General features: G+C 36.6%; 1 protein-coding gene across 1 annotated transcript; it reads left to right on the top strand.

Annotated features, from left to right (window-relative positions):
• The first annotated feature begins 37,994 nt into the window (after window positions 1-37,994).
• On the top strand, window positions 37,995-38,326 carry LOC144308066 (large ribosomal subunit protein eL37-like). The gene has a single exon (XM_077888229.1). The coding sequence runs from the start codon at window positions 38,005-38,007 to the stop codon at window positions 38,296-38,298; it is 294 nt and encodes a 97-aa protein (XP_077744355.1). The 5' UTR covers window positions 37,995-38,004; the 3' UTR covers window positions 38,299-38,326.
• Window positions 38,327-72,089: the final 33,763 nt, after the last annotated feature.

Below are 72,089 nucleotides of genomic sequence, written 5' to 3'. Positions count from 1 at the left end.
ATGTGATCTAATTTCACATTCCTGCCAACATGGCAGATTATTCACTACTATAACTTTGGTCAGTGTAATGGATGTAAATGGAGAGCTCACTGTCTTAAATCCACTTCTCTTCAATTGTTTATTATTATTATTTAAGTTTCTTCATCACTAAACTATCTGAATAATTTGTTCAATTTTCTATTATAATTTCTATAGTTTTATTGTTGATATTTAGTAGTTTCCCATATATTGGATATTAACTCATTTTCAGTTTTAGGTACTTTATCTTTTTCCTAATCAATTATCTGTCTATTAATTCTATATATGGTGTCTTTAATTGAACAGAAATACTTAATTTTGATGTATTTTAATAACTTTGTAATAGTCTGAAGTATAAATAAATGAAATGAGCCACCAAAAAGTGTGGAAGAAGAAAAAAAAAGTGTGGAAGAGTTTCTGAACGCGGAAGTGTTTCTGAAGAGACTGAATGGCCATCTGACACCAATGTTATATTGTAGTGTTTCAAATATTGGGCGGGTGTGTGGGCTAGACTATTTAGATCCCTTTCAACCCTGAGATTATTTGATATACATGAAGCAGTTTGAGAATAATATTTGGAAATCATAGGATTTAGGTAGTAGAAAGGATATCAGAATTCATCTAATCCAGACTTTTCATTTCCCATGGTAAGTAACAGAGGACAGAGCAGTGGATATGCTTGCTCAAATTTCCCATAGCTTGTTGGTGGCAGAGACTGGACCAGAATTTCCTGTTTCAGGGTCCACTGCACTTTCCATTACCTCAAGATAAATTCTAAATTGAATGGTTCAGCAGTAAACACTGTAGGTGGTTCCAGAGGTGGAAGGATGTCATTGAGGTAGAAAAGATATACAAAAAGAGGAATCTATAAGTTTTCCTAGAATTGACTGGGTTACGTTAAATGGTATTGCTACTTTTATGACTATTCATAATCTATTGTCATTTACATAAATTATTATAAAGTTATTATCCACATGTATTTTCTTCCTCCAAATTATTATCTCTTTCCCATGTACCTCACACAACAAATTATACTATCTCTTCCTTCTGATGTCAGATACTAAAGACCACTGTGCTTTTCCAGGTGAGCTACAACTGTGTAATGAACTGAAACATTGCAGAATTCTTAACATCAGGCATTCAAGAGAGCATGGAGGCTGCTTTAGATTCTTTCTTTCCCTCTCTTTCTGCTCCTGCCCCCATCTCAAAAAAAATTAAAAAAAGAAAATCATTCCCCATCACGGTGCTCAATAACAAATACTTTCAAGATCTGTACCCCATTATCTGCTCTAGTGGAAAAGCTTATGAGAAAACATGGAGTTGTTTTTTTTAAGATTTTATTTACTTATTCATGACAGAGAGAGAGAGAGAGAGAGAGAGAGAGAGAGAGAGAGGCAGAGGGAGAAGCAGGCTCCATGCAGGGAGCCTGACATGGGACTCGATTTCGGGTCTCCAGGATCACACCTCGGGTTGAAGGCGGCACTAAACCGCTGGGCCACCGGGGCTGCCCAAACATGGAGTTGTTTAAAGCCACAGTAGGTAAAATCACCTTTTTGAATGAGGTCTTATTTAGATCAATCCTGGCACTACTAGAGAAATAGTGTCTTTACAAATAGTTTCTTTTCTGTCTATAGATATCAGACATTTGGGGATGTACAAGTTGGTAGACCACAAAATAAGATAATGGGACCCTTTTTGTGAGACTTTATCAACAATGCCATAGCTCTTACACTATAAGTATGTATATATGATTTCATAGCATTGGAGATATTTACATTGGTTGCTGATGAGGGACAGAGGCTCAATAGACTGGGAAAATGTATTTGCAATAGTATAGGGTTAGCCATAAGCTTGAGCAGCATTTATAGGCACATGTATATGTCCGGAGTTCAGTTAAGATGCTCCAGGTTTTTTTTTCCCTAATAGGAATATTCTCAGAACTAGTTTGTTTCCTCTTCTGAGAATCACAGCAAGAGATTTCTGGTTTTTTTCCCACGAGCTTTCTTCAGACATAACAGCTAAGTGGAAGGGTACAAAGGCTACTTTCACAATCTTTGCTCAACTACAATTCTTCCCTTTCAATCTACCTCTTTCTGCAATGTCTCCAGCACTCCTGTACACGAGTATGTATTTGATGCAATTTGAATACCCCCACTGTCCTGACAAGATATTCCAGTGCTGGCAAAGTTCAGAGTGACCAAGAACAGTTCTTTATACCATCTATATTTCTCAGTGGTGTCTGCTTTTAACTTGGGGACTGGCTGCTATGTTGAAGCTCTTTTGCTTTGTCTTTCCCTGCATAGAATACTGTTCTGGGATTGAATAGCTTTCCTCCTCACCCCTTCCCGTAGCACTACACCTGCTTCAATTATATTCTTTCCTTTGCCATGTAGCCTGAGGACACAATTTAAACACCCTGCTTATTTCTCTGAAAATCTAAACATATTCCCTGCTTGAATGGAGAGGAAATGAGAAAAGGGAGGGTAGGAGAAAGAATAAGTCTGTCTTCATTTTACCTTCCTCAGGCAGCAAATGGCCTATTTGATAAGTCCTAGCAAGGAAGAAATGCAGATGTGCACACAGGCATTTCCCTACAGTGGTTGAACAGTTCTAACTCAATTCCATTTCCTTTCCAGAGGCTTAAAGAACTGATGAGTAACCAGCAGTTTGAACAATGTGGTAAAGTTATACTCCCTTTCCCTATGCACAAGCAAATGAACCCTTTACAAGTAGCTCAAGCCACTTCCACCACAGTCCATAATTGAGCTGAAGCACCTTATTTTACTCTCTTCTAGGGGAGGGGGCACCAACTTGCCATAGTCCTCTTATTCTCTTTTGGTTTCTAACCCTCAGCTTTAGTTCATCACGAGTGTACGTGAAGCCTAGCTAGATACTGAGATGATGACCAGGGCCATAGTAAACAAGTGCTTCAAGAAAGGCAGAATAGGATCCCAAAACAACATAATCACTTGCTGGTACTATAATGAATTGAGATAAGCTGCTGATCAGGTGAGTTCATAAAATTTTAGTTGTGCCAAACATTACTCCTATTGGTTATCTCTCAGGGTACTCTTCCTGTAACCTTTGGGAAAAACTAAGGATGGGAAGATGACATTTGTTGAAGTATAGTGTGTGTGATGATTATACATCTTGAATTAAACAGAGGTAATCCCTATCACCCGTGGTGAGATATTAAGTTGGTATAATAAACTTCCAAAAGTATGGTCTTTTCCAGTCTCCTCTAGTAAGAAAAAATGCTATAGTTCTGGTAGTTCATGATTATTTTCATATCAATATTCAACCCCTGGTAGAAATTCCATGTCTCACTACCGGACTTCCTCTTCCCATGAGAACTACTGTGTACTTGGGTCCACATACTGACACAGTTTTGCACGCTTGCTTATGGGTGTCAGGTTTGATCCAGTTGGCAGTGAAATGAAATAGGCCAGGCAAAGGTGGGTTGAGGCAAGCCTTTAATGGAAGCGCTCTCAGGGGAGGTTCCACAGCCCTCAAGGGAGTGAAGCTGGGGAAGTTGTGGGGAAGTCGTGCCCAAAGGGAGTATATGTGAACTTTTTAAGGGGAGGGGTAAGGGATTGTGTCTATATGGAATGATAGGTATTAGAGCATATTACTGGTGGAATCAGTATGGGGTGATAACTGCTTATGCCTTTATATGGGGGTTTGGGTAAGGTGTGGTTCCTGTTTCCTGCAAAGGTACTGTCTTCCCATGATGACGTGTCCTTGGTGGTCTGCTGGTGGCGGGAAAGGCCCGAGGTGAGAGTGACAAGATGGAGAGTCCACTGACATTTTTTTGGTGCCTCCCGATCCTCCTTGATCCTGCCAGCCCAACAATGGGTATGAGAGCAGTTCTTTCCATTTTGGAGAAGATAAAAGAGTATCTGTTGTATTATCATTTGACAAACAGGTGAATTAACCTAGCTCTTAGTAGAAGTCTTTCATTATCTATGGGTCTCCCTCTCCCAAAGGAACGTATTTTTAAACGTCTATGGTGTTGTTAAAGAGACAAATGTTATGAAGAGTTATTATTGTGGGGTTTCTTTTAATAGTGACATTAAGTAGAATCAGGAACAACCAGGAAAAGCCTATTGAACCTTGCTCTACTGCCTTTCTTCATGAAGGTACTGTAATTTCAGATTAGGATGTCAGTGGTGAAAACTGGAGTTTCAATTCTCCATTGAATATTTCATGGTAAGAAGCATTGAGGTGGTGATTTTCTACCCTTTTATGAAATTCAAATGAAGCCTTAAAATTGCATTCTCTCACTTTCTATTTCAGTTAGCTAATGCTCTACTTGGGATTCATTAAGTACAAGGTTGACATTTCCACTGACCACAGGCTGGACTTCAGTCTACAGATATTATTCTGTAATGCAGTACATATTGCTATCTGTACAGTGAAGGAAAAGCAAACTGCAAATATTTTATTCAGTCAGATTATTATGTGCTTAGGATATTCATGGTTACAAAAACCTAGGTGACATGTACATCCAAGTGCTTGGCATTGTAATTGTACTGCAGTGTATTTCAACAAGTTTTTATTGGGTATTTATGTGTCCAGCATCGTAACTGTGGTTTTTTTTTTTTTTTTTTTTTTTTTTTTTTTTTTTTTTTTTTACAACACTTGGTACAGCCAGAATAGATAAAAGAGTTTTCTGGGCAGAATTTCTTCTTTCAAAATGTTCACTTCATTAACCTATTATTCTATTAGTCGCTCATTTCTTTTATATCTTAAAATAAATTGCTTTTCAGATTCTGAAGATAATTAAGAGGCTTTGCATATTACAATTAAAGCATGTGTCTTAGTTATGATGGGTAGAATACATGAGTCACAATTGGATTTGGTTTTGATATTGGAGAGTGAGAGAGAAGTGTGGTTTGAGAGAGAAGCATTGGGAAGGGAGAGGAGGAGGAGGAAACCACTGAGTAGCTCTCTCTCCCTTTAGGTTTTGCTAATTATTTGTTTTTCATGTGGGATAGGGAAGTTCTGTGTAAATTCCCAAGAAGGAATGTAAAGTTCTAGAAAGAAGCAGATCCAGGTATATCTAAGTTGATGGAAAAAATTGGATTTTATTGTCAAACACCTGTCTGATTATCGATCAGACACTACCTTTCTCTTTTAACATGGACAATGTCAGAAAGTTTAGAATGTAGTAAAATCTTGAAATATCACCTTGGAATGTGCATATGCCAAACAATTCAGAGGCACAATTAACAAAAATGTCTATAGCACAGTGATTGAATGTTCTCAAGCAGCTAGTCCATTTTTTCTTCACTCTCCTTTTGGTGAATTTATGAGTAAGTTGGAACACTGAAATTGCATACAGATTTTAATGACACTGATGCATAATTTAATAGCAACTCATATTGTTTTTAAGCACCAAGGCTCCACTACTAATTTTCTTCAGAGACTATTCATTCCATATTTGCCATTCACAGAGAAGGCAGAGGATGGCCTTTACTGCAGTAATTTTTGTGAAGAAATAATAAAAAATATTAAGGAGAAAAAATTGTCTTATGGGTTTTATACTGCAGTTTAAGTCTCTACCCTAAACCATCTATTTTTCTTTCTTTTATTTAGATTTTTATTTATTCATGACACACACACACACACACACACACACACACACACACAGAGGCAGAAACATACGCAGAAGGAGAAGCATGCTTCATGCAGGGAGCCCAATGTGGGACTTGATCCCAGGACTCTAGGATCACACCCTGGGCGGAAGGCAGGTGCTAAACTGCTGAGCTACCCAGGGATCCCCCATTTATTTTTCTTTTAAGATTTATTTATTTGAGAGAGTGAGATGGACAGAGAAAGGGAAAGAGAGGAAGAAGGGCAGTGGGAGAAGGGCAGAGTCTTAAGCAGACTTCAAACTGAGCACAAAGTCTGATGCAGTGCTTGATCTCATGACCCTGAGATCACAACCTGAGCTAAAACCAAGAGTTGAATGCTTAACTAACTGCACCTCCTAGGCACCCCATCCACCTTAAACCATTTAAAGTAGTTTGAAAATTTGCACAGGTAGTATTTATGAGTGGACTGGAATCATAACTTGCTTATTTGTCTTTAAAGAAAACCATGTCACCTTGCATTGATAACTGCCTTCTTAATAATGATAGGTTAAAGATTGTTATTTGAGTGATGTTCTTAAGGTTTTCTTTCCTCTACTTTAAAATTTAGGAGAACATTCTAGAGAATTAGGAAACATATATTGAGCAATCACTACATGAGGGAAACAAAGGATGGATATACTTTTAGTAATTAGGAGAAAAGAAGTTGTTTTTGAATTTGGAATGAACAATACAAATGGAAGAGACAGCATATAGGATATGTTGTGTGTCATTGTTTGCAATGGAGGAAGGCTTTCATGAAGGATATGAATTGGAGAATGGCTGGAAGGTCAGAATTAAGTTGTAAAAAGGCTTGAATGTTGAACTAAGGAAATTGTTTTATCCTATAGGCAGTTAAGAGCCATAGAATACGTCAGTAATTCACTTTTTTTTCATGGATAAAGCATTTCAGCATTCTATTAGCTATTCTTTAAAATGGAATGTGGACATTAACTTGGAAATGCAATAGCACTTTAACTGTTAGCATGACAGTCCATGGTAATATACAACATTAAATTTTCCCTATATGATATTTCATAGAAGATCAAAATTGATTCATGTTTCTATTCTCTCTATACTTGGGAATGGTGGTCAATGTTTGTTCTTAATTTTTAGGGAGTGATGCTGCTCATTATCATATACTAGCTTTAATTAAATTCCAACAATGCACCAAGGGAAGTGTGAAACACAGAACTTGGCAAAACAGTCTTTGGCATGTTTAGTAATAATTAGAGGTGTTTCAAGATAAATTTAAAAACTATTAACTTCTTTTGGGTTTTCAGAATCATAAAAGGGACTTGTATCTGAGTGAAATTCAGAGCTTTTTTGAGGGCAGAGACTATGATATATTTCCTCTACCATTGCCAACATCCAGCACTTAATTATATGCCTGGCACATATTTAAAGGCTCAGCAAGAACTTATTGAATGAATGGATAGATAGATGGATGAATGAATGGTATTCTGAACTGCAAACCTTTGAACTTCTCCAATGTGATTTTATCATTTAAATTCATATATTCTTATGACTATGCAACATGGCAATGCATGATCTTGGAATAGATCCTGACGAAGAAAAAATACATTAGGAGGAAAATTGGTAATACTTGAATATCTTCAGATTAGATAATAGAATTATATCCATGCTAATTTTGTGGCTTTGATAATTTTACTTTGATTATGTAAGATGTTAACATTTGCAAAATCTGGATAACAGGTATATAAGAATTATTTTTATTATTTTTGCAATGTTTGTGAAAGTCTGAAATTTTTTAAAATTTCACTTTGTAATATGTAAAGCAAAAAGTCTTTCACTCTTAAAATTATATTATTCTTATATTACTCACATCATCCCCCAGGCTCTCTCCTGCATATACACCTTTATTATGACCTTTTATCCCATGGTCTCGTGGTATTTTCAATGTCTATTAGAACAGTTTCTCATCAGATCTACTTCCCTACCTAGCTCTTATAAACAAAGTTAGTCTTTTAACTGATATTCTTGCATGGTTTCTAGAATTGGCCAGACTTTTGACTTTTCACCATTACCATCATGCCAATGCACAAACCTGTGTCACTGACTTCTCACCTTCTGTTCTTGGGATGCTAAGAGCTATTAGGGAATTAACAAAAATGTGTGGCAATGTCTAATACTTACTACCTTTAGGGGAAGCTCTCCCAAATGCTTTGCAATTTTTTTTTAAGAAAAATTGAATTTTATTTTACCTTAATTTATTTCATATACAGTGTTCTTCATTTCTCTGTATAGATCCAAAATTCTGTCTGGTATCATAAACCTATAGCTTAAAGACCTTTACTTAATATTTCTTTCTTTTTTTTTTTTTGTATCTCATTGACTTCCAATTACCTTCTACTCTTACTCTTTCTACAATTCTTAAACAACCACAGTCTACTTTCTGTCTCCATAAGTTTCTCTATTCTGGACTTTTATATGAATGAAATAATATATTATGTTGTCTTTTGTGGTTGGCTTCTTTTCACCTCACATAATGTTTTGAGGTTTGTTTATGTTGTACCATGTATCACTGTTTCCTATATTCTTAAAGCTAAATAATATTCCACTGAATGGATTCCACATTTTGCCCATCCATTTGCTTGTTGATGGTTATTGTGGGTTGCTTTCACTTTTTGGCTGCTATGAATAATGCTGCTATAAACATTCACATAGAAGTTTTTGTGTGTACATATGTTCTCATTTCTCTTAGGTTCAAATATCCTTTAACAGACATGATATTTTAGAGCAGTTTTAGATTCTAAGCAGAATTGGGAAGTACTGAGAGTTTTCATTATCCCCTACCCTCACACATGTGCAGCCTTATCTATCATTAACTTCCTGTATCAGAGTGGTACATTTATTACAATTGGTGAACCTATATGGACACATAATTATCACCCTAAGTCCTACCTTATATTAGGGTTTGTTCTGGATGTTGTTACAATTCTATAGTTTTTGACAAATGTATAATGACATGTATCCACCATCATAGTATCATATAGAATAGTTTCACTGCCCTAAAAATCCCCTTTTCTATGTATTCATCCCTGCCCCTGATACCTGGCAATCTCTGATGTTCTTACTGTGTACATGGTTTGCCTTTTCCAGAATGTATTACAGTTGGAATCATATAGTTTGTAGCCATTTTAGACTTTTTCACTCAGTAATATGCATTTAAGATTTCTCCATGTGTTTTCATGCAGACATCTATATTTATATTTATAATTTGTGGTGTTCTTTATTTTTTCTATAGATTCACATTTCCATCTGGTATAAATTTCTTTCTATAGATTCATATTTCCATCTGGTATCATCTGCCATCAGCATCTAGAACTTCCTGTAGTATTTTTGTAGCTTATGCCACCTTGTGACAAAGTCAATTTTCATTTACTTGAAAATACCTTCATTTCTCCTTCATTTCTGAAAAATACTATCACTAGACATAGGATTCTGTTTTGCAGCTCATTTTTTTCTCTGGCACTAGAATGATGTCCTAGATGTTATTACATTTTCATTGACCTCTACCGTATCTTCTGAGAATTCAACTACTTTTATTTTTTTCTGCATATAATAGGTCATTTTTCTGCATACTTCAAGATCTTCTATCTATTTAAACATTTTGAGTATGATCTTTTCTTTGTATCTATCTACATTGAACTTTTAAAATCTCTAATTTGATCTGTATGTTTTCTATATGATATGCAAGTTTCTTTCTTGGAAATGTTTTCAAATACTTTTACCTGTCCCTTTCTCCTTCTCCTCTCCCTCTGGAGCTACATATATAGATGTTGTTGTATTGTTATATTAAACACATATGCTAGGTTGTTTAATATTGTCCTATAAGTTACTGAGGCTCTGCTCATTTTTCCTTTCTGTTCTTTAGGCTAGATAATTTCTATTGATGTATCTTCAAGTTTGTTGACTCTATTTTTCTCTCTCTAACCTGCTGTTGCTTTTCTAATAAATTCTTCTTTTTAATTATTCAGTTCTAAATTCCTATTTGGCTTATTTTTATGATTTTACTTTCTGCTGATATTCCTCTTCTGTTCATATACCATGACAATAATTTCCTTAAAATGCTAAAACATATGCTGTTATAATCCTTGTCTACTTATTTCAAAATTTTTATTAACTTGTGGTTGGTTTTATTGACTTTTTTTCGTATGGTATTTCATATATTCACCTCTATTGTATGTCTTATAATTTAAAAAAATATGGTGGACACAATAGGTTATATGGTATAAAAATCATGGACTCAACTATTTTCCTCAGAAGAGGGCTGATTTTTGTTCTAAGAACAGTTCTCTTGGCTGGACTCAAACCTCTAAATCTGTCTTGCCTATGGTGGCTACCAGATAAAATTCCATTTGGTTGGTGTGTTTTTACGACCTTTTGGTCAGAATTCTTGGAGGCTTCTCTGCATATATGTCCTTTGGTGGTTATCCACATTTTGAGCAGGGTTGGTGTATCGATTGGGGCTCACTCTTCTGTATCTGCTTTCTTTACAGGATTTATCACCTTAAAACTCCAACTGTTTTGCCATTACTAAACTCTTCCTTTAACATCTCAAGACAGTAAGAATTATGTTTTCTGCTACAACATGCTACATGGTTCAGGAAGTGCTCTTCAGTAAAGTGGTGCAAAGACCCAGATATCACTAAGTGTAATTCTGATCTTTCAGTAGTTGAGTAGTTGACTTCAGTTTCTGCCTGCCTTCTATTGCTCTCTATTGCACTCTCCAATAGCTGTGTGCGCTTTTTGGTCTTTTGTCCTTAATTAATTACTAATAATTTCTGCCTTTGAATACTCAGTATGACAAGTGCTGTGCCATTAATGGAAGCTTGTATTCATGTACATAGTCTTAAATTTTTCTTTTATACCTTGATTTCTAAGGACTTTTGTTTGAATATTTTTCAAATCTGTTGGTCTTTAGCATCTCTTGTACTTTACCTTATATATTTTAATTCTTTGTTTCATTTATTTAAATATTGTAGGCACTTATTTTCTGTTATGTTTTTGCTATTAATATTTAGGTTATTTCTGGATCTATTTCTCATGGTGGTTTCACTTACGGTGCCTTGCTTTTTGTGTAATTTATTATTTTTCATTGTAGGCTCAGAATTGTTAGAACGCATGGGAAGTTTTGATGCCTTAGAAGAGGAGTAGTCCATAATACTTACAATCTTTTCTTTTGGAACACTTATAGAAGTTTATTCCTCTGTTTCTGCACTTCATTGTATACTTGTTTACATATCTGTTTCAGCTAGGATCGAAGTTGCCTGAACAGGAGAGAAAACTCAAAATTAGAGTGGCTTAAACAACACGTGATCCTAATTTTCACTCCTTAAAAGTGGCTTAGAGAAAATCCAGGTCTATTATATTTTTCTATCACGTCATAAAAAATGGCATCATATATTATTTTCCAACCACCCTTAGTTTGTGTCTTTTACTGTATTGCTTAGTCTAGTTGCTTTAGTTGTAGCCATCATATCTGTATTCCAGCAAGCAGGAATAAAGAAGAAATAAAAAGAGGGGCATGTTCCATCTATTTACATTTATTCCCTGGATGGCTCTTAAGGTATTTAGTATGTGTCATTGGCCAAAACTCATCATGAGCACACTTGATTCAAAGTACACTCAGAAATGCAGTTTTGATTCTGGGTGATGAGATGCCCAGCTAAAAATTAGGGTTTTATTACTAAATAAGATGGGGATAAGCTGTATTTGGAAGAAGTTAGTAATCGCTGTCATAATACCTCATCTATGCTACTCTATAATAATTTTATTGATTGAAAGGACATCTTAATAATTTTATACCCAACAGGGGCTAGTTTCCATTGTCTTCCATTTAATATGTGCTCAATAACTGTGTTGAAAGAATGGTTGAATCACATAAATTTTACTACCCCTCCTAGCATTTTTGCATGACTCAGCTTAAAATGATGAGTTATGAGAATTTATTATATGTTATTAATATAGTATTTTCAGGTTTTAATGTTGACCATAGGTGGATTGAGTAGTTTGAGTTGAAATTCAGCCTCCAAATGACTCTATGAGTTATCTATTCATCTGTAAAGATGAATAAGACTTTTTTTAATAAGACTTCTTAAATCCTATTCATTAGAATAAATTTCATTTTGTTATTATGTATACATAAAGTTGAAGGCTATTTACTTTATAGCAGCAAGCACTTTACCATGCATTTCTGGTACTATGTTACAGTGTTGCCACTGGTGATCAAAATCAACATTCATGGGTGATTGCATTTTATAACCACTTTTATTAGGTACTGTTCAAGGTAATGTTATGAATCTCATAATGAGTAATAACCTGATATTCCATAAATAGAAAATGAAGCACAGAAAGTACAGCTGTCTTAGCCAAGGTAACATGTCAGCAGGAAATATTGAATAGGAATATCTAAAAAATCAGTTTCAGGGCAGCCCAGGTGACTCAGCGGTTTAGTGTTGCCTCCAGCCCAGGGTGTGATCCTGGAGACCCAGAATGGAGTCCCGCATCAGGCTCCTCTCAGGGAGCCTGTGTCTCTGCCTCTGTGTGTGTGTGTCTCTCATGAATAAATAAATAAAATCTTTTTAAAAAATCAGTTTCAGAATTCATCATCAGAATGCAGAAGCTTTGGATAAGACCTGCTAATGCCATCTAAAACTTATGAATTTTTGGTTTCTTGCATAGTTTTAAGCAGGTAAATCCTTTGCTCTCATTAGCCTAATCGTGAAACTCCTTTATCACCTTAATTACTCCCCTTTGACCGTCTTTTTTCCAGGCTTTTAAATCCTATATACTTCCCCCAATTCTTTAGCACTCCTCACAGAAGAAACACATCAAGATGCTAAGCAGAGCTCTGAGGTTCATGTATACATTAATCTTTGATGTATCAAAAATGTAAATCTTTAAATGACGTTGAATAGCAAGTATCCTAAGACTGGCACTTTTGATCAAGAGATTTTTCTAACTGCTCCAAAAACCTAGCAATGGAAAACAAAATATAATAAGAAAAATATAAGAAAGTAATACCATAAATAACATAAACATCTTTATGGACTAGGAATAGAAAAAAATATACAGAGTGAAAAGCAGGGCTGAATGTGCTTAATTGCTAGTCTCCACGTCCAGATGAAGGCAGAGGTCGCTGAGAGATCATTTCCTGTGAGTTAAATTAGGATAAAAATCCTCCACCCAAGATATGAGTCCAGAGCCAGGCCCACTGCCTAAGACTCGAGGAAGATTATTCCTGTTCAGGAGTGGAAGTTGAGCTAAGTTACTTCTGAACACTGCCAGGAGTTATAATGCTTATATTATGTTTGGTTCCTAGAGGAATAGGTGGACATGGATATAAATCCATGATCAGTGGATTAGCCAAAATACCAAAATACTAGATTGGTCCCTGGATCAGTAGTATTCCATGTAGTGTTCTAGGGTAAGAGTACCAGGTAGAAGCAACTCCAAGGCCACTAAGGCAGGAAGAGAGTAGGGAGAGATAGAAAGGGAGAGTTATTAATCTGAAGACCCAGGCTTAAAGAGATGAAAAATATCTAATATTAAGAAAGGCAGGTAGGGGTGCCTGGGTGGCTCATTCAGTTGGGCATCTGCCTTCAGCTAGAGTCATGATCCTGGGGTCCTGGTAGTAAACCCCATGTTGGGCTCCCTGCTTGGCAGGAAGTCTTTCTTCTTCCTCTGTCCCTGCACCCACTCATGTTTGCACGCTCTCTCTCTCTCCTAAATAAATAAAATATTTTTTAAAAGAAAAGCAGATAAAAATCAGCAGAGGATGATTTCATACCAGGTTAAAATAAAATAGAATAATCTGGGGGAGGAGCAAGATGGCGGAGGAGCAGGGTCTCCAAATCACCTGTCTCCACCAAACTACCTAGAAAACCTTCAAATTATCCTGAAAATCTATGAATTCGGCCTGAGATTTAAAGAGAGACCAGCTGGAATGCTACAGTGAGAAGAGTTCGCGCTTCTATCAAGGTAGGAAGACGGGGAAAAAGAAATAAAGGAACAAAGACCTCCAAGGGGGAGGGGCCCCGCAAGGAGCCGGGCTGAGGCCGGGGCGAGGGTCCCCAGGACAGGAGAGCCCCGTCCCGGAGGAGCAGGAGCTGCACCGACCTTCCGGGGGGAAAGGGGCTCGCGGGGAGTTGGAGCAGGACCCAGGAGGGCGGGGATGCCCTCGGGCTCCCTGGGGCAGTAACAGAGCAACTGCGCGCCCAGGAGAGTGCGCCGAGCTCCCTAAGGGCTGCAGCGCGCACGGCGGGACCCGGAGCAGCTGAAGGGGCTCGGGCGGCGGCTCCGCGGAGGGGGCTGCGCGACGGGAGCAGCTCGGAGGGGCTCGGGCGGCGGCTCCGCGGAGGGGGTTGCGCAGCCCGGGAGCGCGAATCCAACAGCGCAGGCTCCGGAGCACAGGGCGCCGGGACACAGCCCAGGATCCCGCCTCCCCCGGGACAGGCAGAAGCCGGGAGGGCCCAGGACAGCAAGGACGCTCCTGCCCCAGCTGAGCAGATCAGCGGCCCCGCCCCGGAGCCTCCAGGCCCTGCAGACGGAGAGCTCGGAGTTCCTGCCGGAGCTGAATCCAGGTTTCCAGAGCTGCCCCGCCACTGGGGCTGTTCCTCCTGCGGCCTCACGGGGTAAACAACCCCCACTGAGCCCTGCACCAGGCAGGGGCACAGCAGCTCCCCCAACTGCTAACACCTGAGAATCAGCACAACAGGCCCCTCCCCCAGAAGACCAGCTAGACTGACAAGTTCCAGGAGAAGCCAAGGGTCTTAAAGAACACAGAATCAGAAGATACTCCCCGGTGGTTCTTTTTTTTGTTTTGTTTTGTTTTTGTTTTGTTTTGCTTTTTGATTTGTTTCCTTCCCCCACCCCCTTTTTTTTCTCCTTTCTTTTTCTTTCTCTTTTTCTTCTTTTTTTTTCCGTTTTTTTTTCTCTTTTTCTTCCCTTTTTTTTTCTTCTCTTTCTCTTTTCTTTCCTTCTTTCTCTCCTCTCTTTTTCTCTTTTTCCCAATACAATTTGCTTTTGGCCACTCTGCACTGAGCAAAATGACTAGAAGGAAAACCTCACCTCAAAAGAAAGAATCAGAAACAGTCCTCTCTCCCACAGAGTTACAAAATCTGGATTACAATTCAATGTCAGAAAGCCAATTCAGAAGCACTATTATACAGCTACTGGTGGCTCTAGAAAAAAGTATAAAGGACTCAAGAGACTTCATGACTGCAGAATTTAGAGCTAATCAGGCAGAAATTAAAAATCAATTGAATGAGATGCAATCCAAACTAGAAGTCCTAACGACGAGGGTTAACGAGGTGGAAGAACGAGTGAGTGACCTAGAAGACAAGTTGATAGCAAAGAGGGAAACTGAGGAAAAAAGAGACAAACAATTAAAAGACCATGAAGATAGATTAAGGGAAATAAACGACAGCCTGAGGAAGAAAAACCTACGTTTAATTGGGGTTCCCGAGGGCGCCGAAAGGGACAGAGGGCCAGAATATGTATTTGAACAAATTCTAGCTGAAAACTTTCCTAATCTGGGAACGGAAACAGGCATTCAGATCCAGGAAATAGAGAGATCCCCCCCTAAAATCAATAAAAACCGTTCAACACCTCGACATTTAATTGTGAAGCTTGCAAATTCCAAAGATAAGGAGAAGATCCTTAAAGCAGCAAGTGACAAGAAATCCCTGACTTTTATGGGGAGGAGTATTAGGGTAACAGCAGACCTCTCCACAGAGACCTGGCAGGCCAGAAAGGGCTGGCAGGATATATTCAGGGTCCTAAAGGAGAAGAACATGCAACCAAGAATACTTTATCCAGCAAGGCTCTCATTCAAAACGGAAGGAGAGATAAAGAGCTTCCAAGACAGGCAGCAACTAAAAGAATATGTGACCTCCAAACCAGCTCTGCAAGAAATTTTAAGGGGGACTCTTAAAATTCCCCTTTAAGAAGAAGTTCAGTGGAATAGTCCACAAAAACAAAGACTGAATAGATATCATGATGACACTAAACTCATATCTCTCAATAGTAACTCTGAATGTGAACGGGCTTAATGACCCCATCAAAAGGCGCAGGGTTTCAGACTGGATAAAAAAGCAGGACCCATCTATTTGCTGTCTACAAGAGACTCATTTTAGACAGAAGGACACCTACAGCCTGAAAATAAAAGGTTGGAGAACCATTTACCATTCGAATGGTCCTCAAAAGAAAGCAGGGGTAGCCATCCTTATATCAGATAAACTAAAATTTACCCCAAAGACTGTAGTGAGAGATGAAGAGGGACACTATATCATACTTAAAGGATCTATTCAACAAGAGGACTTAACAATCCTCAATATATATGCTCCGAATGTGGGAGCTGCCAAATATATAAATCAATTATTAACCAAAGTGAAGAAATACTTAGATAATAATACACTTATACTTGGTGACTTCAATCTAGCTCTTTCTATACTCGATAGGTCTTCTAAGCAAAACATCTCCAAAGAAACGAGAGCTTTAAATGATACACTGGACCAGATGGATTTCACAGATATCTACAGAACTTTACATCCAAACTCAACTGAATACACATTCTTCTCAAGCGCACATGGAACTTTCTCCAGAATAGACCACATATTGGGTCACAAATCGGGTCTGAACCGATACCAAAAGATTGGGATTGTCCCCTGCATATTCTCAGACCATAATGCCTTGAAATTAGAACTAAATCACAACAAGAAGTTTGGAAGGACCTCAAACACGTGGAGGTTAAGGACCATCCTGCTAAAAGATAAAAGGGTCAACCAGGAAATTAAGGAAGAATTAAAAAGATTCATGGAAACTAATGAGAATGAAGATACAACCGTTCAAAATCTTTGGGATGCAGCAAAAGCAGTCCTAAGGGGGAAATACATCGCAATACAAGCATCCATTCAAAAACAGGAAAGAACTCAAATACAAAAGCTCACCTTACACATAAAGGAGCTAGAGAAAAAACAGCAAATAGATCCTACACCCAAGAGAAGAAGGGAGTTAATAAAGATTCGAGCAGAACTCAACGAAATCGAGACCAGAAGAACTGTGGAACAGATCAACAAAACTAGGAGTTGGTTCTTTGAAAGAATTAACAAGATAGATAAACCATTAGCCAGCCTTATTAAAAAGAAGAGAGAGAAGACTCAAATTAATAAAATCATGAATGAGAAAGGAGAGATCACTACCAACACCAAGGAAATACAAACGATTTTAAAAACATATTATGAACAGCTATACGCCAATAAATTAGGCAATCTGGAAGAAATGGACGCATTCCTGGAAAGCCACAAACTACCAAAACTGGAACAGGAAGAAATAGAAAACCTGAACAGACCAATAACCAGGGAGGAAATTGAAGCAGTCATCAAAAACCTCCCAAGACACAAGAGTCCAGGGCCAGATGGCTTCCCAGGGGAATTTTATCAAACGTTTAAAGAAGAAACCATACCTATTCTCCTAAAGCTGTTTGGAAAGATAGAAAGAGATGGAGTACTTCCAAATTCGTTCTATGAAGCCAGCATCACCTTAATTCCAAAACCAGACAAAGACCCCGCCAAAAAGGAGAATTACAGACCAATATCCCTGATGAACATGGATGCAAAAATTCTCAACAAGATACTGGCCAATAGGATCCAACAGTACATTAAGAAAATTATTCACCATGACCAAGTAGGATTTATCCCTGGGACACAAGGCTGGTTCAACACTTGTAAAACAATCAATGTGATTCATCATATCAGCAAGAGAAAAACCAAGAACCATATGATCCTCTCATTGGATGCAGAGAAAGCATTTGACAAAATACAGCATCCATTCCTGATCAAAACTCTTCAGAGTGTAGGGATAGAGGGAACATTCCTCGACATCTTAAAAGCCATCTATGAAAAGCCCACAGCAAATATCATTCTCAATGGGGAAGCACTAGGAGCCTTTCCCCTAGGATCAGGAACAAGACAGGGATGTCCACTCTCACCACTGCTGTTCAACATAGTACTGGAAGTCCTAGCCTCAGCAATCAGACAACAAAAAGACATTAAAGGCATTCAAATTGGCAAAGAAGAAGTCAAACTCTCCCTCTTCGCCGATGACATGATACTCTACATAGAAAACCCAAAAGTCTCCACCCCAAGATTGCTAGAACTCATACAGCAATTTGGTAGCGTGGCAGGATACAAAATCAATGCCCAGAAGTCAGTGGCATTTCTATACACTAACAATGAGACTGAAGAAAGAGAAATTAAGGAGTCAATCCCATTTACAATTGCACCCAAAAGCATAAGATACCTAGGAATAAACCTCACCAAAGATGTAAAGGATCTATACCCTCAAAACTATAGAACACTTCTGAAAGAAATTGAGGAAGACACAAAGAGATGGAAAAATATTCCATGCTCATGGATTGGCAGAATTAATATTGTGAAAATGTCAATGTTACCCAGGGCAATATACACGTTTAATGCAATCCCTATCAAAATACCATGGACTTTCTTCAGAGAGTTAGAACAAATTATTTTAAGATTTGTGTGGAATCAGAAAAGACCCTGAATAGCCAGGGGAATTTTAAAAAAGAAAACCATATCTGGGGGCATCACAATGCCAGATTTCAGGTTGTACTACAAAGCTGTGGTCATCAAGACAGTGTGGTACTGGCACAAAAACAGACACATAGATCAGTGGAACAGAATAGAGAATCCAGAAGTGGACCCTGAACTTTATGGGCAACTAATATTCGATAAAGGAGGAAAGACTATCCATTGGAAGAAAGACAGTCTCTTCAATAAATGGTGCTGGGAAAATTGGACATCCACATGCAGAAGAATGAAACTAGACCACTCTCTTTCACCATACACAAAGATAAACTCAAAATGGATGAAAGATCTAAATGTGAGACAAGATTCCATCAAAATCCTAGAGAAGAACACAGGCAACACCCTTTTTGAACTCGGCCATAGTAACTTCTTGCAAGATACATCCACGAAGGCAAAAGAAACAAAAGCAAAAATGAACTATTGGGACTTCATCAAGATAAGAAGCTTTTGCACAGCAAAGGATACAGTCAACAAAACTCAAAGACAACCTACAGAATGGGAGAAGATATTTGCAAATGACATATCAGATAAAGGGCTAGTTTCCAAGATCTATAAAGAACTTATTAAACTCAACACCAAAGAAACAAACAATCCAATCATGAAATGGGCAAAAGACATGAAGAGAAATCTCACAGAGGAAGACATAGACATGGCCAACATGCATATGAGAAAATGCTCTGCATCACTTGCCATCAGGGAAATACAAATGAAAACTACAATGAGATACCACCTCACACCAGTGAGAATGGGGAAAATTAACAAGGCAGGAAACAACAAATGTTGGAGAGGATGCGGAGAAAAGGGAACCCTCTTACACTGTTGGTGGGACTGTGAACTGGTGCAGCCACTCTGGAAAACTGTGTGGAGGTTCCTCAAACAGTTAAAAATAGACCTGCCCTACGACCCAGCAATTGCACTGTTGGGGATTTACCCCAAAGATACAAATGCAGTGAAACGCCGGGACACCTGCACCCCGATGTTTCTAGCAGCAATGGCCACGATAGCCAAACTGTGGAAGGAGCCTCGGTGTCCAACGAAAGATGAATGGATAAAGAAGATGTGGTTTATGTATACAATGGAATATTACTCAGCTATTAGAAATGACAAATACTCACCATTTGCTTCAACGTGGATGGAACTGGAGGGTATTATGCTGAGTGAAGTAAGTCAGTCAGAGAAGGACAAACATTATATGTTCTCATTCATTTGGGGAATATAAATAATAGTGAAAGGGAAAATAAGGGAAGGGAGAAGAAATGTGTGGGAAATATCAGAAAGGGAGACAGAACGTAAAGACTGCTAACTCTGGGAAACGAACTAGGGGTGGTAGAAGGGGAGGAGGGCGGGGGGTGGGAGTGAATGGGTGACGGGCACTGGGTGTTATTCTGTATGTTAGTAAATTGAACACCAATAAAAAAAAAAAAAGAAAAAAAAAGAATAATCTGAAGTCTTTAAGTCAAGTATGTTTAAATATCCTTAAAGAAATAACTAATAAGAGGGGTGCTTAGGTCGCTTAGTTGGTTGAGCTTCTGCCTTTGGCTCAGGTCATAATCCCAGAGTCCTGGAATCAAGCCCCAGTTTGGGCTCCTGTCTCAGTGGGGAATCTGCTTCTCCCTCTGTCCCTCCCTCCTGCTCATGCTGTCTATCTCTCTCTCTCTCTCTCTCTCTCTCTCTCTCATTTGCTCACCCTCACATAAATAAAAAAAATCTTTTAAAAATGTTAAAAAAGAAATAACTAATGAAAAATAGAAAACGAAAATACAAGAAAAAAGATGTTAAATATTTCATTAGATAATCTGGAGAGCAAATCTCTTTTTTTCCCTCTTTTTTTTCTATATCTCTCTGCAAATCACTCTTTAGTGTGTGTGTATATATATTTATTTCTATATATATTAGAGTAAATATATACTAAAGCAGTATATTAAATATTGAAAAATACTAGAGAAATAAACAATAAACAAATAAATAAACACTACAATAAACAAGTTAGGGAAATAAGAGTAAGAACTGCTATTGACTTAAAATGTAAATATATTTGATTAATTATTGATATTTAAAGATAATTTTGTGTATCTATGAGTATGTGTGTTTGTTCTTAATAATAAAGAGAAAATTCCAGAGTCTAGACCATGATAAAATTGGATATGTGTGTGAGTATGAAAGAGGTACCTTCAAGTGAGCTATTAAGATTTTCTGACCTTTATCTTCTTTGGAAGGATAAGTGTGCCAATTTATATTTTGTTAGAAATTGTTAAAGGTAAGGATGCATATTAAAATTTGAAAGTCTAAAATAATTTTTAAAAATTATAGCTTTCATTTTGAGTTTATCTTTGTGTATGGTGCAAGACAGTGGTCTAGTTTCATTCTTCTTCATGTGGATGTCCAATTTTCCCAGCACCATTTATTGAAGAGACTGTCTTTCTTCCAGTGGATAGTCTTTCCTCCTTTATCGAATATTAGTTGACCATAAAGTTCAGGGTCCACTTCTGGGTTATCTATTCTGTTCCATTGATCTATGTGTCTCTTTTTGTGCCAGTACCACACTGTCTTGATGACCACAGCTTTGTAGTACAACCCAAAATCTGGCATTGTGATGCCCCCAGCTATGGTTTTCTTTTTTTTTAAATGGATGAAAGATCTAAATGTGAGATAAGATTCCATCAAAATCCTAGAGGAGAACACAGGCAACACCCTTTTTGAACTCGGCCACAGTAACTTCTTGCAAGATACATCCATGAAGGCAAAAGAAACAAAAGCAAAAATGAACTATTGGGACTTCATCAAGATAAGAAGCTTTTGCACAGCAAAGGATACAGTCAACAAAACTAAAAGACAACCTACAGAATGGGAGAAGATATTTGCAAATGACGTATCAGATAAAGGGCTAGTTTCCAAGATCTATAAAGAACTTATTAAACTCAACACCAAAGAAACAAACCATCCAATCATGAAATGGGCAACAGACATGACAGAAATCTCACAGAGGAAGACATAGACATGGCCAACAAGCCCATGAGAAAATGCTCCACATCATTTGCCATCAGGGAAATACAAATCAAAACCACAATGAGATACCACCTCACACCAGTGAGAATGGGGAAAATTAACAAGGCAGGAAACAACAAATGTTGGAGAGGATGCGGAGAAAAGGGAACCTTCTTACACTGTTGGTGGGAATGTGAACTGGTGCAGCCACTCTGGAAAACTGTGTGGAGGTTCCTCAGAGTTAAAAATAGATCTTCCCTACGACCCAGCAATTGCACTGCTGGGGATTTACCTCAAAGATACAGATGCAGTGAAACGCCGGGACACCTGCACCCCGATGTTTATAGCAGCAATGTCCACAATAGCCAAACTGTGGAAGGAGCCTCGGTGTCCATCGAAAGATGAATGGATAAAGAAGATGTGGTCTATGTATACAATGGAATATTACTCAGCTATTAGAAACGACAAATACCCACCATTTGCTTCGACGTGGATGGAGCTGGAGGGTGTTATGCTGAGTGAAATAAGTCAATTGGAGAAGAACAGACATTATATGGTCTCATTCATTTGGGGAATATAAATAATAGTGAAAGGGAATAGCAGGGAAGGGAGAAGAAATGGGTAGGAAATATCAGAAAGGGAGACAGAACATGGAAGACTCCTAACTCTGGGAAACGAACTAGGGGTGGTGGAAGGGGAGGAGGGCGGGGGTTGGGGGTGACTGGGTGGCGGGCACTGAGGGGGGCACTTGATGGGATGAGCACTGGGTGTTATTCTGTATGTTGGCAAATTGAACACCAATAAAAAATAAATTTATTATTACAAAAAAAATCATAGCTTTCAAACATGGACAGAAAATATAATGAATAAAGATTATCCATTCAGCAAAAGACAAAATATGAGCATAAGAAACAAAACAAATGAGTAATGCACAAAATGGCAAGAATAATTATAAATATCAGTAATAATGATAAAAATGGGTAGACTAAACTTGCCTATTAAAGAATTTCAGAAAAAAAAAAAAAAAAAAAAGAATTTCAGGGCAGCCCAGGTGGCTCAGCGGTTTAGCGCCACCCTCAGCCCAGGGCCTGATCCTGGAGACCTGGGATCGAGTCCCACGTCAGGCTCCCTGCATGGAGCCTGCTTCTCCCTCTGCCTATGTCTCTGCCTCTCTCTCTCCCCGTGTCTCTCATGAATAAATAAATAAAATCTTAAAAAAATAAAAATAAAATAATTTCAGATTAAATACACTTACATGTAAATACATACAAAAACTAATTACATGCTGTTTGAACTAAACATGCCTAAAATAAACTGATATGGATAGTTTTAAAATGATAGGAGAAGACAGTTGGTATAGTGTTTTTAATCTCCCACATAATCATACTCAAGGCCAAGAAAAGTGATGACAATAGAGGGACAATACATTCAAAATGTACAAGTAAAGATCAAATAAGAATATAGGAAAATTGTGAAGGTGTATGTTTTCAAAAGTACAGATTTTATGTACATGGAACAAATATTGAGAACATTATAAAAAGAAAATTATAGTCATGATCTTGGAGTCCTGGGATCAAGTCCCTGCATTGGGCTCCCTGCTTAGCAGGGAGCTTGCTTCTCCCTCTCCCTCTGCCCCTACCTCCATTCATATCCTCTCTTGCTTCCTCTGCTCTTCTTTCTCTCTCTCAAATAAATAACTTTTAATAAAATAAATTTTAAAAAGAGAATGCTATTATGACTTTAGAATTGGAAATTACTTCTTAAACACAATGTAAAATGTCTAAATTCTAGTAAAAATATTGATAAAATGGATGAAATTTTGAAAAACAAAACTTTACAATAGAGAAAGCCTTGAATTAAAATTCAAGGCATGAACTGAGAGGCAATGTTTTCAGTGCTAGTAACAAAAAAAGACTTTGTATCAAGAACTATAAAAATTACTACAAAAAATTACATGAAGACAAACACTTCAATATAAAAAATAGTCAAGAGTCTCCTTCTGTTCAGGCTTTATAACAAAAATACCATAGACTGGATGGCTTATAAATAGATATTTCTCACAGCTTTGTAGGCTGCAAGTTCAAGTCACCAGCAGATTTCTTTGTCTGGTGAGAGCTTTCTGATTCATAATGGCCATCTTCTTACTTCTTACTGTGTCCTCACAAGGTGGAAGGGGCTAGGGAACTCTTTGGGGTTTCTTTTATAAGGGCATGGAAACCATTTTTGAGGCTCTTCTTCAAGACCTATTAACTTTCCAAAGGCGTCACCTCCACATACCAATATCCTCGGAGTTAGGTTTCAACACAGGAATTTTGAGGGGGACACAACCAATATATAGCAGCAAAAGATTTGAAAAGGTAATTAATCAAAGAGAAGATATAAGCAGCTAAAAACCTGTGAAAAACTGACAGCCATAGTCAAAGTGCAAAGTTCAATCACAAAGACTTTCCATCTCCACCACCATCTTCATCAGATGTAGCAAACATTTTAAAAAGTTTGGGATGGGTGGCTCAGCAGTTTGGCATCTGCCTTTGGCCCAGGGCGTGATCCTGGAGTCCCGGGATCGAGTCCCACATCGGGCTCCCTGCATGGAGCCTGCTTCTCCCTCTGTGTCTCTGCCTCTCTCTCTCTCTATGTCTATCATGAATAAATAAATAAAATCTTTTAAAAAAAAAAGTTTAACAATGCTGTCTCTAAGGCTTTGAGGAAGAAGGAACCCTCATATACTGCTTATAAGATTACAAATTGTTTTCAACACTTAAAAGAGCATTTGACGATATCCTATAAAGCTGAAGATGTTTCTTCTCTACAACTAGCACTACTCATTTCTAGGTATATTTCTTAGAGAAACTCTTAAGTATATACATAAGAAAACAGTATTTTTGAAGCACTGTAGTAACAGAAAAATAATTGTACATGTTTCTCAATTGAGGAAAGGGTTGTTATATTGCAGTCTATTCATTCAGTGGAATACTATGCAGAAATTAAAATGGATTAACTACATTTACAAATATCAGCATGGATAAATCTCTAAGATACAATGTTTAGTGTAAAGGTAACAGAAGGCAAAGTTGATGTGTGAAGGTCATATGCAGTGTGGCATGTTGCTGGTAATGAGTTTTAATTAAAGGAGAGCTGTTAATTTTCATTATTTTTAAATAATAGTAATAATATTAAAAACTAGCATCCATATGATGCTTTAGAGATTATAAGGGATTTTTTTTGTGTGTTTTACCTGATTTCATCCTCACGAGAAACTTGTGAGTTTGGTACTATTATTATTTCTACTTAAAAAAGTAATTCACCAGTTGATTCTCAGAGATGTCATATGGTGGAAAGGACACACTCAAACCCAAGTCCTTTTTTTTCAAGTTTTATTTATTTATTCATGAGAGACACACAGAGAGGCAGAGATATAGGTAAAGGGAGAAGTAGGCTCTGTGCTGAGCAGGGAGACTGATGCAGGCCTGGATCCCCGGACTCCAGGGTCATGACCTGAGCCAAAGGCAGATGTTCAACCACTGAGCCACCCAGGTGTTCTCAGCCCAAGTCTTTAATACCTACCCAAAGTGGGTGCCTGGGTGGCTCAGTTGCACATGCAACTGACTCTTGACTTCAACTCAGGTTATATTTTCTGGGTTTTGAGATTGTGCCCTGCTCCCTCTGCCCCTTCCCCCCTCACTTGTGAGTGCTTGTGCTCTCTCTCTTTCTTAAAATAAAAACAACTTACCAATGTCAGTCTTTATCCACCAAGTGGTATTCATATAATATTATCATTGTGGTCATCTATTTCATTTATGCCAAAGCATGGTATTTATTTGCTTTCAACTCCTTTTTCTCACTTCATGACCTTATTATTATAGATAGAGCCCTATCAAATGTCTCCCATCTGTGTCTGCAATTCGACTCACAGTTTTTCTTTCCTCCCCATTATTAACTACTGGCTTTTTATGACCACAACCTGTCAGTTCCACTTCCAAAAATGTATGCTAAGTCTCTTCACATATGTCCACTTCTGTTCTCACCCTAATCCAAACCATCATCATCTCATGCCTGTACTACCTCAGTAGCTTCCTACCCCCACACTGACTTGTGCCGGTTCTTCAGGTCCTCACTGACACAAAAAGTCTCCTATACTTTATTGGAAATTTTTATAGAGTGGCATAAATATATAGGATTTTGAAGGGAAGACAACTATATCTGAAAATCTTTACAGTGGTTGCCTTCATATATTGCCTCTCTCATTCTTTTTGCTCAGTTAATTAACTGTCAGCCACCACACACTCATGGAACACTGGACAGAAAAAGCCTGAACTTTCTGACCCACTCTGGCTCAACTATGTGATGTGGTTGACAAAAAAGGCAACTACACTAAAACTCTGTTGATGATGTTAAGACAGAAAGTCTACCCCCTTTTGACAAAAAAGGCATATGTTTAAATTTATAAAATACCAAAAAATTATGCAAAGAAAAATATGGTTAACTCCTACCCACTAATTCTTCCCCTGAGAGTTAAATCTTATTAAGATTTTATTACCATTTCTTTTTTAAAATTTAAACTCAGTTAGCCAACATACAGTGCATCATTAGTTTCGGATGTAGTGTTCAATAATTTATCACTTGCTTATAATACCCAGTGCTCATTCCATACATAATCTCCTTAATGCCCGTCATCCACTTATTTCATTCGCTCACCCCCTCCAGCAACCCTCAGTGTGTTTTCTGTGGTTAAGAGTCTCTTATGGTTTTTTTCTCTCTCTCTGATGACTTCCCATTAAGTTTTCCCTACCTTACCCTATAAGCATTTTATTAGCATTTCTTTAAGAAAAAGTATATTCCAGGGGTGCTTGGGTGACTCAGTCAGTTAAGCATCCGCCTTCGGCTCAGGTCATGATCTCAAGGCTCTGGGATCAAACCCCACATCAGGCTCTCTGCTCAGCAGAGTCTGCTTCTCCCTCTGTGCTCTCTCTCACACAAAAGTAAATAAATAAAAATAAAAAAATAATTTTAAAAAGTATATTCCAGTATATACATATATGTTTTCTACCTTCTACAAATATAGTTATACTTAGTTCTGCACCTTTTATTTTTCTCTTAACATAGCTTGCATGCTTGTCCATATTAGCTCAGATGGATATATTTCATTCCTATTTATAACTATATATTTCATCAAACTTGTTTAACTAGACCCTTCAATATCATCATGTCTACTTTTTTCTGACCTTTTTGAGATATTATTGACATATAGAATATGTAAGTTTAAGGGGTAAAATGTGATTTGGTACACATATATATTGCGAAGTGATTACCATATTAAGGTTAGTTTTCACCTCCATGCCCTCATATAATTACCATTTTGTGTTGTGACAGCATTTAAGATTGAGTGTTAACAACTTTAGAGTATATAATAAAGTATTGTTAATTACAGTTACCATGCTTATACTAGATCCCTAGAACTTATTCATCTTATAGCTAGAAGTTTGTACCCTTTGACTAACATCTCTCCATTTCCCCCACCACCCCAGACCCTGGAAGCCACCATTCTACTCTCGATTTCTATGAGTTTGGATTTCTTATATTCTGTATTAAGTAAGAACATATAATATTTACCTTTCTCTGACTTACTTCACTTATTTTACTTGAGGGCATAATGCCCTCAATGTCCAAACATATTGTTGAAAATAGCAGGACTTCCTTCTTTTTATGGCAGAATAGTATTCCGTCATATATATATACATATGTGTGTGTGTGTGTGTGTGTGTGTATGTCACATTTTCTGTGCCCATTCATCCATTGATAGACACATAGGTTGTTTCCATTACTTGGCTATTCTGAATAATGCTGCAGTGAATATAGGAGTGCAGACATCTCTTTAAGATAATCATTTTCATCTCAAGGTACACTATTTTATTTTTGGAAAGCCCTGTTTAAGGAAGATATTTCTTTTTTAAAAAGATTTTATTTATTTATTTATTACAGAGAGAGAGAGAGAGAGAGAGAGGCAGAAACACAGGCAGAGGGAGAAGCAGGCTCCATGTAGGGAGCCCGACATGGGACTTGATCCTGGGTCTCTAGGATCAGGCCCTGGGCTGAAGGCGGCGCTAAACCACTAAGCCACCAGAGCTGCCCTAAGAGAGATATTTCTTATACAGAGCTTAAATTTATTTCTTCATAGTTTCCACCAGCTGATATTTTCTTCAGTCTTATCATCACTATCTTTATCTTTGCACCCAAAATTTCTATTGTCCAGATGCCTTATGCCTATCCCTCCTGATTAGCTGAGCTCTGCACATGAATGAAGGGTTTATTCAAGTCCTATATATTCTTTAAAATGTCTTGACACAGAATGTATAAATCTTATTTATTAGTCCTCCAGTTCACTAAATCTATTTTTTGTCCTATTCATTTTATAACTGAGCATATCCAGTGAGATTATTTTTTAATTTCAGCTATTTTATTTTTAGGTCCTATAGTTTCCAATTGGTTCTTTTTTAGAACCTGTATTTCTTTGAACTTTCATTTTTTCCCCATTTGTTTCAAGAGAATTTGCAGTTACTTGTAAAAACATATTTATAATGCCTGCTTTAAAATCCTTGTCAGGGATCCCTGGGTGGCGCAGCGGTTTGGCGCCTGCCTTTGACCCAGGGCGCGATCCTGGAGACCCGGGATCGAATCCCACGTCGGGCTCCTGGTGCATGGAGCCTGCTTCTCCCTCTGCCTGTGTCTCTGCCTCTCTCTCTCTCTCTCTCTCTCTCTCTCTCTGTGTGACTATCATAAATAAATAAAAAAAATTAAAAAAAAGAAAAATAAATAAATAAATAAAATCCTTGTCAGACAACCTGGGCATCTGTTTCATTGCAGTATGTCAGTCATTGTCTCTTCTCATTCAAGTAGTGTTTTTTATTGTTTTGTATGGTTATCAATTTACAGTTGTATACTGGACATTTTGTGTAGTATGTCAGAAGACCCTTGAGCTCCTTTAAATCTTCTATTTTAGTAGGCAGTCATCCTATTTAGGCTTTGCCTGTAGATCGTTGCTTAATTTTTGTGAGCTGTAGTTCAAATGATAATTTTCAGAGCCTTGGAATTCTATTCTGATTGGCTTTCTACTTTTGGTTCCACTGGAGCTCTTACTTAATTCCTGCATGTGCTGCCTACACTGCCTAGTGTCATTTAGTGTGAAGTTCAGGAAGCTCTAGGTTTTGGTTGCTTCCACTCTGTAGGCAGTGTCACTGGTGTCCCAGGGATGTGACAGGGACCCTCATATTCTTGCTTCTATGGCCAATTGTGCTGTCATTGATTTGGGTGGGGAATTGTGGATGAGTCCCTGACTGGCCCCATACTCCTATTCTGGAAGATAAAAGGCTGCTGCCACTCTGGGTTTAGGAAAGGGATCCCACTGTTTCTCTTCTGTGGTAGATAGGGCTCCCACTGTGGATGTACTGCACAAGATGAGATTTTTACTGGGCTTTGTTAATGTTACTGCTACAGAAGATCTGCCCATTGCTGCCCTGGATGTTGGACAGGGAATGCTTGGTGCTCCCACTATGGCAGAAAAGGGCACCTGCCTCAGTGTACCAATAGACACTGTTGTTGTTGCTATTTCTATGATTGGCCAAGGCTGCTCCAGATGTGAAGTTGTCAGTACGTCTATGTTGGATCCCACTGCTCCTGCTGCTGCTTTGTAGATCCAGCTGATGTTGTCTTGGTTGTTGGGCAGGAATAATGCTGTTGCTGCTGCTGTGGTAGATTAGGTTGTACACTGCCTTGAGTATAGGGTATGGATGATCTCTCTGCTAGGTCTCTGCTGTGCTACCTGTTTTGGGTCCTTTGGCCACAGAGGTCAGGATTTTCTGGTATTCTTTTGTTTTTCTTCTGTGCTCATTGAATATTACAGACTATAACCCTCACAAAAGCCCAGTCTGGAATATATGGGAGAAAAGGAAAAGCCAAGTTCTTCAAGTTCTGAAATTTCTAGCCAGTTTGCCTTTTTCTTTCCATCTTTCAAGATCCTTTTATGATTATCTATTGAATTATTTCCAAAGCATGTAGTTTTATTTAGAGGGGAAGTGCAGGAAAAACCAAGTGCCATCTTTTCCTGGAACTGGAAAATCTATGCCTTTTTATGATATTTAATAACAAGGGGATGAGGGCTTAAGTATTTTGTGGAGTATATGAAACTAACCTACTGGGATCCACGTTAGAGCAAGATATTAAAAGTAAATATCTGCTCTCCTTTCTCCCTTCATATTTAAGTGTAATTGTGAAGAGGATTAGAGATTTGTTTGACTTTTATTTCTTACTAATGAGGTATCAATTATCACAATGAATAATCATTCTCACTGTGCATATTAGCTCCCTTTTAAACAGCTACACATCAGTTGCCCTCAGTGTAACAAAATGGGGCATTTCTTTTAATTTTCTTGGATTTTTCTCATTCCTTTTGCAGTGACCTTAATGATGTTTGCATTCTAGATTTTAATATTAAATTTTGCAGAAGCATAACAGATGATAATTTGGAAATTCTAGCAAAAAATATTTAACTTAATGTGGAATGAACAATTATACAATGACTAATGAGGTTTTTGACTCACCGAGTTTCTAAAAATTTTACTTACCATTTTGACTAACACGAAAAGATAGAGGATTTAATTAAGCATAACATTTTTGAAAGATCATTGTTTCAGTAAACTTTCATCTTAGCCCCAGCTTTCTTTATCACTTGTGATTCAATAAGAAGTTGATATTTGGTTTTTGTCCCCAGTTCCTGACCTGGAGTTTCTAAAACACTTGGATTGCCTGAGTGAAGGTGATAGGAGTGTCTTTTGTTATTTATAACAGGCCCCTTTCAACCAAACCTAAATTTATGCTAATAGACTTTTGGTGAGACTCTAGACAGCTTTTGAATGGGGATGTTTGCCACAGAAACCAACATGTGTTTAGAGCTTTGGGATTTTCCACCCCATCCCACACCCCTGAACTTCCAGGGAGAGGAGAGGGACTAGAGATTAAGTTCAATCACTAGTGGTCAATGATTTAATCAATCATGTCTATGAAATGGGACCTCCATAAAACCCCTAAATGATAGGACTCAAAGGGCTTCCAAATTAGTAAACATATCCACCTACTTGGAGAGTGGCACATCCCAATTCCATGCTGACAGAATCTCTTGCGCTCAGGAAACTTTTGCACTTCACCTTATGTATCTCTTCATCTGGTCTTTCATTTGTATCCTTTATTTTAAACTGGTAATAGTAAAGTACTTTCCTGAGTTCTGTGAGCTATTCTACCAAATTATTAAACCTGAGGAGGGGGCTGTGGAAACTCCCTGAGTTTATAGCTAGTAGATCAGACGTACAGGTGGTAACCTGGAACCTACAACTGGCACCTGAATTTGGGGCAGTCTTGTGAGACTGGGCCCATAACCTGTGGGGTCTATGCTAACTCTGATTAATTAGTGTCAGAATTGAATTAATTGTAGGACATACAGTTGTTGGAGAGTAGAGAACTGGTTGGCATGGGGGAAAAGAACTCATATTTTGGTGTCAGTAAAATACTACAGACCACAGCCCTCATTGTTTCCTTCAAGTAGATATATATCTGGAATTGTAGCTGCTGAAAAACCGTGGAATAGTAAGAAGTATTGAGTAAATAGCTTTAAAATTATCTGCATTGTCTTGAATAATATGTAATCTTTTCTACCTTAAATACTTCTTTTTAAAGATTTTATTTATTTATTCATGAGAAACACACAGAGAGAGGCAGAGACAGGGGCAAAGGGAGAAGTAGGCTCCCTGCGGGGAGCCCCATGTGGGACTCAATCCCAAGATCCTGGGATCACGACCTGAGCCAAAGGCAGATGCTCAACCAGAGCCACCCAGGCATCCCTGAATTAAATACTTCTTATTCAAATGGAAAGAGTCCACATTTTATTAGAAACTTATATTCTATATTCTCTCTATATATAAATATATACTTTCTATATATACTCTATCTCTCTATATATTCACACATATATACTCATATACTCTGTACACACACACACACACACACACTCTATGTTATACTATAAAGAGATTTTCTCTTGTAGGAAAAGGATTGTATCTTATGCCTTTCTGTATTCCATTTAGCACATCTCCCTAAAACTACAAAGTGCTCAATAAATATTTGCTCTTGACGATATTGGTGAAATTATCATTCCCACAAAGGACAACCTGAACCTTCTGAAATGGAGCAAATATACCATCACCTTGAACTTTTTTCAGGATGAATGTCTTTTAAGTGACAAGTACAAGTAGGAGCTAGCAGACTGTTTGTTAGCCTTTACCATGAAAGCAGATTAAAATTCTCCAGAGTGTAATAAGTCCCTGGGAGACTGTTCCACTTATTATAAATTTCCTTCATTTATCTCATTACCTGAAGTGACATTTAACATCTTGCTCGGTTGGAATAATTTGATCTAATGCACATTACCTTTCCTATGAATGATGATGGTTCTAGTCAAAGATGAAAGCTTAGTTATAACAATAGCATTCTGTCAAATTCATATAATATTGCCAAAAATGTTGTGAATGGTAATTTAAAGATACTGTTTTTTATCCATTTTGAACTACCACATTATTTTCTTCTACCTCTTTTCAGCCTGTTACCTCCAAATTTGTAACTGATTTTTCTACATAATGAGTATCTTGACTCTCCCATTATCCCTTTTGCTGACCTTATTAACTTCTCTTATTTGATGCTATTTTGTCTGTTAGCTGAGTTGATGAGGTCCACGGTTGGGTATAAAATAGGCAACAAACTTGAGGTCTGCTGTGAAAATATTTCTAGTCCTTATCATTATCTTTGGTATTGGCTCTTGTCAAACTAGTTCCATTGTACTACACTCTGGATGCTATACTATAGTTTTAAGAACCACATATTTGACTCTTTCTTAAAATATTGTGTTTGAATTAATACTTAATTCTCTACTTTCCTGACTTGAGTTGGTTAACCACCAGATGTCTTGAATGGACTCTGGTTGTGCCAATATACTGGACATTTACAGCCACTACTTCTTTAAAAACTACTTGGAGGATACATGCTTCCCCTGGAGGCGTTGGCTTTAGTTCCTGAACTGCCTAGAGCTCCACTTTAGGCTGTGAGCTTCCCCAGTATTTTCAATATTTGATTATCTCAATATTTTTAATTAACCCCAGATCTTTTTGTATACAAGCAGAGAATGCTAATAACCCAAAACCTAATGCAAGGAAATGAAAAGCATCTATTAACACCATAGACTTAGCCTCAGATATATGGATTACAATCTCTCCATGTGACGGCTAATTTTGTGTGTCAACTTGGCTAAGCCACAGAACCTAAATATTTGGCCACACATTGTTGTAGATGTTTCTGTGAAGGTATTTTTTTAATGGGATTAAGATTTAAATCAGTAGACTTTGAGTAAAGCAAAGTTTAAACCATAAACCAAAATGTGAGTGGGCCTCATCCAATCAGTTGAGGGCTTTAACAGCTAAGGACTGGCCTCTCCGAAAGAAAAAGGAATTCTGCCAGCAGATTGACTTCAGACATAAACTGCAACTCTGTTCTGGGTGTCCAGCCTTCTGACCCATCCTGCAGATTTTAAACTTGAATTTGCCAACCTCCACAAGCATGTGAGCCAGTTCCTTAAAAATGTGTGTGTGTATGTGTGTTTGTGTGTGTGTGTGTGTGCATTTTTTTTCTATTTCTTATCGGGAGTACCCTGACTAATATCTTCCAGAGTCACTAGTAGGGATTAAACCTTCTGAAATAAATCCCTGAATTTTTGAGAAGGAAGAAACCTTTTACTTGTTTTTCCATTCTGATATTTCTAATAAAGGGGATGAAAATAAAATGATTTTTTAAAACTTTACTATGTACCGTCTTGCTTTTATAAGCACCATGAGGTATGGTGCTTATGAGGTAACGTAGTACCATTCTACTTTATATATTTAGAAACTGAAGCTTGTGGAGTTAAATTATTTTGTTCAAGTCACCCAGCTAATGAGTGCTAGAGTTAGATTTCAAACTCTGGCATCTACGTTAATATTGTTCCAACTTTATAGCAGCAATGTCCACAATAGCCAAACTGTGGAAGGAGCCTCGGTGTCCATCGAAAGATGAATGGAAAAAGAAGAAGTGGTCTATGTATACAATGGAATATTACTCAGCCATTAGAAATGACAAATACCCACCATTTGCTTCGACATGGATGGAACTGGAGGGTATTATGCTGAGTGAAGTAAGTCAATCGGAGAAGGACAAACATTATATGGTCTCATTCATTTGGGGAATATAAAAAATAGTGAAAGGGAATAAAGAGGAAAGGAGAAAAAAATGAGTGGGAAATATCAGAAAGGGAGACAGAACATGAGAGACTCCTAACTCTGGGAAACGAACTAGGGGTGGTAGAAAGGGAGGTGCACAGGGGGTTGGAGTGACTGGGTGACAGGCACTGAGGGGGGCACTTGATGGGATGAGCACTGGGTGTTATTCTATATGTTGGCAAATTGAACACCAATAAAAAATAAATTTATAAAAAAAATATTGTTCTAACCTGAGTTCCACTCATGGAACTCTGTCAGTTATAACAATGATTAAGTCACTTCCTCCTTATACAACTATCTTGGAATATAATGATGCGTACTTATATCTAAAATCAAATTTTGGTCCATATGTCATGAGAATTTCATCCTGTGTGGGTGATTAAGTGGTGGTTGCATATATATTTTGTGTTAAAATCAGGAACTGGTGCCTAACCACAGGAATTGGGCAGATTTGCTTGTTTTAATATAGAAAGCCTGATGTCCCACAAAATTCATCCATCCTTAGCAAACCAGTAGAGTCAGTCACCTTAGGTTAAAAAAACCAGATCTGTAGAAAGTAGAGAAATCAATAGAGAAGAGGTTTCCTTTGCAATAAATGAACCAAAGTTTTGCATGTAATTTAAGACAAACATTTGTACAAATAAATTATTCTGTTCATTTCCTTAATATTGACTTATTAATACTTAATTTTTTGATGTTGTACGTGGTTTTTAGGTTTTTACTGCCCTATATTTCAAGTTTTTAGAATTAAACATTTGTTCTATTATTAACCCACTGACAAGAAGAATCAACCTGTCTAATCAAATATGTAATCACCTACATAATTTTTCCATAAAAATGTAAATTTTGGAAATCTTTTTTTTTAAGTTTGGTCAGGTGATTTTCAAAACTTGAAATTTCTATGATTTTTTTAAAAATTCAGTTTGACTGTGAAATTGATCTGGTTACTATTATTCTAGGGAATGAGTTCCTTAAAAGCAAAGTGACTTTTGGACAGTTTACAATCATCAAATACTTCACCCCATAGAGCAGTCAGCCTACATGCATTGATATAACACAAAAAGAGCTTGTTGAAAACTGAAAGATTCAGTAAATAAATTCATTAATTTGGAAAAATGTCAAAGAAATAATTTGTTGTTTTTCAACATTTTTTCTCCACTTAAACTGGCCAAAGCACACAGAAAAAAAATCCTATTAGGTATTTTAGGTTAGCTAAAATAGCTTACCTTAAGCTATTATTCTATGATGCAATTTCCTATCACGATCTGCTTTACCTTAAAGCTCTGACTATTATCACAGAATACTATCAGTAGTTTTGGAAGGCCTTTGATCTGGAGAGCAAGTAGAAATTATAAAGAAGAAAAAAAATGTTCTTGAAAAACTTTTTTCTTAGGGCTCTCCAGTTACACATTCATTACCTTTTCCTTATCTGTTTATCTATGGGGAAGATTTCTAGATTTGAGGAAGTTTTTCTTCTTTGTCAAATGCCTCTTTATCCAGTAAGCTGCTGCCTCCCCCATGGTTCTTTATCTGCCATCCATTATACTTTTTAAAAATATTTTATTTATTTATTCATGAGAGACATAGAGAGGAAGAGAGGCAGAGACACAGGAGAAGCAGGATCCATGCAGGGAGCCCGATGTGGGACTCTATCTCGGGACTCCAGGATCACCGCCTGAGTTGAAGGCAGACACCCAACCAACCACTGAGCCAGCCAGGTGTCCTGCCATCCATTATACTTACATGTAGCCCCATCATACCTGAGGAGTCTTTAATCCCAAAGTGGCTCTGTCAGTGCCATGCTGTATTCTCCATTTTCCTTAGGCACAGTCATGTCTGGTCTATGTATTACAGCAAGTCCTATCTTCTAAACTATGCTAAACTCTTTGAGTTACTTTTCTGGTGGTTTTCCATTCCTTGTCTGTGGATCATCACAGGAAGAGGAGACTTGAATGATTCATAGGATTTGCTCAAACCAGGTAGCAGAGAGAATTCTAAGCAATGAAAATGACACACATAAAGACAGTAGAAAGAACAAGAAGGCTGCCATCACTGGAGCATAGGTAATAAGGTGACAAGTGTCATGAGAAGAGTATGTAATTTTAACTCAAAACAGTGAATAATATGGATGTTTCAAGAAATTTTACGTCTAATTTAGAAAATTCTTGGAGTCAAGTGACTTTTAGTCATGGTTTTTCTTATCACATCTTGGAGGCAATTTTCTATTGGGCCTATGAAAATTAGACAGCTCTATTAAAAACTTCATTCATTCCCCCAAAGAACTTTTGAAGACCCTTTCATAAAGTAACACTTTCCTTAGGGCATATGGATTTCTTCATCCATAGAGGCTATTATTATATATTTTGAGAGCAAAAAAGCATAGAGGATGTTTTTGAGCTTGACTTCCTTGAAAATATCTGGGTGCTAGAGATATATTGTAGCTCTGTAGAAAATAGCAAATGTGGGAATTTTTTGTATATATTTCAAACCTCATTTAGAATCTGGATGTGATTCGAGCTGGTGTCAAGGATGCATGAAATTAAATTTAAGAAAGCTCAGCTTTAAGAAATACCAATTTCTTTCTGCATTGGGTAGTTAAATTCTGGGTAGAAATTAAAACCAGTCATTTTCCTTTTGAAATTAATAACACTGGTGAGTTTTTTTTCGTAATTCCACAAATCAAATATGTACTGATAATTTAAGGGGCTAAAGTTACATTCAAGGAGTCTTACAAAAAGAAAAGTAGAAGGTCTGTGGGGTGGAAAACCATCTCATGGGAGTCTGCTACTTTCTGACTAGGGGGCAAAGTCATATTTTTAAGCATGTCTGCAAAAGTCATCCTCATAGAAAGTATGTTTTTAACAGAATGATAAATCAGATTTTAAAATAGTATTCTACTAGATATTTTATTTTAAAAGACTCAAAAACCATATGGTATATTTTGTAAATAATTTAGAGTTTAACTGTTCAAGTTTTCAAATCAAGATATATTTTAGTATTTAATTTTAAAAGCCTCAAATTTCAAAATATACATTAAAGTGGTTTCCATATACACTTTTATTCACATGAATAATACTAATGCAATATATTCATAAACTTTATTGGAAGAAGATTGTTATTCAATTTTATAAACAAATTGCAAAGGAATTATAAAATTGAACAAGCATCACCAGTAGCTCTTAATGTATTTTTAAATATGGGATTATTCTCTGCAGTGGGATATTTTACAAAAGGTAGTAACATTCAGTTTTTCTTATATTGCAAAGTTTCTAAATTCTAGATGAGACAGTCATTTTCTCAAGATGCTTTAAATTATAAAATTGTGCATTTTCAAATTGCTTGCTCATCTCTTATCATTTGACCTTTTCCACGATCCTATAAAATAATTAGAACTGATATGGTTGATTACAGATGAGGAAACTGAAATTCAGAAAGCCAAGAAGACAAGGAAGATTACAAGGCTAATGGGTTAAGGAGGGAAGACAGGCACTTGGAATCTGTAGCTCCCAATCCATTGTTCTTTCCATTCTGTGTGGTCTCTTCTCAAACTGTCACAATTAGACACTTAGTTCAACCTGATTATTTCCCCAAAATTCAAGGGGAGAGGGGTTCTTAATAACACTATACTTGGGACACAAGACTTAAGCAAGAAGTCACATATATGAAACCTAATATTAGAGAAACTGCTTTGGCACAGAAAAGAGTCTGTTATAAAGGACATGCCCTTCTTATGTATTTTTGTAACAGATCTAGTCTTACATTAATGGCATCTATGAAGTGAAGTTGTGCAATTACTTAATATTTTAAATATTTAAATATTAAGGACCTTTAAGGACCTAAGATTGTACAACTGATTTTTCTATCTCATTAGTTTTGAATTAATTTCTCTCAGGTCTATTAAGAGATAGTTGTGATACCTTTATTAGTTTCATTTTATAATTAATTCATATGAGTCTCAGTTTTAGAAGAGTAAAATAAGTGTATGATGTCTTTCCTCTGCTATGTATTATCCTAGTCTTTCTTTTTTATATTTGGGGCTATTAAAATTGCTATTTTGAATATGGAGTAAAAATTCTTTCTTGTTCAAAGTACTTGGAAATGACACCACGCATTAGTTCTGCATTGATATTTTCAATACAATGCTTTTATTAAATAAATAAGGAATTGATTTTAATTCATGTAAAAACTATATTTTCTAAAAGAAAATAGTATTCCTTTTATATTTTAATATGGCTACCCATATCTGAACGAATTACAAATGCAAAGTTCTTTCAATTTCATTTCTGGCAGTAAAATGAAGAATACTTGCAAGTAATTATTTAACACATCATATGTGATATTCATTATCTTTAAATTTTGTTTGATATGGGGGTCTGCCGCGGAAACAAGATGACGAAAGGGACGTCATCGTTCAGAAAGCGTCGCAATAAGATGCACACGTTGCGCCGCAGCTGTGGCTCTAAGGCCTACCACCTTCAGAAGTCCACCTGCGGCAAGTGCGGCTACCCTGCCAAGCAGAAGAGAAAGTATAACTGGAGTGCCAAGGCTGAAAGACGGAATACCACTGGGACCGGTCGAATGAGGCACCTAAAAATTGTATACCGCAGATTCAGGCATGGATTCCGTGAAGGAGCGACACCTAAGCCCAAGAGGGCAGCTGTTGCAGCATCCAATTCATCTTAAGGATTTCAACGATTAGTCAAAATAAACTTTCTGGTTTTAAAAAGTAAAAATAAATAAATAAATAAATAAATAAATAAATAAATTTTGTTTGCTATTGTTTGGAATTGATAAATGCTCTATAATCACAAAAATTAATTGCTTTATTGAATATAAATACTATGTAGAATAAAACCTTAATTTTTATTCAAGAAGTTACCAAGCATTGTTATTTTTGGATTTTTTTTACCACAAAGTATAACATGAAGTTGCTGCTGGTGCTGTAAACTCTAGATCATATATCATGGGCTTTCCAATACAAACCTGAGATAAGAGATGAGAAATTACCTTTAGACAGGAGAGTTTGTGAACCAATATTTTGCTTCTGTATAAGAGAAAAAGAAAAATCGTGCTTTGTGTTTCTGAATAATTTTAATGGACTCTGGTTGAAACTATCATTTATGGAATCTAATATCTGTTTAAAAAAACCTTGGGAAAACTTGAAGATAAAAGGAATTGGAGGCACTGAGGACAGTGATAAATACAGAAATAGATTCATAGGAAGTCTTGAGCCTTTATTGAGTACGCCTTAGGAAATTTCAAGTATACAATATACAATACCATATTATTAACCACAGTCACTATGCTGTGCATTAAGTCCTCAGAAATTATCCTTCTTTTGACTGATAGTTTGTACCCTTTGACATATATTTCCACATTTCCCACTCCCCTCAGTCCTTTGCAACCTCCGTTATATTCTGTTTCTATGAAATTGACTTTTTAGAAAAAGTTTCCATGTATAAGTGAGATCATACAGTATTTATCTTTCTTTGTATGGCTTGTTTCACTTAGCATAATGCCCTCCAGGCTCATCCATGTTATCACAAATGGCAGGATTATCTTCTTTTTTTTAAATTTTTATTTATTTATGATAGTCACAGAGAGAGAGAGAGAGAGGCAGAGACACAGGCAGAGGGAGAAGCAGGCTCCATGCACCGGGAGCCCGATGTGGGATTCGATCCGTGTCCAGGATCGCGCCCTGGGCCAAAGGCAGGCGCTAACCCGCTGCGCCACCCAGGGATCCCAGGATTATCTTCTTTTAATGGCTAGATAATATACCATTGTTTATATATTCCATATTTTGTTTATCCATTTATCCATTGAAAGACATTTAGGTTATTTCCATATTTTGGTTATTGTGTGTAATGCTGCAACGAACGTGGGAGTACAGATATGTCATAGAGATACTTTTGTTTACTTCAGTTATGCACCAAGAAGTTGGATTGCTAGATCATATGGTAGTTCTAGTTTTGGTTTTTTGAGGAATCTCCATACTGTTTTCCATAGTGGCTGCACCAATTTGTATTCCCACCAACAGTACACTAGAATTTCCTTTTCTTCAACATTCTTTCCAGTACTTGTTATTTCTTGTCTTTTTGATAATAGCTATCCTAGCAGATATAGGGTAATATCTCATTATGGTTTTGATTTGCATTTTCCTGTTGATTCGGTCTTAAGCATTCTCAACACACACACATGCATACACACACACAAAGTTAGCTATGTAAAGTGATAGGTTAATTATTTTGATCTTGGTAATTATTTCATAATGCACATGTATATCAAATTATTACACTATATACTTTAAATATGTAAAATTACATTCTTCAGTTATCCCCCAATAAAGTTGAGGAAGAAATAAAAGAAATAGACTATGCTTACTTCCTATCTATTAGGAACTGTGGATTAAATCAGGTACAATAAAATGTGACATTATTGAAGTGCCCAGAAGTGATTTCTAGCTTAAAGTAATGCCTAATTTATATAGCCCTTGATTGAGACTTCCCCATATTCCTGTTAAAATACCAAATGTAGGCATGGATTAATATTAAATCTCACATCACCACTGAAAACTAACACTGACCTAATGTTAGATTCTAGAAGGAATTTCTGTTACCTAAAAGTATATGGATGTGGATTAAGAAAAGTCCTTCAGGTTTTGTCTGATGAGCTCTTAGATTTCACTTGATGAAATATTTTTTTTCTCTTAAAGGACAGGAAGATACCAGGAAGTCAGGGGTAGCTATTCTTGTACACTAAAAACATTCAGAAATATCAATAACAAAAACATAACACCATAGGAACAAAGGGATATATTTCCTAGAAATAAAGTTTTGTTGTGGGGAGAGCCAGGTAGAGAAGAGAAGCACAGAGAGAGGAAGAGTCCAGGAAGCCATATAACCAAATGGCCTATGTGTCAGGAAACCAGACAAAGTGGTAGAAAATAATCCTACTTCCAAATATCAGAACTATACTAAGTGATAACTGCTGAATGTGAGTTTGGGATGGAAACTATGCACATCAACATGCCCCAAAAATTGACTTTAGAAATTAATCTATCTATAGATCAATGAGTAGGAGGCAGTCCTATGGACTGTCAAATGAATCCAGATAAAGCTTTACTTAATTTAAGGAAAAATAGAGAACAAAAACAAACACAACCATCAGCAGAAGCACCTCAGGTTTATGGGAAATATATATATAAAAAAAAGAATGTGAACACAAACCCACAATTTCAAAGAAGTACATATATTTGAAAAACAAATTACCTACTGAATAATTATGAATAAATTTCTGAAAAAAAATGGCATCCTCAAACTGCAAGGAAGAATGGTCTTTTCAAAAAAGGAGCAGAAAAAAAACCCAAAAAACAAAAAAAAAGGAGCAGATAATCATGAGAAACAAGGTCAGATGTAAATGAAAATGGCTGAAATAAGGAAAGATTGCCAAGAAATTATACTATAATAGAACTAGCATTCACATTGAACTGAGTGAAGAAAATAATTAAGATTGTCAAAAATCATTTCTGCCCTGTAAGTGACAAGAATAGTACAGTCTCATACAATAGAGGAAAATGACAAGGACTAAACCAAAACAAATCATTCTTTCAGAGAAAAAGGCAGGAGAATAGACATGTAATCTAAGATGTATAAGTGTTCCTGAGGAAGACATAGAAACAGCAGTTAGAAATAATAAATGTTATAAATTTTTAAAATATGAAATGAAAGAAATTTGTTTTTACAGATGGAAGGTCCCAGTTTTTCTTGCAAATTAAATAAAAAGAAAGCAAAAAAAATAAAATAAAAAAATAAAAATAAAAAAAATAAAAATAAAGCCACATTGTTATACATTCATAGAAATTAATCACAGTAATAAAGAAAGTTACATATAAGCATCCAAAAAACCCCCACATACTTCTCTGTAACCCTAATTCCAAAGAAAAGAAAGGTTACTACTAAAGTGATTGTTTGAGAATTGTACATATGGTCATCTCAATGGATGATGAAAAGAGTAATAAAATTCAACATCCATACTAATGTCAAAAATTCTTAGCAATAGTACAAAATGCTACTGGCCAAAATGAATTATAAATATAGATGTAAAAATCCTAAATAAAATATTAGATAATGGAGTTTAGATTTATATGGTAAAATATTAATATACTATAACCAATATTCTAGGAATTCAGCAATGATTCTTGGTAGGAAAATCTATTAATAAAAATAACAGAAATAGATCAAATGACAAGTGTACCCTCATCTCTCTAGTGCAGAAAAGGTAGTTGATATAAGTCACCATTTATTCTTGGTTAAAAATATTCTTAGAAAACTAGAAATTCAAATCTTCCTTAATATATTAATGAATATGTATCTCCATCTTACAGGCTGTATCATATATACTGTTGAAATTCTAATCACATTGGAATAAGCAATAAGGCAAGTCCTCCTGCAAGTCTACTTATTATTTTTCATCATTCCACAAGTATTAATACATTAGAACATAAATAAGAAAGCAAAATCATAGCTTTTGGAATGAATGAAACAAAGGTAATACTTATTGGGAGATGTCTTTGATTGGAAAACTCAGGCAAAATAACTGAAAAATAAATGGATATTGTACAATAATCTGGATACAAATTTAAATCATTAGTTTATAAAATTAAATAATCGGAACACAAAAAATTGGAAACTATACTTGTGACAGCTGTGCAATATCTAGAAATAAAATAAGTTGTTTTGTACCAATTTACTGAGTAATTCAGTAAATGGAGACACCTAGGTTTATTCTAGAGCAGTGACCTACATTACCAAGCCGTGAACACTTCTAGGAAATACTCCCTATAAGCTCCAAAGACCTTCAGAATTAAGTCATTAAAGATAATTCAATTATCTTTCAAATGAGGAAACTGAGACTCAGAGAAATGATGGCCAGGTTAGTGGACTGGTACTGAAATCCAGGTCATCTGGCACTGACTTAGATATTTTTTCCATTAAAGTGTTTTGGAAATAATCCAAAAAAAAAGAAAAAGAAAAGCCCAAAACACGCTTAGAGTTAATTTCCTTCAGACATTCCTTTCTCTCCTAACATTAAAATGCTGCAGAAAAATCTATTTAATACAGGATCTATCTAATTTAATTTTCTCAATAGACTTTTTTAAAAATAAAATTGGGGGCATCCCAGGTGGCTCAGCGGTTTAGCGCCACCTTTGGCCCAGGGCCTTACCCTAGAGACCTGGGATCGAGTCCCACGTCAGGGTCCCTGCATGGAGCCTGCTTCTCCCTCTGCCTTTGTCTCTGTCTCTCTGTGTGTGTGTGTGTGTGTGTAGTGTGTCTCATGAATAAATAAATAAAATCTTAAAAAATAAAATTTGAACCATGCTCTATTTAGTGTGATTCACCCCAGTTTTCTTCATAATAATAAATACAGGGCATGCTTCTAATTTCAGTAATGGTAGGGTAGGTAATTAACCCTCCCATTTATGAAAACTAAAGATCTGGATAATAAGTTAAAAATATAATTTTTTAAAAAGAGCATGCAAGTAATAACAATATAGTAAAGAATTGATGGGCTGAAAGCAAAAACAAGAGGCCAAACATGATGCGGTGAACTACTTATAGCTTTCAACATTTTCTAATTTAGAAAAAAGGAGCTACAAAACAGGTGTGACAGTTGGCAGTGAGGTGACCGGGATTCAAAGTCCAAGGCTTAAAATATATGAGTGGAGTCTAATGAGCAACCACCTCTATTTTAAACAGGGAACTTAAAGGGCTTTACTGTCACATGAAGGGTGAGCCAAAAATATACCAGACATAAACCAGATCGCCTATGGATTTGCACCTTGAATCCATGACTTACTTGGGTGGTCCAGAGGAATCTAAAGCCTTGATCCTGGATGAAGATAGTCCAAAGTCATTTCCCAGGGGCATACTGAATTTTTTCCCAGAAGAAGATAACAAACCCTCAAATCCCAAATATTTATATCACTTAGTAGAAGTTTGATGAATTACAGGAATCTTATTTTAAAGATATCAGAGAATTATTGAGTGGAAACAACTAATGCTATATAAATTGGAATTCCAGAGAGGGGAGCCTCTCTGATAGAGCTGATGATCATCCACTATTTTTCCTCTTGGGATCATTTACTGACTATGGGCATAGTATGAGGAGGAAAGATCAAACAATATTTTTGGTAGTTGCATGAAGCAACATTTTTGAAACCTGAGGAAACTCTGATACAGTGAGTTTTCACCATGGGATTTTGCTGACTTCTGGGACTGCCTGAGAGTGGCAGGTAAATGAGGCCAGTTGGTTTTGAAAGTCATATTGAAATTATCTGTATTCTTGTAGTGCTTAGGAAACAAAACCTAGCTAGGAGGGAAGCACCAGCTTCAAATGCATGGCTATTCTTTCCATCAAGGCATTTTCCAGAATTCAAAGTTGGGAAGTGTGTGTGGGGAAATAAAGTGCTAAGCTCTAAAAAAACCCCAAAGGCAGTAGTGAATTTTCCAAAGACTTTCATAAATGAGGAAAGGTATGTTTTTAGTAAAAACCCCAAGTCTATGCTCCAAAGCAGGACTGAAACAGAGGTCTATTGAGTGTTACCAAAATGTCAGCCTGGCCATCGCTCAGCTTATTACCTGATTGGATTCACATGATCACTTTCTCACTCAGTCTGCCCAACAGAGAGAAAAGATGTTATTCTCTGATGGAAGATGGCATCATTTAGTGTTTCTGATTTTCTTTTTAAACAATAAAATTTCCTGGAAATGAAGAAAGACGTGAAAATGTGACCAATAAGTAAGAGAAAATATCAAGAAACAGTAAAACTTCATATGATACAAATATTAAAGTGGATTTTGAAATAACTCTGAGTTATATTCTAAAGAAAATAGAGGACAAGATGGACAAGGTGAATAAAAATGACAGCATGAAATGAGCATTTGATAACTGAAAAATATAATATCTAAAGTTAAGAGTTGATTGGATGGGCTAAATTGAAGAATGGACACAGCAGTAACTGTGATTAGTGAATTTAAACAGATTAAAAGAAAATATCCAGGGCAGCCTAAGTGGCTCAGTGGTTTAGTTCCGCCTTCAGCCCAGGGTGTGATCCTGGAGACCCGGAATCGAGTCCCACATCAGGCTTCCTGCATGGAGCCTGCTTCTCCCTCTGCCTGTGTCTCTGCTTCTCTCTCTCTCTCTCTCTCATGAATAAATAAATAAAATCTTAAAAAATAAAAATAAAAGAAAATATCCAAATTGAAGCATAGAGTAAAAAGTAATAGAGCAGAAGAGAGAGTAAGAGCCACGTGTAGACATAGTGTAAAACATGTATGTAATTGTACTCCCAGAAAGACAAGAGGAAGAAAATGGCAGGATGCAATAATTGAAAAGAAATCCATAAAAAAATTTTCTAAATTGATCAAGAGTATTAATCATAGCTTCAGAAATTTCAACAAGACCAGGCACATCAAAATATGAAGAAAACCAAATGTAAGGACATTGTAGTCAAATTGCCAAAAACCATAATTAAAAAGAAATCCTTAAAGGATCCATAGAAAAAGACACATTATCTATAATATGACTGATGGTTTATTTTGTATGGAAACTGTGGAAGACTTGAATCAATTGAATGACACATCTGAAATGCTTACCAAAAAAAAAAAAACAAAAATAAAGGCACATGCTCAGTGGTTGAGCATCTGCCTTTGGCTCAGGTTGTGATCCTAGGGTCTTGGGATGGAGTACAGCATCTGGCTCCCTGCAGAGAGCCTGCTTCTCCCTCAGCCTTTGTCTCTGCCTCTCTCTTTGTGTCTCTCATGAATAAATAAAATCTTAAAAAAAGGAAAATAGATTCTATCTTTGGTAAAATCTTCCTTCACAAATGAAATAAATATGTTTATGAACAAAGCATGAGAGAAATCATTGCTATACAATATGAAAAACTAAATGGAATTCTTCAGGCTCCAATAATATGATGAATCTAACAATTTTCTATGTGATACAGATGCACAGGACTGCAGAATGAAATGTGTAATACCAGAAAGGGTAAATAAGTGTGCAGTTTATAACATATGTGAAAGAAATATGACAGTAGGACAAAGAATGGTAGAAGATAAATGAAGAGAAATTCTTGTAGGTTTTTTGCATTACTTGAAATGTGGTAAAATAAATGATTTAAGGTAGAACATAGTTTAAGTCAAGTATGTGTATTCTAATCCTTAGGGCAAACACTAAAAGGATTATAAAAGAATGTATAACTAAAATTTGGTTGGAGATGTTAAGACACTTTTCTCAGTAATTTTATTTATTGATTGATTGATTGATTGATTTTTAAAGATTTTATTTATCCATGAGAGACACAGAGAAAGAGGCAGAGGGAGAAGCAGGCTCCCTCTGGGGAGCCCAATATAGGACTGGATCTCAGGATCACAGGATCATGACCTGAGCCAAAGGCAGGCGCTCAACCACTAAGCCACCCAGGCATCCCTTCTCAGTAATTTTAGAACAACAGACAAAAAGAAGTCTCTAAAGATACATAAATTTTGAAAAATACAATTAACCTAACTGACACATTTTATTTTTTTTTATTTTTTATTTATTTATGATAGTCACAGAGAGAGAGGCAGAGACATAGACAGAGGGAGAAGCAGGCTCCATGCACCGGGAGCCCGATGTGGGATTCGATCCCGGGTCTCCAGGATCGCGCCCTGGGCCAAAGGCAGGCGCTAAACCGCTGCGCCACCCAGGGATCCCCTAACTGACACATTTTAAATACTCTACCCACCTCACTTCAGAATACTCATTGTTTTCTAGTGCAAAAGCAGTATTTACCAAAATAGATTATATGCTAGACCATAAAGAAAGCCTCAGCAAAATTCAAATCACAGAGTATGTTCTCTGTAAACAGTGGAATTAAGCCAAGAATTAACAAGAAAAAAATAATTAGAAAATCATCAAGTGTTCAGAAGTTAAACAACACACTTCAGAATAACTAATGACACAAAGAACAAATGTGCTGAAAATAAAAAAATTAAATTGATGGTTATTAAATCATTGAATATAAATTGTATATGATGTGGTGATGTGCAAATTAAAAGAAATAAGGCCTTAAATGCACATTAAAAAATAAGAAAAATCAATATCAGTAATTCGAGTATCCATCTAAATAAGCTTAGGCTTGAACAGCAGATCAAATTCAATGTATTTAGAAGAAATAATAAACATATTTTATAAATTTATATAAAATATAAAGTAAATGAAATATTAAAAAGTTACAGTCCAGAAATTTAACAAGGCCAAAATTCAGTTTGTTGAAACAAATTGATATAACTTTAACAACAATGATTAAAAACATATATGAAATATCGAGTGAAAACAGGATAGTTTTACTGATCAGACATTAAAATTATAACATATGATATATGAATTTTCTGTCAAAAAAGATATTAAAAACAGTGATAACTTTAGGTAAATATGATAAATGAATTAAAATCCATAAAGTCCTGAAAAGCAGGACTTACCAAAACAGACACAAAAAGATATATACAGTCTGAATAGTGCTATATCTATTAAAGTAGTTGAAGCCATAGTTAAAATATTCAAAAATTAACCTCAAAACTCAAAAAACCTCATTGGTGACTTTTTTTCAAACTTTTAAGAAATAAATAATGCTAATTATTCATAAACTCTTCAGGGGAATAGCTAAGGAGAGAAGAGTCCAACAAAAAAGGGCAAAATGTTTGGAACAGACAATTCATAATGAAAGATATACAAACAACCAATAAGCATGACAAAAATGTAGTCTGTATAATAAGTCATTAAGGAAATGCAAATTAAAACCACACTGCGATAGCATACCCACTAGAATGGCTACAATTATGAAGACAGTCAATACCAAGTGAGAAGAAATGCTTTTGCCACTAAGAAGCAGAAGCAGTAAGAGTCAATCCAAAAACCATAAAAGTTTGGGAGATCTGGCCTACTGAAACCTCTATGGACAACGAGAAACCACTGGAGGATTTTGAAAAGTGAATGAGCATAAATAATTAACAAAATTAACAAAATAAATGAAAAAGTAAGATAGTTTTAATATATTCAGAAAAAGATTTTAGTAAAAGTATTTACGCGGGGTGAAAACCCTTAGAATACTAGAAATAGAAGAGAAATACCTCAATTTGATTTAAAATTCTCTGTATAAAGGAAACCAGAGCAACCATCATATTGATGAGAATCATCACTGGAATGAAAATTAAAACACTTTAGGTTCTACTACAAACACTTAGAATGTCAAAACAAAGAAGGAAACAAAAACTTCAAACTATCCAATGGTGGCAAAAATCACTAGCTATTAGTACAACCACTTTGAAAACCCTCGGACATTATCTGTACAACTGAAACTATGCCATATCCCGTGACCCAGTAATTCTACTTTTAGGCACAAACCTAACAGAAATGCATACATCTATGCACTAAATATATAGATAGAATAATTATAATGACATTATTAATGATAAGCAAGATGAACAATACAAATGTCTATCTGGAGTGGAATGCATATATTGTGAAGAATTTTATGTTATGAAATACGCAATGGGAAAAGAACAAACTACTGTTTTATGTTTTGGATGAATTTCACAGTTGTAATGTTGAATAAATGAAACCAAACATATACAAATAGAAGCCATGATAGTAGTGACCCTTAGTGAGTAGTAATGGCTGAGGGCGTTTGCCCTTGTTAGGGATAGTGCCTAGGATTGGACAAAGAAAGCTTCTAATGTTTTATATCTTATTCTGTGTGGGGTGATTATTCTGGTGTTTTCACCTTGTGGAAATTCCCAGAGCTGTAAATTTAGATGTATACACTTCTATGTACTTCTATTGTGTTGTGTGTGTGTTCAATTCCTGAAATTAAAGGTGTGATATTTTATCACATTCTTACACTATTTCTTACACTATTTTAAGTATTGTCACCTTATACTATGGTTTGTACATCTCAGTTCAAGTGTCCACTCAGTATTTTATTTTATTTTTTTTTCCACTCAGTATTTTAATTCTCAAAATTGACCTGACTCATTTGTCTATTATTGTATATTAGCTTTGGAGCCAATTTATTAAGAACCAAAATGAATCCTTTTGATATTCTTATTTCTTAAATTAAAAATTATATTTCTTAAGACATAGACTTCAATATCCAGAAACATTGTTTATCTCTCATTTATTTCAAGTTTTATTTCATCTTAATCAGTATATACTCCTCAATAGTTTTCATATTTAAAAAAATCTAAATTTAAAAAAAATCTAAATTTTGCTTTTTTAAAATACAAAACTGTGTTTGTTTACCATAAAAAACTTAGAGCATAATGTTAATCAAAAGAAATATGAATCATCTGTATTGCCATCTCAAAGAGATACACAACATATATTGTTTTGTGGTGTGTGTGTGTACTTGTCAAAAAATAATTGCACAGGGATCCCTGGGTGGCGCAGCGGTTTGGCGCCTGCCTTTGGCCCAGGGCGCGATCCTGGAGACTCAGGATCGAATCCCACATCAGGCTCCCGATGCATGGAGCCTGCTTCTCCCTCTGCCTGTGTCTCTGCCTCTCTCTCTCTGTGACTATCATAAATAAATAAAAAAAATAATAATAATTGCACAGAAGTAGGTATACTTATTTACAATCCATTTTTAATTTCTGCAGAAAATCTCATTGCATGATTTACCACTATTTTCTAAAGAAAAAGATTGGAGTGTCGTTGTGGCTCAGTTGGTTAAATGTCTGCCTTCAGCTCAGGTCATGATTTCAGAGTCTTGGGATTGAGTCCTGCATTGGACTCCCTGCTCAGCAAAGAGTCTGCTTTTCCCTCTGCCTCTCCCTCTGGCTTGTGCTTGCTCTCTCTCTCTCTCTCTCAAAAATAAATACCTTTAAAAATATTGTATGAACCTTAATTTGTTTACTCAAGCTTCTACATTTAGAAATGTAAGATATTTCCTATTCTCACAGCATTATCAAATTAATTATAGCTACACTCCATGCATTCTTAATTATTTCCTTAGGATAAATATATAGAAGTGAAATTACTGGAACAAATGAAATATCAATTAATATTGGATACAAATAGCTACATTGCTTTCAAGAAAGTTTATAAAATGTTTACTTCAACTAATAGTTTATATGAATATCTGTTTTCATGTCCCCATGAAAATGACATATTATCATATTCTTGGTTTTAAAGTTTGCTAATTTGATTGGCTAATTAGTTTATTGCTATTAATTTAGCTTGTATTTGTTGATTTCTTGAATGTGAACTTTATAAAAATACATTTAATTGGGCTTCTGTGTTTATTTTTCTGGCTTTTATGTTTACATATTTTGTTTGTTTTCTACTGGTCTGTTTGTCTTTTATTACCTAATCATAAGAACTCTTTAAATATTAAAATATTAAAACTTTGTGAAATATATTACAAATTTTATCACCACTCAGATCAGAAACCAAATTTCCTATGTTAAGGATGTAGTTTGATCCATGTGGATAGATCATATGATATCTGACTGTCTAATCCAAAACCTAAATTTTTTCTAATCTTAAAAGATAATAAGATAAAAACCGAGGGAGGCAAGCCATAAGAGATTCTTTTTTAAAAAAAGATTTTATTTACTATTCATGAGAGACACAGAGAGAGGCAGAGACATAGGCAGAAGGAGAAGCAGGCTCCCTTCTGGGGAGCCCGATGCCGGACTTGATCCCCGGGCCTATGATCATGCCCTGAGCCAAAGGCAGAAGCTCAACCACTGAGCCTCCCCAGAGACCCACAACTCTTAACTATAGAGAAAAAAACTGAGGGTTGCTGGAGCAGCTGGGAGTGAGGGAATATGCTAAGTGTATGATGGGCATTAGGGATGGCACTTGTTTGGGTGACCACTGGGTGTTATATGTTAAGTGATGAATCACTAAATTTTGCTTCTGAAGTTGATACTATACTATATGTTAAATAACTTGAATTTAAATAAATAAAAGAAGAAGACAATTTTTTATTCACACTGAGATATCATTTCCAGTTTTTTTTTCAAATATGCCATTCCATTCACAGTAAAACCATGTAGCTATTCCACAATATAAGCAATAGAGGAATTATCAGGAGGAATGATAAGAGGTATTCTATATATGCAAACTTCACTTCTAATTTGGGTTTATCCTATAGTATGCTATGCAGGTAGAATATTTTCATCCTGTGAATTCTTGGCATACTTTGAAACACAATATTATTTAGTAATAATGGAAAACTCCCCAAATGGATCTGTGTGTTTCATAATTCTAATAACAAATCTATTTCTTAGATCTATGCTATGTGAATACATAATCAATATCAAGCTTGCATAAATCCTAAGGATCCCAGTTTATTTTTTTTAAGATTTTATTTATTTATTCATTCAGAGAGAGAGAGGGGGGCAGAGACACAGGCAGAGGGAGAAGCAGGCTCCATGCAGGGAGCCAGATGTGGGACTGGATCCCAAGACTCCAGGGCCACGCCCTGGGCTGAAGGTAGGCACCAAACTGCTGAGCCATCCAGAGATACCCAGGATCCCAATTTAGACTTTTTAGTTATCCATGATCACTAAAGGAGACTGTATAATACTCTAGGATTAAACTGCATTCAGTATATAAATAGGTAGGAAATTAATTATTTCAAAAGTTATTATTTAAAGATACAAGAAAGAAAGAGGATTATAGACCCATGTAGGTTTGAAATATGTATTGGTATTCTTTTCTTTTTGAGCAAGGAGACCAGCATAACTTACCCCAATTATCCTGTATGTATGCAAGCATGCATGTGTGTGTGTGTGATATACATATATACATAAATATTGAAATATAAAAATAACAAACTTCTGGTTCAAGATAGCTGTCTCTTTATAGATAGATGATAGATAGATAGATAGATAGATAGATAGATAGATAGATAGATATAGATTTCTTTTCCCCTATCCAAATCCTATTGAAGTGACAAAAGAAGTGTGGAAAATTATATATAGTCTGATGGGAATGGATTTGGTATGAAACTTAACAGAGCTGAGAAAATATTTCATAGAGGTAAAAAGATGATACCTAAAAAATACGCAGTTTCCCAAGATAGGCTAAGATGGACTTCTATGTCAGTATTAGAAGTAATGGGGACTGGAAGAAGGAGGATAATCCAGATAATTAAAGAGATGAAACAGCTGTTGTTGGTTCCCTACCACAGCAGATAATTTAGGCCTTGACATCCCACTGAAAGCATATAGAAAGTCAAATCTAGAAAGCTAGTGTTAAGTGTGTACCAAATATCAACTGCCACTTGAACTCAAAGACATTATTGTGTAAAATGACTTTGTAAAGCTGGTGGTTTATTATTATATTAAACAAACCTTCTCTATGACCAAATAATTCCACACTTAGGAATTTATCCAAAAGGAAGGATAGTATACATCCACAGTAACTTTTTTTAAATTTTTTTTCAATTTATTTATTTATGATAGTCACAGAGAGAGAGAGAGAAAGAGAGAGAGAGAGAGAGAGAGAGGCAGAGACACAGGCAGAGGGAGAAGCAGGCTCCATGCACCGGGAGCCCGACGTGGGATTCGATCCGAGGTCTCCAGGATCGCGCCCTGGGCCAAAGGCAGGCGCCAAACCGCTGCGCCACCCAGGGATCCCCCACAGTAACTTTTTAAGGAATTTTTGTAGTAGCTTTATTCATAAGAGCTCCAAATTGTCCACAAAGAATTGATACACAAAGTACGTTAAATTCACACAATTTGATATTATTATGGAATTTCAAAAATGATATTGACAAGCACACCAGTTGATTAATCTTATAATTTGGTTAGCACAGGAAGTCAGTCACAAAAAAATGCATGCTATGTTATTCTTTTAGACTGAGCTCAAAAACAGCTAAAACTAATAAGAAAATAGAAGTAAGGAAAGTAGCTGCCTTTGTAGGGACAGTAATTGCCTGGAATAGGGATGAAAATGATTTTCTGGAGTGTAGAAAATATTTTTATATTTTAATTAGATTGCTGTTTACCTGGGTGAATATATTTGACAAAATTCATCAAATAGCAGTCTTAAAAATCTTGGCATTTCAATGTATGTAAAATTTACCTTTGTTTTAGTTAGGCTAAAACATATAAAATGTGGCATTTTAATCATTATTAGATGTACAGATTAATGGCCTTAAGGACATTAATATTGTGCTACAACCATTACCACTATCCATCTCCAGAATTTTTTTTGTCTTCCCAAATATAAACTCTGTTCAAGTCTCTCCTTTCAGTTTTTTTTGGATATATATCCAGAAGTGGAATTTCTGGATCATGTGGCAGTTCTATGTTTATTTTTTTAGTACCTTATTCATGGTGTATAGATCTTTTAGTGTCATTGCATTCAGTTTACTAGTATTTTGTTGAAGATTTTTTCATCAATATTCACAAGTGATACAGGTCTGTAGTTTCCTTGTATTACAGAGTCTTCCTTTTCAGTATTTTGGAAGAGTTTGAGAATGATTGGTGTTAATGCTTCTTTAAACGTTTGATAGAATTCAGCAGTAAGGACATCTGGTCATGGGCTTTTTTTCTTTTAAGATTTTATTTGTTTGAGAGAGAAGGGAGGGGAGAGAATGTGCATGAGCAAGGAGAGGGGCAGAGGGAAAGGGAGAGGGAGACACTCAAGCAGGCTCTCCCCTGAACGCATACATAGCCTGATGCAGAGCTTGATCTCAGGGCCCTGAAATCATGACTCGAGCTGAAATCAAGAGTCAGACAGTTAATTGACTGAGCCATCCAGGTGCACTGCTCATGGGCTTTTCTTTGCTGGGAGGTTTTTGATTACTGATTTAATCTCCTTAGTTAAAAGTCTACTCAAATTTTCTGTTTCTTCATTATTCAATTTTGGTAAGTTACGTATCTCTAGGAATTTGTCAATTTCATCTAAGTTATCCAATTTGTATACAATTGTTCAGAGAATTTATACATAATCTTTTTAGTTTGTAAAATTTATGGTAATGTCCCATTTTTCATTTCTGATTTGTTATTTGTATCTTCTTTCTTTTTTTGTCAGCTAGCTAAAGGTTTGTCAATTTTGTTGATCTTTTTTGAAGAACCAAATATGCTTTCATTGATTTTCCCTATTGCTTTTGTGTTCTCTATTTTATTTATCTTGTTCTAATCTTTATTATTTCCTTTTTCCTGTTCACCCTTGACTTAGTTTGTTCTTCAATTTCTTAAAGTGTACAGTTAGGTTGTTGATTTAAGATTTTTTTTAATATAAGCTTTCATTGGTATAAATTTCCCTCATGGCACTGCTTTTGCTATACTCCATAAGTTTTGGAATGTTCGGTTTTAATTTTCATTGGTGAAGATATTTTCTAATTTCCCCTCTGATTTCTACATTGACATGGTTGTTTAACAATGTGTTGTTTAATTTACACATATTTGTATGCTTCCAGTTTTCTTTCCCCTGTTGATTTCAGTTGCATTTCATTTTGATAAGAAAAGATACTGTGAATTGTTTTCATCCTTTAAAATTCATGAAGACTTGTTTTAGTCTAACATATGACCTATCCTGGAGAATGATCCCTGTGCATTTGTGAAAATGTATATTATTCTGCCGTGTTGTGTATGTCTGTTATGTCTAATTGGTCTATAGTGTTGTTCACATCATCTATTTCCTAATTCGTCTTCTGTCTGGCTCTTCTTGTTTTTTTCTTTTTAAAGGATATAGAATATATTTGACCACAGAGCAGTGGGCAAGATAGCAAAGGGGAAGCTGTTTTTCTATCATTTCATTTTCAACCTGTATTTTTATATCTAAATTGATCCTTTGGGGGCAGCTCGGGTGGCTCAGCGGTTTAGCTCTGCCTTCAGCCCAGGGCGTGATCCTGGGGGCCCGGGTTCGAGTCCCACGTCGGGTTCCCTGCATGGAGCCTGCTTCTCCCTCTGCCTGTGTCTCTGCCTCTCTCTGTGTGTCTCTCATGAATAAATAAATAAAATCTTAAAAAAAATAATAAATGAATTGGTCTTTTGTAGTTAGGATATCGTTAAATGATGTTCTTTTAAAACCCATTCTGTCAATTTGTGTCTTTTGATTGAGAAATTTTATACATTGACATTTAATTATTGAGGGAAGGACTATCCTAATTTTGTGATTTATTTTCTTTATGATTTATAGCCCTTCTCCCTTATATCCTCCCTTACTGCTTTACTGCCTTTGTGTTGAGTTGACTGCTGTTTTTTTATTTTATTTTTTTGTGGTGACACATTTTGATTCCCTTTTCATTTCCTTTTGTGAATACAATATAGATATTTTATTTGTTGTTACTATGGGTATTACATAAAACATCCTAAAGTTATATCAATCTTTTTAGATGTCAACTTAATTCCAGTCACATACAAAAACTATTCCTTCAGCGCCGTACCCACCCATTTTATATTATTGATATCACAAATTACATATTTATGTATCATGTACCCATAAACATAGATTTGTAATGATTTTTTTATACATTGTCAATTATTAATTCAACTAATCTCTACTTCATTCTTTCTCTCCTTTTCTGGGTATCGTATAACATATAAATTGGTCTTCTTGATGGTGTCCCATAAATCCTTAGACTTTGCTGACTTTTCTTTATTCTTTTCTTTTTTTTTTTTAATTTTTTTATTTATTTATGATAGTCACAGAGAGAGAGAGAGAGGCAGAGACATAGGCAGAGGGAGAAGCAGGCTCCATGCATCGGGAGCCTGATGTGGGATTCGATCCCGGGTCTCCAGGATCGTGCCCTGGGCCAAAGGCAGGCGCCAAACCGCTGCGCCACCCAGGGATCCCTATTCTTTTCTTTTTTAATTCTCAGACACAATGATTTCAAATGTCCCATCTTCAAGTACACTGTTTTTTTCCTCTGCCTGTTTAAGTATGCTGCTGAACACCACTAGTGAATTTTTCAGTACAGTTACAGTATATTTCTATGCCTGAATATCTATTTGCTTCTGATATTTTCTATTTCTTTGTGATACTATTATCCTTTGCACATATAATTTTCCCAATTTCCTTTAGTTCTTTGTCCATTTTTGCCTTTAGAAATTTGAGTATATTTAAGATGATTGTTTTAAAACCATTGTCTAGTATGCCCAATGCTGGTGTTTCTTCATGGATGATTGCTGCCACGTTATTTTCTTCCTTTCCATTATTTTCTTCCTTTCCAGTATGTTTTCTTATTTATTTATATGCCTTGTAGATATTTTGTTGTTGTTGCAAATTGTTTATTTGAAAAAAAAGTCAGTGACTTCTTCCAGTCTTTGCAGACTGGTTCTGCATGGAGAATGACCTTCACTAATTAGCAGGTCAGGTTCTGAACCTTGGGATCAGCCTGGGATGAAGGCTAAAGGTCTGCTCACGTCTTCTCTGGGTGTTCATTTTCCCTTGTCCTATGAGTGCCTTTTTTGATTATCTTGTAGCCATGGCTGCTTTTGAATGTCTTAATTTCATAAAGAATCTCAGCTTAACTTGTCATTGGTGTTTTAGATGTTCTATTTGTAGTCTTCTACCTGTAATCTTTTTACCCATATGCCATGGATTTATAGTCCCTCTGCATCTTTCATAAGCCATGCCTACTATTTTCAATGGCTTCCTGACCTATGATTCAAACTATGGTGTTATTCCTCATCTGACTTGGATCAGGCAAAACATACCACTCCCTCAGGCAGCTGCCAGACAGGGTTAGATATTCTCTGCTACCCCTGGGTGATAGAGAATTGGAAACTGGGCTGCTTCTTCCTTCAGATTGTGTTGCTATGTGCCCAGAACAGTATGGGGCAAAGGCCAGTAAAAATGCCAAAAAATTTCCTACCATCTTTTATTCAAAAATATTTTTTTTAATTTCTGTTTTTCTTTTTCAATAAGATTTTTATTTATTTATTTGAGAGAGAGAGAGAGAGAGAATGAGCAGGGGGAGAGAGGCACAGTGAAAGGGAGAAGCAGACTCCCTGCCGAGCAGGAAGCCTGACATGAGGCTCAATCCCAGGACCTCAGGCATGACCTGAGCTGAAGGCAGATGCTTAACTGACTGAGCCACCCACGCACCCATTTCCTACCATCTTGAATGTGTTTTTTTTTTCTTTTTTAAAAGATTTTATTTAGGGATCCCTGGGTGGCGCAGTGGTTTGGTGCCTGCCTTTGGCCCAGGGCACGATCCTGGAGACCCCGGATCGGGTCCCACATCGGGCTCCTGGTGCATGGAGCCTGCATGGAGCCTGCTTCTTCTTCTGCCTGTGTCTCTGCCTCTCTCTCTCTCTCTCTCTGTGTGACTATCATAAATAAATAAAAATTTTAAAAAAGACTTTATTTATTTATTCATGAGAGACACAGAGAGAGAGAAAGAGAGAGAGGCAGAGACACAGGCAGAGGGAGAAGCACGCTCCATGCAGGGAGCCCGATGTGGGACTCAATCCAGGGATTCCAGGATCATGCCCTGAGCTGAAGGCAGATGCTCAACCACTGAGCCACCCAGGCGTCCCTGTGGTTTTTTCTTGATTGAGAATTTGCTGTATTGGTATCAAAAATTGTCTATTTTCAAGCACTTCTATAAAGTTGTTTATTTAAAAAAAAATTTAAAAAATTTTTTCATGATAGACTGAAGGCCTCAAGCTTCCTAGTTGGCCATCTTGATGATGTCCCTCTTTTTTATCTGAATTTTTAAAAAGACTTATTCTCAGATTTCCTTTAAAAATATATTGGTGGTCTGTAGTTGATACACTTAAAAAGGCATAAAATGAAGAGATAAATACAGATGATGCAAATACTAAAAATAGAAATCAGGTTTAGCACTACCAATATAAGAAACATAGAACAATATGGTGAAAATGGTGTTGTCTGATGTGTGGAGAAGCTGTTTTCAGTGAGTAGGGGGCAAAGAGAAAGGGAAGGGAGGAGAAAAGTCAAAATCTATATTTAGAGAAAAAATGATGAATTTTCCATTGTACATTCACATGAATCAATAAATACCATATTTTTCTTAAGCAAGCTTAAGTTGAATTGCAATTGGAGTCTTGACTCAGTATATCTAAGATAAACCTAATGATATTTGTCCAAGTTTTATAGAAAGAAAATACCCTTTATTAAACACATTAATGAGTGAACAATGGACACAGATTGTAGGAGATGCCAATTTTTCCTAAATTAATCTATAAAATCAATGCAACATCTCTCGAAATCCCAAAAGAAGTATATTTTTGCCACATTCTTCACTAGATAATAGCAAATTTTTTTAAAAGTTCATGTTTATTAATGACAGCCTAGAGTACATCACAGAAGTGTAGCATTTAAAAACTAGAGGTTGTTTGAGTGATGAGATTGCCAAGGAAAAACAAATTCCTCCACATTTGAAACCCTCTCAATTCTACTAGCTCCATGGCTTTGAAACAAGAGCTCAAAGGTTTTCAACTCCAAGTATTTCTCATAGGAAGAGGACCTAAGCTTGAGGTATTCCAAATATTAACTTTTGCTTCGTATGCAATGAATATGTCAGGGTCTTTGGCAGGAAAGGTCCCTTGCCTCTAGTGTAGTGATAGTGAAATACATAATGTGCTATGATTATGCATATATTAAATGCATATTTTTTAATAAATTAATTTTTTATTGGTGTTCAATTAACCAACATACAGAATAACACCCAGTGCTCATCCCGTCAAGTGTCCCCCTCAGTGCCCATACCCACTCACCCCCACCCCCCGCACTCCTCCCCTTCCACCACCCCTACCTAGTTCGTTTCCCAGAGTTAGAAGCCCTTATGTTCTGTCTCCCTTTCTGATATTTCCCACACATTTCTTCTCCCTTCCCTCATATTCCCTTTCACTAGTATTTATATTCCCCAAATGAATGAGAACATACGCTGTTTGTCCTTCTCCGATTGACTTACTTCACTCAGCATAATACACTCCAGTTCCATCCACATTGAAGCAAATGGTGGGTATTTGTCGTTTCTAATGGCTGAGTAATATTCCGTTGTATACATAAACCACATCTTCTTTATCCATTCATCTTTCGATGGACACCGAGGCTCCTTCCACAGTTTGGCTATTGTGGACATTGCTGCTATAAACATCGGGGTGCAGGTGTCCCAGCGTTTCATTGCATCTGAATCTTTGGGGTAAGTCCCAACAGTGCAATTGCTCGGTCGTAGGGCAGGTCTATTTTTAACTCTTTGAGGTCTCTTTTAACTCTTTCTCACTGTTGTGAGGTGGTTATCTCATTGTGGTTTTGATTTGTATTTCCCTGATGGCAAGTGATGCAGAGGATTTTCTCATGTGCATGTTGGCCATGTCTATGTCTTCCTCTGTGAGATTTCTCTTCATGTCTTTTGCCCATTTCATGATTGGATTGTTGGTTTCTTTGGTGTTGAGTTTAAGAAGTTCTTTATAGATCTTGGAAATAGCCCATGATCTGATAGGTCATTTGCAAATATCTTCTCCCAATCTATAGGTTGTCTTTTAGTTTTGTTGACTGTATCCTTTGCTGTGCAAAAGCTTCTTATCTTGATGAAGTCCCAATAGTTCATTTTTGCTTTTGTTTCTTTTGCCTTCGTGGATGTATCTTGCAAGAAGTTACTGTGGCCAAGTTCAAAAAGGGTGTTGCCTGTGTTCTCCTCTAGGATTTTTTTTGGACTCTTGTCTCATATATAGATCTTTCATCAATTTAGAGTTTATCTTTGTGTATGGTGAAAGAGTGGTCTAGTTTCATTCTTCTGCATGTGGATTTCCAATTTTCCCAGCACCATTTATTGAAGAGACTGTCTTTCTTCCAGTGGATAGTCTTTCCTCCTTTATTGAATATTAGTTGACCATAAAGTTGAGGGTGCATTTCTGGGTTCTCTATTCTGTTCCATTGATCTATATGTCTGTCTTTTTGCCAGTACCACACTGTCTTGATGACCTCAGCTTTGTAGTCCAACCTGAAATATGGCATTGTGATGCCCCCAGCTATGGTTTTCTTTTTTAAAATTCCCCTGGCTATTCGGGGTCTTTTCTGATTCCACATAAATCTTAAAATAATTTGTTCTAACTCTCTGAAGAAAGTCCATGGTATTTTGATAGGGATTGCATTAAACGTGTATATTGCCCTGGGTAACATTGACATTTTCACAATATTAATTCTGCCAATCCATGATTATGGAATATTTTTCCATCTATTTGTGTCTTCCTCAATTTCTTTCAGAAGTGTTCTATAGTTTTTAGGGTATAGATCCTTTACCTCTTTGGTTAGGTTTATTCCTAGGTATCTTATGCTTTTGGGTGCCATTGTAAATGGGATTGAATCCTTAATTTCTCTTTCTTCAGTCTCATTGTTAGTATATAGAAATGACATTGATTTCTGGGCATTGATTTGTATCTTGCCACGCTACCAAAATGCTGTATGAGTTATAGCAATCTTGGGGTGAGGGCTTTTGGGTTTTCTATGTAGAGTATCATGTCATCAGCGAAGAGGGAGAATTTGACTTCTTCTTTGCCAATTTGAATGCCTTTAATGTCTTTTTGTTGTCTGATTGCTGAGGCTAGGACTTCCAATACTATGTTGAATAGCAGTGGTGAGAGTGGACATCCCTGTCTTGTTCCTGATCTTAGGGGAAAGGCTCCCAGTGCTTCCCCATTGAGATGATATTTGCTGTGGGCTTTTCATAGATGGCTTTTAAGATGTCGAGGAAAGTTCCCTCTATCCCTACACTCTGAAGAGTTTTGATCAGGAATGGATGCTGTATTTTGTCAAATGCTTTCTCTGCATCTAATGAGAGGATCCTATGGTTCTTGGTTTTTCTCTTGCTGATATGATGAATCGCATTGATTGTTTTACGAATGTTGAACCAGCCTTGCATCCCGGGGATAAATCCTACTTGGTCATGGTGAATAATTTTCTTAATGTGCTGTTGGATCCTATTGGCTAGTATCTTGTTGAGAATTTTTGCATCCATGTTCATCAGGGATATTGGTCTGTAATTCTCCTTTTTGGTGGGGTCTTTGTCTGGTTTTGGAATTAATGTGCTGCTGGCCTCATAGAACGAATTTGGAAGTACTCCATCTCTTTCTATCTTTCCAAACAGATTTAGTAGAATAGGTTTGGTTTCTTCTATAAACGTTTCATAGAATTCCCCTGGGAAGCCATCTGGCCCTGGACTCTTGTGTCCTGGGAGGTTTTTGATGACTGCTTCAATTTCCTCCCTGGTTATTGGCCTGTTCAGGTTTTCTATTTCTTCCTGTTCCAGTGTTGGTAGTTTGTGGCTTTCCAGGAATGCGTCCATTTCTTCTAGATTGCCTAATTTATTGGTGTATAGCTGTTCATAATATGTTTTTAATATCGTTAGTATTTCCTTGGTGTTGGTAGTGATCTCTCCTTTCTCATTCATGATTTTATTAATTTGAGTCTTCTCTCTCTTCTTTTTAATAAGACTGGCTAATGGTTTATCTATCTTATTAATTCTTTCAAAGAACCAACTCCTGGTTCTGTTGATCTGTTCCACAGTTCTTCTGGTCTCAATTTCGTTGAGTTCTGCTCAAATTTTAATTAACTCTCTTCTTCTGCTGGGCATAGGGTCCATCTGCTGTTTTTTCTCTAGCTCCTTTATGTGTAAGGTTAGCTTTTATATTTGAGTTCTTTCCAGTTTTTGAATGGATGCTTGTATTTCCCCCTCAGGACTGCTTTTGCTGCATCCCAAAGATTTTGAACGGTGGTATCTTCATTCTCATTAGTTTCCATGAATCTTTTTAATTCTTCCTTAATTTCCTGGTTGACTCATTCATCTTTTAGCAGGATGGTCCTTAACCTCCACGTGTTTGAGGTCCTTCCAAACATCTTCTTGTGATTTAGTTCTAATTTCAAGGCATTATGGTCTGAGACTATGTAGGGGACGATCCCAATCTTTTGGTATCTGTTCAGACCCGATTTGTGATCCAGTATGTGGTCTATTCTGGAGAAAGTTCCATGTGCACTTGAGAAGAATGTGTATTCAGTTGAGTTTGGATGTAAAGTTCTGTAGATATCTGTGAAATCCATCTGGTCCACTGTATCATTTAAAGCTCTCGTTTCTTTGGAGATGTTGTGCTTAGAAGACCTATCGAGGGTAGAAAGAGCTAGATTGAAGTCACCAAGTATAAGTGCATTATTATCTAAGTATTTCTTCACTTTGGTTATTAATTGGTTTAAATATTTGGCAGCTCCCACATTCGGGGCATATATATTGAGGATTGTTAAGTCCTCTTGTTGGATAGATCCTTTAAGTATGAGATAGTGTCCCTCTTCCTCTCTCACTACAGTCTTCGGGGTAAATTTTAGTTTATCTGATATAAGGATGGCTACCCCTGCTTTCTTTTGAGGACCATTTGAATGGTAAATGGTTCTCCAATCTTTTATTTTCAGGTGTAGGTGTCCTTCTGTCTAAAATGAGTCTCTTGTAGACAGCAAATAGATGGGTCCTGCTTTTTTATCCAGTCTGAAACCCTGCGCCTTTTGATGGGGTCATTAAGCCTGTTCACGTTCAGAGTTACTATTGACAGATATGAGTTTAGTGTCATCATGATGTCTATTCAGTCCTTGTTTTTGTGGATTGTTCCACTGAACTTCTTCTTAAAGGGGAATTTTAAGAGTCCCCCTTAAAATTTCTTGCAGAGCTGCTTTGGAGGTCACATATTCTTTCAGTTCCTGCCTGTCTTGGAAGCTCTGTATCTCTCCTTCCATTTTGAATGAGAGCCTTGCTGGATAAAGTATTCTTGGTTGCATGTTCTTCTCATTTAGGACCCTGAATATATCCTGCCAGCCCTTTCTGGCCTGCCAGGTCTCTGTGGAGAGGTCTGCTGTTACCCTAATATTCCTCCCCATAAAAGTCAGGGATTTCTTGTCTCTGGCTGCTTTATGGATCTTCTCTTTATCTTTGGAATTTGCAAGCTTCACTATTAAATGTCGAGGTGTTGAACGGTTTTTATTGATTTTTGGGGGGATCTCTCTATTTCCTGGATCTGAATGCCTGTTTCCGTTCCCAGATTAGGAAAGTTTTCAGCTAGAATTTGTTCAAATACATATTCTGGCCCTCTGTCCCTTTTGGCGCCCTCGGGAACCCCAATTAAACGTAGGTTTTTCTTCCTCAGGCTGTCGTTTATTTCCCTTAATCTGTCTTCATGGTCTTTTAATTGTCTGTCTCTTTTTTCCTCAGTTTCCCTCTTTGCCATCAACTTGTCTTCTATGTCACTCACTTGTTCTCCCACCTTGTTAACCCTCGTCGTTAGGACTTCTAGTTTGGATTGCATCTCATTCAGTTGATTTTTAATTTCTGCCTGATTGTATCTAAATTCTGCAGTCATGAAGTCTCTTGAGTCCTTTATGCTTTTTTCTAGAGCCACCAGTAGCTGTATAATAGTGCTTCTGAATTGGCTTTCTGACATTGAATTGCAATCCAGATTTTGTAACTCTGTGGGAGAGAGGACTGTTTCTGATTCATTCTTTTGAGGTGAGGTTTTCCTTCTAGTCATTTTGCTCAGTGCAGAGTGGCCAAAAACAAGTTGTATTGGGAAAAAGAGAAAAAGAGAGAGAGAGAAGGAAAGAAAAGAGAAAAAGAAAATAGGAAAAAGGAAGAAAAAAAGGAAAACAGAGAAGAAAAAGAGAAAGAAAAGAAAGAAAGTTAAAAAAAAGGGTTGGGGAAGCAATCAGAAATCAAAAAAAAAAAACCACGGGGGAGTATCTTCTAATTCTGTGGCGGGGCCACCTCTGGAGCCCTGGATTCAGCCCCCACAGGAACTCCGGAGCTCTCAGCCTGCAGGGCCGCTGATCTGCTCAGCTCGGGGCAGGAGCGTCCTTGCTCTCCTGGGCCCTCCCGGCCTCCTCCTGTCTCGGGGGGATCCTGCGCTGTTTCCCGGCACCCTGTGCTGTTGGATTCGCGCTCCCGGCCGCGCAGCCCCCTCCGCGGAGCCACCGCCCAAGCCCCTCCGAGCTGCTCCGGGTCCCGCGGTGCGCGCTGCAGCCCTTAGGGAGCTCCACGCACTCTCCTGGGCGCGCAGTTGCTCTGTTACTGTCCCAGGGAACCCGAGGGCATCCTCGCCCTCCTGGGTCCTGCTCCAACTCCCTGCGGGCACCTTTCCACCTGCTTCTCCGGGACGGGGCTCTCCTGTCCTGGGGACACTCGCCCCGGCCTCAGCCCGGCTCCTCGCGGGGCCTCTCCCCCTTGGAGGCCTTTTGTTTCTTTATTTCTTTTTTCCCCCCGTCTTCCTATCTTGATAGAAGCGCGAACTCTTCTCACTGTAGCATTCCAGCTGTTCTCTCTTTAAATCTCAGGCCGAATTCGTAGATTTTCAGGATGATTTGAAGGTTATCTAGGTAATTTGGTGGGGACAGGTGATTTGGGGACCCTATTCTTCCGCCGTCTTTCCCCGCCTCCTCGATAATAGCAAATTGATGTCTTAAAATAGGCTCCAGTCTGGAACTAATTGTGTTGTTTACCACATTTACTATGCACTTGGGATTTTAGAAAATTTTATGATAAAAATCATACATAATTCACCATATTTACCAAGTGACAGAATTATCATGAGTAGTTTTGTTTTGTAGCTTATAGTATGACTTCATTGACTTATAGTTACCTATCTATGAGTACATAAAGGATAGCATCTTCAAAGCTTATTATATGTTATTACAGGTTGCAAGCATTATTTGAGACCATATTTCCTATTTACTATATTTTGGTTGGATTTCCACTGGAATGATATTTATTTTAATTTTTATATACTTTCGGTTTATTTTCACTGGGTATGATGTTATTGAGGCTTAGGATATTCCCAATGTGAAGAGAATTTGGACATTTGCAATTTTAATTCAGAAAAAAAACTCTTTTTTTTGGTGCAAAATGCTGGTTTTATTAAACCACGGGGACAGGACTCATGGGCAGAAAGAGCTGTTGCCCCATGTGTGTGAGGGGTGGCTGATTATATACTTGGATTGTTGTGGGAGGTAAGGAAAAGGGAGGGTTTTTTTAAAAATTTTTTTTATTGGAGTTCAATTTGCCAGCATACAGCATAACACCCAGTGCTCATCCCATCAAGTGCCCCCATCAGTGCCTGTCACCCAGTCACCCCAACCCCCCACCTACCTCCCCTTCCACTACCCCTTGTTTGTTTCCCAGAGGGTGTCTCTCATGTTCTGTTATTCTCACTAATATTTTCACTCATTTTCTCTCCTTTCCCCTGTATTCCCTTTCACTATTTTTTAAATTCCCCAAATGAACAGACCATATAATGTTTGTCCTTCTCCAATTGACTTATTTCACTCAGCATAATACCCTCAAGTTGCATCCACGTCGAAGCAAATGGTGGGTATTTGTCATTTCTAATGGCTGAGTAATATTCCATTGTATACATAGACCACATCTTCTTTATCCATTCATCTTTCAATGGACATTGAGGCTCCTTCCACAGTTTGGCTATTGTGAATATTGCTGCTATAAACATTGAGGTGCAGGTGTTCCAGCGTTTCACTGCATCTGTATCTTTGGGGTAAATCCCAAGCAGTGCAATTGCTGGGATGTAGGGCAGTTCTATTTTTAACTCTTTGAGGAACCTCCACACAGTTTTTCAGAGTGTCTGCACAAGTTCACATTCCCACCAACAGTGCATGAGGATTCCCCTTTCTCCACATCCTCTCCAACATTTGTTGTTTCCTGTCTTGTTAATTTTCCCCATTCTCAGTGGTGTGAGGTGGTATCTCAATGTGGTTCGGATTTGTATTTCCCTGATGGCAAGTGATGCGGAGCATTTTCTCATGTGCTTGTTGGCCATGTATATGTCCTCCCCTGTGAAATGTCTGTTCATGTCTTTTGCCCATTTCATGATTGGATTGTCTGTTTCTTTGCTGTTGAGTTTAATAAGTTCTTTATAGGTCTTGCAAAAAGTTGCTGTGGCCAAGTTCAAAAAGGCTGTTGCCTGTGTTCTCCTCTAGGATTTTGATGGATTCTTGTCTCATATTGAGATATTTCATCCATTTTGAGTTTATCTTTGTGTATGGTGCAAGAGAATGGTCTAGTTTCATTCTTCTGCATGTGGATGTCCAATTTTCCCAGCACCATTTATTTTTTAAAATTTTTTATTGGAGTTCAATTTGCCAACATTTAGCGTAACATCCAGTGCTCATCTTGCCAAGTGCCCCCCTCAGTGCCCATCACTCAGTCACCCCAACCCCCCGCCCACCTCCGTTTCTACTACCCCTTGTTCATTTCCTGGAGTTAGGGGTCTCTCATGTTTTATCACCCTCACTGATATTTTCACTCATTTTCTCTTCTTTCCCTTTATTCCCTTTCACTAATTTTTATATTCTCCAAATGAATGAGACCATATGATGTTTGTCCTTTTCCGATTGACTTATTTCACTCAGCATAATACCCTCCAGGTCCATCCACATCGAAGCAAATGGTGGGTATTTGTTACTTCTAATGGCTGAGTAATATTCCATTGTATACATAGACCACATCTTCTTTATCCATTCATCTTTTGATGGACACCGAGGCTCCTTCCACAGTTTGGCTATTGTGGACATTGTTGCTATAAACATCAGGGTGCAGGTGTCCCGGTATTTCATTGCATCTGTATCTTTGGGGTAGTAAATCCCCAGCAGCCCAGCACCATTTATTGAAGAGACTGTCTTTTTTTTCCAGTGGATAGTTTTTCCTGCTTTGTCTAATATTAGTTAACCATAGAGTTGAGAGTCCACTTCTGGATTCTCTATTCTGTTCCATTGATCTAGGTGTCTGTTTTTGTGCCAGTACCACACTATCTTGATGACCACAGCTTTGTAGTGCAGCCTAAAATCTGACATTGTGATGCCCCCAGGTATGGTTTTCTTTTTTAATATTCCCCTGGCTATTCAAAAATACTCCTTTCATGTTCTTTTTCTCTATTAGAAAAATATGATTGGATAGAATAAAAGAAAATAGATCTGATCATTACTTTCTGTCTGAGGCATTTCACAGTATGACATCTGGCTGCCAGAGGATGCAATTCATGGTCTCCTTTTTGTACAAGAGCTGCATGGCTACCTCTCAGCAGCAGGCTGTCCTTAGTAAGAACTTTATCAATCAAGGTTCAGAAACTGCAGGTCCCCTGTCTGGCTTAGATTATACTTACAGACTTTCAGAAGACTATGGAGAGCCTTTTATCAGAATCATTTTTTTCAGTCTTGGATGAATTATATAATCTATGTGAGAGAACACCAAGGGGAATAAGACAAAATAGCGTTCCTTCTTGGCATGCATCTGCTGTTATTTCTGGATCACTGGTGACAGTTTTATTGATTATACATTCTCAAAATAACCTGTGGAATTATAACTCTAGTAAGAACTCCTTGAGAAGAGATCAACATACATTATAAAATTGTATGTCAACATTTTTGTCCATCCCTTGATACAGATAGAGGTGGGATTATGGATGTTAGGTCTCTGGGGAATTTTTTGTTAATGGTTTATCCTTAGCCTCATTTACCTGTGAAATGTGACCACACCTATCACAGCTCTTTTGTTCTATGTCTTCATATCACTTCCCACATGTGAGGAAAATATAAAGTTTCAACAGGAAGCTTTATATAAGACCTGTTTAGGTATAGACTTCAGACAGAGCTGAGTTCCTGGGATCAATATTACAGACAAGTTAATGCTGAAAGGTGAGTCTCAGATATTATTTAACATAATCCTCTTATTATTTTATTCAAATTTTATTTCATCTAACCAATATTTCCTTCTCTGGGTTATTTTGTACTTATTCATTGTGTAAGCTGAGACAGGGCACTAAAGTGAATACGAAACTGTCCTTGGTCCACTCTGAGCTAAGTGATCAGAAAGTGAACTGAGAGATCAAAGCCTGGTCACCTCCTTGAATGCATTACAGAATCATGCTATTTCTTGAGCTTCGCACACACTGGATTGTGGTTACTTAATGTTCCATGATTTGTGTTATGTAACAGTGAATGGGATGATGATACTACATGGCATATGTATACATTTTAGAATAGAATATAATTGTTTTCCGTTACAGTTTTTTTCAGTTTAGTTGCACATTTCATCCACATTTGGTTGTTTAGGGGGCCGAATTTTGCTTGAGTACAATGCTTAGATTGATACTCTGCCAGCTTCTTGTTCTTTCACACTTTATGGTGTATTCAAGCTAGAGTTAAGCTATTCATCTATCACTTTTGTGAGATCAATTTCAGAATCTGCCTTTTTTGATAAGAACAATTTCTAATTTCATATCGATAGCTTCCACAACCTCCAATCACAGTTCTATCCACTCCATTTCAACACTGCTGTGAATTACTTATATTCTACAATAGCAGCACTTCAATTTAGCTTTTGAAGTGTTGAAGCAAAATAATTAAATTGAAGTGTTTACCTTTGCTCAGTCTAGTTCTTTTTCTTTTTTCTCCAGTAGTTTTGGAAGTTTTTGATAACAGAGTTCTGCTGTTGGTCTCATTGCAGGGCTCTTTCCTTTTGCAAGCCAATAACAAGAAACTGATACTATGGCACTTTCATAAAAGCAAGTAAGACGATTCAACCTATGTTGTCTCGTGCAATGTCTACCATCAATATTTACTTGAATGGTTGATTTAAGAGTGACTTAACCTTCATGAAACTGATATCACATAGAGCCTGGTTTGATGGTAGGACAGCGTTTTAGATTGGTTGCAGGCAAGCATGCTCCCTCAAATTTATCATTATTTTCTGTACAACTACCTGGTTACTGGGCTAAGTCAATCACCATCTTCAAAGGTCAGCAGAGGTGATATTTTCCTTTCACAATTATGAAAATGTGAATTACAGCTGCCACAGCTCAAAGATCAGGAGTAACCTGTCTATACATATTATTTATTGATTTCTTCATTTCCTTGGGCTCTTGCCTCAACCTGAATTCCCAAGTATATGCCTACTGCTTAGAACAGAACTGTGTTGTGTTGCATTATATCCCTAGGTGGTGAAGAATATAGTAATTTCTCTGGAATGTGTTTGTAACAAAATAAAACCTATATCAGTAAGTCAGGTGTGTCTTAGCCAATTATTCTAATTATCTTGGGGAAAATCTAAAAGAAATCTGGTGAGAAATAGGAAAAACCACGACTGCAATTTTTATTGGGATTATATACTCTATAGATTAATTTAATGAGAACTCATTTTTATTGATATATAAATGACATATAACATTATATTATTGTAGGTATAAAATGAATTGACACTTTTATACACTGTTAAATGATCGCCACAATAAGTCTAGTTACTATTCATCACCATGTAGTTGCAAAATTTTTTATAATTAGAACTTTAAAAATGTACTCCCTTAGCAACTTTCAAATGTACATTATAATATTATTGACTACAGTCACCATGCTGTACATTATATCCCGTGACTTATTTTATACCTGGAAGATTATACCTGATGACCCCTTTCATTCATTTCACCAACTTCTAACCCTCTGTCTCCCAGCAACAACCATTCTATTCTCTCTGTCTGTATTTTGGTTTGTTTTGTTCATTCATTTTGTTTTTGAGGTTTCATATGGTGTTTGTCTTTCTCTTATTTATTTCACTTCAAACACTCAAGGCCCATCCACATTGATGTAAGTGACAAGATTTCATTCTTCATTTGTGGCTGAGTAGTAGTCTATTATGTATGTGTACATCTTTTTTATTCATTAATTCATCAATGAACACTTAGTTTGTTTTCATATCTTGGCTATTGTAAATAAAGATGCAATGAACATAGGGGATGCATACATTCTTTTGAATTAGTGTTTTTGTTTTCTTTGGGTAAATACCCAGAAATTGAATTGCTGGATCATATGGTTCTATTTTAATTTTTTGTGGAGCCTCTATGCTGTTTTCCAGAGTGACTGCAACCAATTTACACTCTTACCAACAGTACATAAAGGTTCCTTTCCTCCACATCCTCACCAACACTTACTATTTCTTGTCTTTTTCATGATAGCCATCCTGATAGGCATGGGGTGCTATCTCATTTTGGTTTTGGTTTGCATTTCTCTGATGGTTAGTGATGTTGAACATCTTTCATATGTCTCTTGGCCATTTATATGTCTTCTTTAGAAAAATGTCTATTCAGATCCTCTACCCATTTTATAACAGACTGATTGTTTCTTTCCTATTGAGTTGTATGAGTTCTTTATATATTTTGGATATTAACCTCTTATCAGATACATTGGATTGCAAATAAGTTCTCCCATTCAATAGGTTACCTTTTCATTTGGTTTATGGTTTCCTTTACTGTTTTAAACCTGTTGTGTTTCTATATACTGACAACAAAGTATCAGAAAGAGAAATTAGGAAAATAATCCCATTTGCAATTGTGCCCCAAAGAATAAAATACCTAGGAATAAATTTAATCAAGGAGGTGAAAGACCGTATACACTGAAAACCATAAGATATTGATGAAAGAAGTTGGAAAGACACAAACAAATGGAAAGATATTCTGTGCTCATTGATTCAAAGAATTAATATTGTTAAAATATCTATATTACCCAAAGTAATCTACAGATTCAATGCAATACTTATCAAAATCCCACTAGCATTTTTCACAGAAATAGAACAAACAATCCTAAAATTTGTATGGAAATACAAAAAACCCTGAATAGCCAAAATCATCTTGAGAATAAAGAATAAAGTAGTTAAAATAGTAAGGATTCTATAAATATACTATACTTATAGTATTCTATACTTTGGATGTAAGATTCAGTCTATTCCATACTCCAGGGTGCAAGAAATTAAGATCTAGCTTTTGGAGCAGCATTTATGTATATTTTGAATTTTTAAAAAATTTTATTTATTCATGAGAGACACACAGAGAGAGGCAGAGACACAGACAGAGGGAGATGCAGGCTCCTCACAGGGAGCCTAATGCGGGCCTGGATCCTGGGACCGGGATCACGCCCTGAGGCAAAGGCAGACGCTCAACTGCTGAGCCACCCAGGCGTCCCTGGAATTCTTATCTAAAGATTTTTCTTCTGATCCACTTATTTATTTATCCAATAACTTATTCATGCCCATATGGGGTCATATATATTTATTTTATACTTTTGATTAAAATCTAACATGTTTTGCTGCTCAAAATAAATTTATTTTTATACAATAAAATATAAACATAATATGTAATAATATACAGTACCGTATGTAATGATCTATAATGTATATTTCATATAATAAAATATAAATATTAAAATACTTTTGTATATAGTACTATGTTATTTTTTTAAAAAATTTATTTATTTATTTGAGAGAGAGAACACAAGTGTGGAGGAGGGGCAGAAGGAGAGGGAGAAGCACATATGTCACTGAGCAGAGAGTCGGATATGAGGCTTGATTCCAGGACCCTGGGATCATGACCCAAGCTGAAGGGAGACAATTAAGCACCTGAGCCACTTATTCTAATTTTGGCCATTGGGAGCTCTTTCAGATTGATTCCTGCGTCCCTTTGACATGCCTCCAACCTTGTGTATCTTGAGAACAGTCTTGTGCACTATAAGATGCTGCAAGCCCACCTTCAGTTTCACTTGCTCCAGACTTAAAATCAGCCATTTCTCCAGTGAGCTCTGGTTTCTTTCATTGGAAAGTAGTACTTAGAAACAAAAATCTAGGCACAAGGTATGCTTTGCTACTGGATTATCATTCTGTCTAAGTCTTCTCAATAGACGCAACAAGGAAATGTTTGTACTTATACTAACCCATGCTTATATTTTCTGAAAAATGAGTTTAGTTCCCTGTTCCCCTGTTTTCTTATTTAGCACTTTACTCTCTCGTTTGGTTGTTTGGAGTTTTGTTTGGTTGCTTTTGGTTTTTATTTTGTTTGGTTTTTATTTATTTCCCAGTATTCTTTAAAACCTACCCATGCTATACAACTGTAAGTATTTTTTATTTTCCTCTCTCTTTTCTTTGATTTTTTAGATGCATAATTTTAATTTTCTTATAATACATTAACACTTATAAATCAATTTATTTACCTTCATCTTCACCTAGGTTTAGTTTTATAATGTACACTTATGTTTTTAAATATTCAACTTTGGTCCTTTTGCTGTCATCACTTGTATAACAATTCATCTTCTAGTAGATTGCTCAAGAAAGGCTATGGGTGAAGAATTCCTAAGTTCTTTTTAAAAATATTTCAATCTTTATTGAGGTATAATTGGCAAATAAAAATTTATATATTTAAGGTGTATAACATTATGGTTTGGTATATGTATTCATTGTAAAATGATTACCAGTTAAGCAAATTAACATATCTATTGCCTTTCATAATTACTTTTATTAAGGTGGTGAGAAAACTTAAGATCCACTGTCTTAGTAAACTTCAAGTATATGATTCAGCATTATTAAACAATCACTAAGACCTACATTAGATCTTTAGAATTTATTTATCTTATGACTGAAAATT

The sequence above is a fragment of the Canis aureus genome, chromosome X, assembly GCF_053574225.1.
Source record: "Canis aureus isolate CA01 chromosome X, VMU_Caureus_v.1.0, whole genome shotgun sequence".
Lineage (NCBI taxonomy): Eukaryota > Metazoa > Chordata > Mammalia > Carnivora > Canidae > Canis > Canis aureus.
Note: the sequence above shows the minus strand (reverse complement) of the source record. Positions and strands in the feature narration are given on the sequence as shown.

Coding starts and splice junctions, on each gene's coding strand:
- LOC144308066 (XM_077888229.1), top strand. CDS start 38,005: ATGACGAAAGGGACGTCATCGTTCAGAAAGCGTCGCAATAAGATGCAC.